Here is a 72089-nt window from a genome sequence, read left to right as displayed (position 1 = left end):
GCGGACTCCTGTACCAGTGCCTTAACCAGTGCCCACCTTGCACGGCACAAAAGTCTGTTGACCAAAGTGAGGCATTTAAAAAAGGATGTTTTGAGTCATCAGTCTTCTGACTGGTTTCATGCGACCCTGCGCCAACCTCTTCATCTTAAGGTTACCCTTGCAACCTATGGCCTCAATTACTTTCTGGATGTATACCAATCTCTTTCTTCCTCTACAACTTTTGCCCTCTAAAGCTCGCTCTAGCATTACAGAAATTATTTTCTGATGTCTTACCACATGTCCTACCATCCTCTCCCTTCTTCTTGTCAGTGTGTTTCTTCGCCCATTCTCCAGAGAACCTCCTCATTCGTTACCTTATCAGCCCACCTAGTTTTCTACATTCTTCTGTAGCAATGCATCTCAATGCTTCTATTCCATTCTGTTCCAGTTTTCTCACAGTGCATGGTTCATTACCATAAAATTCTGTGCTCCAAACATACATTCTCGGAAATTTCTTCTTCAAATTAAGGCCTATGTTTGATACCCGTAGACTTCTCTTGGCCAGGAATGCCCTTTTTGCCTGCTCTGGTTTGCTTTTTATGACCTCCTTGCTCCGTCCGTCATGGATTGTTTTATTGCCAAGGTAGCAGAATTCCTTAACTTCATTTACTTCGTGATCACCAATCCTGATGTTAAGTTTCTCACTGCTCTCATTTCTGCTACTTCTCATTATTTTCGTCTTCTTGTGATTTATCTTAATCCATATTCTGTACTCATTAGACTGTTCATTCCATTCAGCAGATCCTGTAATACTTCTTCATTTTCACTTGGGATAGCAATGTCATCAGCGAATCTCAAAACTGATATCCTTTCACCTTGAATTTTAATTCCACTCTTGAAACTTTCTTTTATTTCCGTCATTCCTTCTTCAATATACAGATTAGACAGAAAGGGCGAAAGACTACATCCCTGTCTTGTTCCCTTCATAATCCGAGCACTTCGTTCTTGGTCTTCCACTCTTACTGTTCACTCTTCGTTCTTGTATATTACCCTTCTTTTCCTATAGCATACCCCTATTTTCCTCAGAACTTCGAACATCTTCCACCGTTTCATACTTTCGAACGCTTCCTCCAGATCGACAAATCCTATGAATGTATCTCGATTTCTTTCTTTAGAATTGCTTCGATTATCAACCTCAACGTGAGATTTTCCTCCCTGGTGGATTTACCTTTCCTACAGCCAAACCGTCGTGATCTAACACATCCTCCATCTTCTTTTCGGTTTTTCTGTATATTATGCTTGTCAGAAGCTTGGATGCATGAGCTATTCAGCTGACTGTGCGTTAATTCTTGCACTTTTGTGTCGTCTCTTGTAGTCTTTGGAATTGTGTGAGTGATATTTTTCCATAAGTCCGATGGTACATCGCCAGTCTCGTACATTGTATACATCAACGTGTGCGGTAGTTTTGTTGCCACTTTCCCAAATGATTTTACAGGTCCTGCCGGAATGTTATCTGTCCATTCTCCGTTTCCTGTTCTGAAGTCTTTTTACGCTCTTTTAAATTCCGATTCTAATACTGCATCGGCTATCTCTTTTATATCGACTCCTGTTTCTTCTTCTAACGCGTCATTAGACAAGTCTTCCCCCTTAAAGAGGCCTTTAACGTACTCTTTTCACCTCTACGCTGTCTCCGATGCATTTGAAAGTGGAATTCCCATTGAACTCTTAATGTTAGCACTGTTACTTTTAATTTGACCGAAGGTTATTTTGAGTTTTCTATATAATGAACCAATCCTTCCAACAATCATTTCTTTTTCGATATCTTCACATTTTTTCATGCAGCCATTTCACCTTAGCATCCTTGCACCTCCTATGTATTTCATTATTACGTGACTTGTATTTCTGTATTCCTGAATTTTCCTCATCACTTTAGTCCTTCCTTCTTTCAGCTAGCAACCGATGTATTTCCTTTTTTACCCACGTTTCCTTCGCATTTACCTTCTTTGTATCTTTGTTTTTCGTTGCAACTTCTGTGACTGCCGTTTTTACAAATGCCCATTCCTGTTTAATTGAACTGCCTACTAAGGTATTCCTTATTGAACTATCTATAGCCTCAGAAATCTTTAAGGGTATCTCTTCATTTCTTAACACTTTCGTATCATTCTTCTTTGCGCACAGGTTCTTCCTGAGTAGTCTCATAAGCTTCACCCTACACTTTGTCACTACTAAATTGTGATGTGAGTCTATATATCTGCTCCTGGGCACGACTTACAATCGAGCATCTGATTTCGGGATCTCTGCAGTCCATGATATACACTCCTGGAAATGGAAAAAAGAACACATTGACACCGGTGTGTCAGACCCACCATACTTGCTCCGGACACTGCGAGAGGGCTGTACAAGCAATGATCACACGCACGGCACAGCGGACACACCAGGAACCGCGGTGTTGGCCGTCGAATGGCGCTAGCTGCGCAGCATTTGTGCACCGCCGCCGTCAGTGTCAGCCAGTTTGCCGTGGCATACGGAGCTCCATCGCAGTCTTTAACACTGGTAGCATGCCGCGACAGCGTGGACGTGAACCGTATGTGCAGTTGACGGACTTTGAGCGAGGGCGTATAGTGGGCATGCGGGAGGCCGGGTGGACGTACCGCCGAATTGCTCAACACGTGGGGCGTGAGGTCTCCACAGTACATCGATGTTGTCGCCAGTGGTCGGCGGAAGGTGCACGTGCCCGTCGACCTGGGACCGGACCGCAGCGACGCACGGATGCACGCCAAGACCGTAAGATCCTACGCAGTGCCGTAGGGGACCGCACCGCCACTTCCCAGCAAATTAGGGACACTGTTGCTCCTGGGGTATCGGCGAGGACCATTCGCAGCCGTCTCCATGAAGCTGGGCTACGGTCCCGCACACCGTTAGGCCGTCTTCCGCTCACGCCCCAACATCGTGCAGCCCGCCTCCAGTGGTGTCCGACAGGCGTGAATGGAGGGACGAATGGAGACGTGTCGTCTTCAGCGATGAGAGTCGCTTCTGCCTTGGTGCCAATGATGGTCGTATGCGTGTTTGGCGCCGTGCAGGTGAGCGCCACAATCAGGACTGCATACGACCGAGGCACACAGGGCCAACACCCGGCATCATGGTGTGGGGAGCGATCTCCTACACTGGCCATACACCACTGGTGATCGTCGAGGGGACACTGAATAGTGCACGGTACATCCAAACCATCATCGAACCCATCGTTCTAACATTCCTAGACCGGCAAGGGAACTTGCTGTTCCAACAGGACAATGCACGTCCGCATGTATCCCGTGCCACCCAACGTGCTCTAGAAAGTGTAAGTCAACTACCCTGGCCAGCAAGATCTCCGGATCTGTCCCCCATTGAGCATGTTTGGGACTGGATGAAGCGTCGTCTCACGCGGTCTGCACGTTCAGCACGAACGCTGGTCCAACTGAGGCGCCAGGTGGAAATGGCATGGCAAACCGTTCCACAGGACTACATCAAGCATCTCTACGATCGTCTCCATGGGAGAATAGCAGCCTGCATTGCTGCGAAAGGTGGATATACACTGTACTAGTGCCGACATTGTGCATGCTCTGTTGCCTGTGTCTGTGTGCCTGTGGTTCTGTCAGTGTGATCATGTGATGTATCTGACCCCAGGAGTGTGTCAATAAAGTTTCCCCTTCCTGGGACAATGAATTCACGGTGTTCTTATTTCAATTTCCAGGAGTGTAATTTAATTGAAATCTTCTCGTTTCTCTCAGCATTTTCCAAGTTTACCTATTCCTGCTGTGATTCTTGAACGGAATATTTGATGTTAGTAGCGGGAATTTATTGCAGAAGTCAATTACTTTTTCTCCTCTCTCATTCCTGCCACCAGCCCCATATTCTCTCGTACCCTTCCTCCTACTCCTTCCCCTAGAACTGCATTTCAGTTCCCCATGACTATTACATTTTCAAATCCATTTACGTACAGAATTACCCGTTCAGTATCCGCATATACTATCTCTGTCTCTTTTTAACGCTCGCGACGTACATGGTTGTTGGTGTTGGCTTGCTGGAGATTCTGATGAGAATAACCCTGTCACTGAACTATTCACCTATACTTACAAGATTGTCCAAACCCTGTCTCCTTTTTATTTGCTGTCCACATCGTTGCTTACCTTATGGACTTCTTTCTGTTATCATCTGTGGCAGTTGGTACTAGATACTAATCGTCGCTCTTCGTCTTTTCTGCTTGAATACTTCTGTGTGCAATACGCTGAACATATTGCTATTATACCTCACCTAAGACGCTTGAATACCCAGTCTACTACAGCTCTGACCAGCAATACGTATCAAAAATATTTACCTGTAGTGTAATTTTTACGACCCTGCGATGCAATATTCATATTATCTGTTGATCTCAAATCTTATCGATGTACATAATTTAAGATGTGATATTGCACTCTTGGGCCTCAACCACTGGAGGTATGCAGTCGATTATTACACAGTGGCTACCAACTAGTGAATAAGAAGAAGAAATGTAGTACAGATCCACAGAGTACACGCTATCTCTATAGTTTCCTCCAACGTTTCCTAAAGTGTAGGCACAGTACGATCTTTTGTCTCAGTGCGGATGGTCTGCTGGTGAGGAGTGGGAGTTCATAACTACCCCCACGTGCAGATTCCAAGCAAAGTACGCCCGTTATTTGCTTTTAAAACGACTGTTCTACTGACTGGCTGGCTGCTGACCTCCTTCGTGTGCTGCATATAATTTCTAAGCCCCGTCTTCAGTGGAGTTTTATTCACCGAGTTGTAAATAAGTAACGACTCTCGTACACTGCTGTATAATGAGTAGTCCGTTTACTCCACTCATTTGCCTGAAGTAGTAACCCCGCATGGCACACATATGGCGAGAAACGTTCGCTTCGGCAAAGGATGTCATTTGATGTTAAGTGTCCGGAACGCAATTAACTTACATACATGGTAGGAATGGGTTTCATAGTGGGCAAAACCGACGTATTGAAAAGGAAAGCAGGTAATATTTAACACTGAAGAGCGCCGGATGATTGGTAAACAGGATTCGATGAGATAACGAAAGCTGATATTATTATTTGTCTGTCAGTTAAGGAGAATTACGATAGAAAGGCCTACTGTAGCAGAATATACAGAAGAATGTCGTCGATCCTGAATTAGGTCTTAAGGGCGTTCGGAAAGTTGCTGTACAGTTACAGCCTCTCTTGGAAATGATGTCCACAGATTACTATACAAATCTTAATCCGCTTAATTTTAATGGAAAACACTTTCCGCAGATATGATTGTTATGTGGTTCTAACGTATGAAGTTATTTCATATTTTTGTCATATTGCGATACATTATAGTTTTGCTTCTCTCCAAAGAAAAAAGTGTGGTAGGGTATGGTACTGCGAGCGAGAGAGCCATAAAGGTTTTGAGATGACTTGTTCCTGAGAAAACTCTTCCAAAAGACGCATAGTGATGTTCACTGCGTGCGCAGAAACACCGTCTTCTTGAAACCATGTGTAGCTGATTTCGTCTTACTTTAGCTGGACCATGAAATCGTGGATTAATACACAGCAAAGTTCACTGTTCACGCTTTCTTTAAAGAACAACCCACACTCCAATTTTCTAATGAAGCAATGGCGTTTCAAGCCTAGCCTTTTACCATAATCGTGATTTGTGTGTTAATATGACAAGACAGAAACGGATTCTCTTTCATGACACGCGTTTTTCAATTTTCGCACTGCAATCACTTCATGCGGTAACAGTTTCAATGTTTGCCTAACCGCTTTATTTTGTCATCTTACGCGGTAATTTTGCTGGCTCTGCTGCGTAGAGTCAAAAATACTGTCCAACAACGTCCGTTAATTTAGTTTCGGTGATCTTCCAGTTCGTTTGCCACTTAACGCCTTGCTGTTTCTCGAAATTTCTCAGTAAGTCGACGAACTGCATTACGACGAGGTAGAGTTCCCTCCAATAATTTTTCAGCAAATGGCTCCTGCACTAAATCGGTGTATTTGTCTTGCTGGCAAACTTGTTCAACAAGAAAAATACGTTCCTCAGTTTGAAACACCAGTATTTCAAAGCAAAATGAATGTCTAAACACTACACATCATGTTCAGCGGCTTTCATCAGGTAATCAGTTAAATGTTACGCACAGTATAACAAATTAAAAAAACAGTCGCCTATCTATGAAAATGGAATTCTGTTAACCTGGGTTCTGCCAAGTTTGTTTCGAATTTCCAACGCAATCTACATCCGTAGTTCAAAGCATAGCGATTTTCCGAACGTACTGTATGTAATAGTATCACAGTGTCACTTCTAAATATTTGTCATTGATTCGATCACCAAATACAAGAAACCCACTGAAAACTTTGAGAAATGAAAGACTGTACAGCTTGCGATAGTGTATTATTTACCATTCTCCAACCTACGCAGTGCTCTTTCTAGAGCAAAAGATAAAATCACCGTTCACTAAGTACGTGCTATCATCTTAAGTGGGGTGTTAAGTCTCGTAACAATGTACTGCGGAGAGGATCTGCACAAAATAATTACCATTCACATTCGTTACAACGGAGCATACAAGCGCACAGAGATAGACGGTCGCCATTCTAACTCACTGGAGTAATATTTAGTCCTCACAGAACCTCTGTAAAGCATTCTAAACCCCTATGAGAGCTCAACAACAAAATGACGAATTCCGTCTCTCAGTCTCAACTATAATCGACTTAATGACGTCCTATTTTGTAATGCCGTCGTCATAGATGTGTACTGCATTTCCAAATGTAGAGTTTTACACATGTGGCATATTTAATAGCTTTCATAAGCAGAATACCATATATTTTGAGTTACGGGCAGAAAAGTCCATAGATAACTAGTTGTGCCTACCCTCTAATTCAGTGCTGATACAACGACATAAAAATTAATTTACTTCTTCAGTACAAAGTAAATGGATAACTTATTCATCACAAAACAAACGGATAACTTACACAGAAGGGACGTCACTTTGCTTCTTTTAATAACCATAAAATAGCCTACACTTATGTCTCAACAACTACTGAAGCTAGTGTGTTTAAGATGTTTCTTCGTTTTCTTCAGCAGCTGTGTGAATTTCTCTTGTACAACCTTCAGAACTGAAAGTGAACATCTCGAGTAGCTGAACTGCTCTAGAGAGGCACTCAACTACAAAGAACCTATTATGACCTTGAAATGAGAGGTACGTACATGTACAAGTTGAACCAAACTCCCACCAACATAATATCGCAGCTGTTTATGCCATTTTCTATTTTGGTATACGGAACCCGATGCATGCGGTGGTTCGTTATTACATTGCGTTTCATTTCACTTCTAATTCCCAGTTCTTTTTTTGTGTATATTACACTGAAAATATCTCCACAACTTAGTAAACATTGACGTTATGCACTGTGGGTCACATTTCGAATCAAACATTTTACGTTCTTTCACAGATTACGATATTCACAACAGTAATTTCCACTTAGCTTTTCACCTTCAAACTTGCATTCAATACTCTACGGTTCTGTCTCAGGTACTACGTTGAGATGGAAAAATTTATTTGATACCTCCTAATATCGTGTCGCACATCCTTGTCCGGCATAATGCAGCAGCTCGACGTGGTATGGAGTCAAAAAGTAGTTGCAAGTTCCCTGAAGAAATACTGGATCATGTTGCCTCTACAGTCTTCCATAATTATGGAAGCATCGCCGGTGCAGGATGTTGTGAACGAGCTGACCTCCTCATTAAATCCCATAAATGTCCGATGGGATTTACTCGCCCAATCTGAGTGGCAAGATCATTCGCTCAAATAGTCCATGATCCTCTTGATATCAGTCGCTAACAACTGAGGCCTTTCGCATGACTTCGTTGTTTGGGAACAGAGAGTCCATGAACGGCTGCAAATGGTCTCCAAGTGGACAAACATAATGACTTTCTACCAATGATCGGTTCATTTGGATCAGAGGACCCAGTACATTTCACGTAAACAGAGCCTAAAACATTATGAAGCCATTACCACCTTGCACAGTGTCGACAATTTGAGTCCATGGCTTGTGCGGTCTGCGCCACAATCAATCCTTACCATCAGCTCATACCACCTCAGTTAGGGACTCATCTGACCAGGCCATGGTTTTCCAGTCGTCTAGGGCCCAAACGATATGTTCATGAGCGTGGAAGTGACGCTGCGGGCGACGTTCATCGTACATACCACATCGATTTTGAGGTTATTGCACGCCGTGTTGGTTGCCTGTCAGACTCACAGTCTACTCAAATGCTTCTGCTTTCGGTCAATAACTGAAGGCCGTCGGCCACTGTGTTGTCCCTGATGAGAGCTGAAGCCTGAAATTTGATATTTTCGGCACACTATTGAAACTGTGGATCTCGGAATAATGAATTCCCTAACGATTTCCGAAGTGGAATGTCCAATGCTTCTAGCTCCAACTACCATTGCGAGTTCAGAGTCTGCGAATTCCCGTCGTGCCGCCATAACCACGTCGGAAAGCTTTCGCATGAATCACCTGAATACAAATGACAGCTCTGCCAATGCACTTCCTTTTCATACCTTGGGTACGCGATAGTTGAGTTGAAAGTGTGATTGATACGTACCTCCTATATGGATTTACAGAATGCTGTGGAAGAGAGCATCAGCGGCGCTATGCTGAGCTGTTCGCATAGCGACGGCAGTCGCGTCACACGGCTATTGTCCGAGGGTTGATGCGTTACACTGTGTACTGTGTTGTATGTTTTGGTGACAAGATATTGCGAGCAATTTCACTATTGAGAAGATATTTTCACAAAGACTGAGGTCACTCTGTATTCATTCGCACCTCACAAGATTATAATTAGGAAATGAAATCAGCACACTTATGCCTACTGATGCAGTACTGTCATAGAATTCAGAAAGAAACTTCCATCGTGTCAAGTCCCTACCGCACAGGATGTCCTCGGAGGAATGATCAGTATTCACGTAAATGAAAGGAACGCTCATTTGAAGCAAAAAACTACAGATGGGCGTATGCCCCATTCCGAATATTTTCCGAATCAGAATACGTTTAATGTACATAGTTTATCCAGTTATTGGCATTACACACAGCTGGTCTGAACCATACTTTACGAACAGAGTGCAGAAATGTCTCTGAATAACTGAATGATGAGAAGTTAGAACATTTTATTTACGGAAGAAATCACATAGGGAATCCGGCAGGGTTCAATTTTGGACACACAATTGTGGGTCCACCTATATGTCTATGACATAAAGACCCCCTGATCAAAGAAGCTGAAAGCAATGAGGTGGGTGGCACTATAAAATGCCAAAGAGGGAGGATGGGCAAGACACAAACGTGCGTGCAACTAGCGCTAAGACGTATGTACATTACATGTGTTCTTGCTCGGAAACCATTCGGAATGATTCGTAAGTCAACTTCTTTCTTGAAACGACCATTCCTGTCATAACCACAAAAATTAACCATTCTTCAGAACACTCTCGGAAACTAGGTTACAGGGACATAAAAAAATGTAATGCTAGTCTTTTAAAATCAATCCAAACACTGGACTAAGATAAATCAATGGAACTGCTTCTCTGGTGCAGTGCTCACCATACTATTGACGTATCACGGCAACACTAAACACCTGCCGGACGTAGAGTGTAAACTCTGCAGGTAAGTTTCTGATGACGATAGGGTGATGCGTCTCCAAGTTTTCGGGGCGCCCGTCCGGACGTGGGAATACCTAGACGGAGAGGGTCGTTTGGTTAGGGCCAGCGCACCTGTGTTTGCCGTGACCCACAACATCCCACGGCAGGTACTGTTAGGCGGCACCCAGCCAGCTGCCAAACCTCTGGCCGAGGAATGCGGAGCCAGCGAGAACAAACGACCTGTGATCCGTGTCACCGCAGGTGGCCGCCGGCTCTAGCCTACTCTGAAAGACGCACCACAGTCCGGCACGTGTTTAGTGTTGCCGTGATACGTCAATAGCATGGTGAGCACTGCACCAGAGAAGCAGTTCCATTGATTTATCTTAGTCCAGTGTTTGGATTGATATTAAAAGACTAGCATTACTTTTTTTTATGTCCCTGTAACCTAGTTTCCGAGAGTATTCTGACGAATGTGAAAAGAGGTACGATGACGCACAACAGAGCGTCAAAATTACACTTGAAGACAACAAAAACGACTAACTATGGAGAAATTATCAGAATGGGACGGAATTCAGTAGATGTGATGTACAGGTACAGACAAAAATTGGATGATATTTTCATGACAAAGAGCTTCACAAACTGAGCATATCAATAACGCATTGGCCCACCTCTGGACCTTACGTAAGCAAGTATTGGGCTGGGAATTCATTGAGAGACTTGCTGGATGTCCTCCTGAAGGATATCGTGCCAAATTGTGTCCAACTGGCCCGTTAGATCGTGAAAATCCCGAGTCCGTTGAAAGACCCTGCCCATAACGCTCAAAAACATTCTCTGAGGAGAGATCCGGTGACCTTACTGGCCAAGAGATGCTTTGACAAGCACGAAGACAAGCAGTAGAAAGTCTCTCGGTGTGCGGGCTGGCATCATCTTGCTGAAATATAAGCTCATAATGGCTTGCCATGAAGGGCAGCGAAACGAGGGGTAGAATATCGTCGACGTACCGCTGTGCTGTAAGGGTGCCGCAGATGATGATCAAACGGGTTATCTTATGAAAATAAATGTCACTCCTGAGCATTATTCCTGGCTGTCGGGCCATATGGCGAGCGACAGTCACGTTTGTAGCTCAAGGCTCTCCGGGGCCTCTCCAAACACTGCAGCCGGGTGGGGTTCGATTTTCTTCGTACTGTTGTCACATTCACACAGTATAGTCCACCTACCTCGATAGCCTTCTTGTCTGCTCGTTGTCCCTTCACTCTGTTGTATCTGGTACTGTTTAGGTGGTGCAAAGTATACCTACCAGATATAGGCCGCAAATTTCTAATTAAAATTCAGTTCACGAAAGTTCGTGATAAATATCGGGCGTTTGAGTGCTACCTTCTTGCAAAAAAGGTTTAAAATTCTAGTAACTATTTATTGCCACTAAGACTCGCGAAATGGCTATCAAGTACGTATTTACGCAGGCACTAATATTGTCTCTGCTAGATTAGTTATAACGAAGTGCAACACATAACCACACGAAAGCAGCCAGAATTTTGAAAGTTCGGCACAAATATTATTAACCATTTATCAGTCACTGACTCACAACTTTACACGAGTTAAACATTCGGTCGATACAGTGATCTTCCTTTACAGAAGTGCTCGACACTGTATTCTGTCACGAATGGCCGTGGGTTTTCTAAGCTCGACCAGAATATTTCACACGCCGTTTTCTTTCACACGGAAGCACATAAAATTATCCGTTCACTAAACTAATTCCCACTCAAATCGCTTTCTGTTGTTTGGAATGAAAATATTAACTAGAATTGTCTGAAATGTGGTAGGTGGGTATTGTAAGACAACTAGCTGAGGGAAGTTTTACATGCACTGACGTAAATAAAACAGTGCGAAACACAGTTTTTCTCCACATTCTGGGCTTTTGTATTTGCAACTTCCTATGTCTTTCTTTTTTCGAAAGGTTTAATTGAGAATGCTAGGGCATATCATAGCATTTTTTTTTAATTTAGAAATCACTAATTATATCAAAAATTGTGAAGAAGTTTGTTTGAAAAAGAAAAAAATAGTTGCTTCAGTATCTCGGTAGGTATAAGAAAAACGAATCTCTAGAGTGTAGTAAAATACGCGGCCATTCTATACACTGTCCGACAACGGCCTTGCTGCAGTGGTGATACCGGTCCCCGTCGGATTACCGAATTTAAGCGCTGTCTGGCTTTGCTAGCACTTGGATGGGTGACCGTCCGGATCTGCAGAGCGCTGTTGGCAAGCGGGGTGCACTCAGCCCTTGTGAGGCAAATTGAAGGCTACTTGACTGAGAAGTAGCGGTTCCGTTCAAAAAACTGACAATCACCGAGAGAGTGGTGTGACTCTGCACGCCGATCCATATGCACACTCAGTGAGCATATCTGCTGTCGATGACGCAGCGGTCGGTCGGTACTGTTGGGCGTTCCGAGGCCTGCTCAGACGTAGAGAGGGTTTTCTATGTACTGCCAAACAATAATTGTTCGGTAACTCGAACGGGTTGGGAAATTGGACGCATTTCCGCAAATTAACTATGCACAGTAAAGTAGATTTACCTCTGTACTTAGTAGAGCAATGTGAAGTGAATGGAAAAAGTTCATTTTGTGCGATAACGTAAGGTTTCTTTGATTTCTATGTACAGGTGAAGGGAAGAATGAATTTCCATGTCCATTTCACTGCTGCTATTAGTCTAATTTTATTTAATCCCCCTAAGGGAACGAATCATAGGTAGACTGAAAATATTTTTCTAGATATTTAAATATATTTGCGTCATTTCCCAAGTCAGTCATCCGAGTCTTTCCTGAAATAAATGAGCGCACTATCGGAAAATGATGTAACTCATTACTACTCTAGCAGTTTTCGAGCATAGATTATATCAGTGTCTTGGCCTTAGTGTTATTAGTTGCTGTACAATTCTTGAAGGTATTTGAAATCAGCCTTCTTGACTGCTGTAAAAATGTATAGCTTGTTTGCTTTACCGAATCTGTTTCGTTTATTGATTTAAAACGTTGTCATTGACTTGGAATGAAATCTATTTACAATTATGATTTGTTTTCTTGACGTAATAACATTTCGTTACGGAAAATGTAGAAGTGGGATCCTTACGTACAGCATTTTTTCCAGTTTCCGCTTATTTGGAGGTGTCGTAGGTTTCCTCATTTTCCACATTTCTGTATTTAGCACCGTTTCTGGCCTAATTTCGCGTTGAGTGGCACGAACTTACATTTCTGACATAAAATATTTTCTAGTATTTCACGAATATATATCGCTGTAGTCCAACGTGAAATTAGGCCAGAAACGATGCTAATCACAGGAAATAAATATATGTTCAACAGCAACATCCCTTTCAGTGCTCATCTCTTCCGTCTCCTACTTTCCCAGTCTGTCACTTTATGATGCATGTACGTCTTGTTTATTAACCTTGTATCTTTTCAGTTTATACCAACAGTTTTAAGATTGTTAGCAGCACATTCCAGCTGACTCTATCGACTGACTTCTCCGAGTCGATAAAACAAATATACACCTCCTAGGTCCTTTCTGTCATTATTTTACCAGTCATCGTAAGGCAGCCTAAGCAAACTCTTCTTCCTGACGAAACAGGTATGGTAAAACAATCACGTATGTTTCTGGTGTTGCTAAGTTGGATTTTAAATACGCTGGCCAACAAAAGACATGACGTGTTACTACCGACTAACAGAGTTCGATGGTACTTGGACTATACACGGATAAAACTTGACACTATACTACAGAAGGCAACTGAAAGAAATTCGAAATGAGACAGACATAAATGACAGTTTTATTCATAAACAACAATTACACTGAAATCCTGCGATTCTTGATGGTCCCCTAGTTCTTACAGGGTGACAGCAGTTATTGAACTATAAGAAAAAAAAAACGTAAATTAGTTACAAATTAGGCGTGCACACCCTTTAGTCAGCAAGTAAACATCACTTACACATATCTGGATTTAGATTATAACATGCACGATATGCCTGCCATCTTTGGCGATGATGTGTCGCAGACGAATATCGAAATTCTGCATGACCCGCTGAAGTTTCGGAACATCTATGCTGTCGATGACATCCTGAATGGCTGTTTTCAGCTCACCAATGGTTTTGTGATTATTTCTGTACACCTTGTCTTTAATATAGCCCCACAGAAAGGAGTTGTCTGAGTTCAGACCCGGAGAATACGATGACCAATCGAGGCCCATGCCAGTGGCCTCTGGGTATCCCATAGCCAGAATGTGGTCCCTAAAGTGCTGCTCCAGGGCATCCAACACTCTCCTGCATCGATGGGGTCGAGCTCCATCTTGCGTGAACTACATTTTGTCGAAACCAGGGTCACTCTGGATGCTTTTGTTGTGGTGGTCTTCAGTCCAGGACTGGTTTGATGCAGCTTTCCATGCAACTGTATCCTGTGCAAGCTTCTTCATCTCCCATTACGTAGTGTAACCTACATACTTCTGAATCTGCTTAGTGTATTCATCTCTTGGTCTCCCCATATGATTTTTACCCTCCAAGCTGCTCTCCAAGACTAAATTGGTGATCCCTTGATGCCTCAGAACGTGTCCTACCAACCGACCCCTTCTTCTAGTTAAGTTGTACCACAAGTTTCTCTTCTCCCCAATTTTATTCAATACCTTCTCATTAGATATGTGGTCTACCCATCACTCTGGATAATGGGGGTGAAAACATCATCTAAAACATTCACGTATCGTTCGGCAGTCACTGTGCCATCAAGGAATATCGCACCGACCACTCCGTGACTGGACATTGCACACCACACCCGTTGAGGGTGAAGAGACCTCTCGATCGTGAAATGCGGATTCTGAGCCCCCAAATGCGCCAGTTTTGCTTATTGACAAACCATCCAAATGAAAGTGGACTTCGTCGCTAAACCAAACCATACATTGCATACTAATTCACTTCATGTCCCGATGCAACTGCGCAGTTTGAACGCCCTAACGCAAACCGTTCAGAAGTTATGACAATTTTATTTCATGTCGTTCAATAATTGTCACCCTGTAATAAAGTATACGGTCACCTTGGACCACAATGCCTGCTCTAGAACGGGCTCCGATTCTGGACACACGGTTCGTAAGGAGTTGTTGTGATGGACATGCCATTCCTCCACCAGTGCGGTTGTAAACTGCTGGACCGTCGTTGCTCTACGTGAACGAGCTGTTCAACAAAGGCCAACGAGCGAAAACCAGTCGCTTCATTGGCCGAAATTTGCTTAGTGCCTACGGCCGGCAAACTGGAGCCACCGAAGTAGCTGGCCGAGTTGCGGTTCCGAGTGCGGCGGTTACATCAGATTGTTAGCGGTGAGTTGGTCTTGGATCTCCTCTGAAAGTGTAAACGCCGAGTCAGATTTTCGTTGGATCATTAGCGATTTGCAGTGTCTATTAAACGGGAGTGTATTTATTGTGTTTAAAAATATTTGAGTACCGAGTGGAATACAGCGACAACATTAAAGCTGGTAGAGTTGGATTGTACTAACTGCGACTGTAAAAGCAAATTGGGAAGATTAGCTGCTTGCAGGGAAATAAGTAAACTGTTAGAAAATAATGTCTACGATGCGAAACGGTAAATTGAATCTCTGTTGACATCGTTTTGCTGCAGGCACAATTATTCTAAAAGAAGTGACAGCGTTGGAAGCTTTAGAGTTTGCTGAATGCAATATCAGTGCTAAATCTGTAACTTTCATTGGCAAAAAATTCAGATTTAAGGTGATACATCAATTTTGTCTCGTTGCTTGCTTCTTTTTAAAAGAGACGTCTTCCAACAGAGTAGTTTCTTCTTCTTCTTTTCGTGATGGACAGATTCTTGTAGTAAAATAAATGCTGTACATACGACGACTGCTAAAACCTTCTTCCTCCCTCAGGTGAAACTGTAATTAAAACGCTACATTATAAAAAATAACGAATTGAGAAAAATCTCGACAAGTTATAACAGCGAACCGGTATACCACATCGCCGATACCGACGGCTTGGTGAGGGTGAGAGACCGAGCTCCAGTGCGTTGGCGACAACACTCGGCCCAGTGCATTAGGTACCGTTCGTTGGCCTTCTTTGGTCTAGTATTACAAGCCTTTTCGAACTCTGTGGCTGGATGGGAGTACGTTGCAGAACACGCACTTGGATTCGTGGTGGTCACACGCCCTATTATAGCCATGTCCAGGCGTTTGTAATGTCCAGAGGACCCTTATGAATTTATGTGTGTAATCATTGTCTTTGGTAGTGTCATTTCAAATTGTGCAAATGGCTCTGAGCACTATGGGACTTAAGGGGGGTAGGACGTCAAACGGACCGACGACAGGAGAAGCATCGCAGGAGATTCTAATTTCCAGTGTATATACCTTTACAAAAAAATCCATAAAACTTTGTCAGTATCACCAGGAAGGATTCAGGATTCACACCAATTGCAGTGGAAGTTCGAAAACATAACAAAATAATTTTTTTTTACGTGCGAAATTTCATAATTTTTTCACTTACTAATGGGTGCATTTGTTGCTATAGGTACACTTTTCTTCATAAGTTAGAGAGATTCTTCGATGAATTTTGCACAATATACACACCATACTGACAGGTGTATGAAACTCTAGAATTTACTTAATTTATGAAAAAACGAATGAACTGTTATATTTTAAACTTCATGTTTAGAAAAAACACTAATTTTATAGTCAATTACCTCAATTTTTACCATATTTTTTAATAGATTTGGATAATTCTAGAGGTTCATCCACCTTTAAGTATGGTTTGTATGCTGTGCAAAATTCATCGAAGAATCTCTGTTACTTATGAAGAAAAGTGTACCTATAGCAACAAATGCTGCCATTAGTAAGTAAAAAAAATGATGAAATTTCACACGTAAAAGAAATTACTTCGTTATGTTTTCGAACTTCCACTGCAATGAGTGTGAATTCTGAATCGTCCCTGGTCATGCTGACAAAGTTGTATAAATTTATTTGTAAAAGTATAGACAGTGGAAATTAAATGTCCTGTGGTGCCTCTCATGTTGCAAGTCGGCCCGTTTGACGTCCTACCCCCCTTAACATATGAGGTAATTAGTCCCCTAGAACTTAGAACTGCTTAAACCTAACTAACCTAAGGACGTCATACACATCCATGTCCGAGCCAGGATTCGAACCTGCGACCGTAGTGGTCGCGCGGTTCCAGACTGAAGCTCCTAGAACTGCTCGTCCACAGCGGCCGGCGTAGTGTCGTTTATGGAGGAATCTTACTATACGACACATCACGCGAAAGTAAGTTTTGTCCTTAAGCTTTGCACAGCAGTGGACGGTTAATAAAGACCTTGTAAGCAATCAGTGTGTTAGATGGATACCTTCCGTCTTCATATGAGGCTGTAAATTTGTCGTAGGAGTAATGTTTGACGCTCGAGTGATCTTGTGTACGTTCCGGTGGTCCGCTCCGAAGACAGCGTAACGTCGGCGAGTCATCCCCCGGGCGGACAAAGAAGAGAGGCCAGACGTCTGGTCCTCCCGGACCCGCCGGAAGAAAGTGGGCCCCGGCCCGTCCCGGCGCGGCCGCCGGCCGCGTGTCTGCGCTCGCCGCTCTGGGTCAAGGGCGGCCGGCGCGGCGTGCTGTGGTCGCCGCCGCGCTCTCCCCGCCGCGCCGCGCAGCCCGGCGGTCCAGGTAGCCGCCGCGGGAAAGTGAGACCGCACCGGCTGCCCTGCATGCCGCTTCCGCCGGGTCCCGCCACCCGGTACAGAGTGCCTTCTACCGGTGGCCACGACGGTGGTAACGGCACCGCAGCGTCACTTTTGTAACCGATCACGTACCCTCAGGCTCTACAACACGTGCAACTGTCAGTCAAATGAAAACGAAATAGAACACTAAGTAAACTGTTAACCATTTCAAAATTAGTATTAAGAACTGAGAAAGCATTTATCGCAGTGTGAGGCAAGACAGTCAATACCTTTATGGACCAGCTGTGTGGCTGGATTGAAGAGTTTTTAGCAAACAGAACAAAGCATGTTGTTGACAATGGAGAAGTAATCTCTGGCGTGCCACAGGGGAGTGTTATGGGGCCATTGCTTTTCACAATATATATAAATGACCTAGTAGATAGTGTCGGAAGTTCCATGCGGCTTTTCGCGGATGATGCTATAGTATACAGAGAAGTTGCAGCATTAGAAAATTGTAGCGAAATGCAGGAAGATCTGCAGCGGATAGGCACTTGGTGCAGGGAGTGGCAACTGACCCTTAACATAGACAAATGTAATGTATCGCGAATACATAGAAAGAAGGAGCCTTTATTGTATGATTATATGATAGCGGAACAAGCACTGGTAGCAGTTACTTCCGTAAAATATTTGGTGGTATGCATCCGGAGCGAAATAGAATGATCATATAAAATTAATTGTTGGTAAGGCGGGTGTCAGGTTGAGATTCAGTGGGAGAGTCCTTAGAAAATGTAATCCATCAACAAAGGAGGTGGCTTACAAAACACTCGTTCGACCTATACTTGAGTATTGCTCATCAGTGTGGCATCCGTACCAGGTCGGTTTGACAGAGGAGATAGAGAAGATCCAAAGAAGAGCGACCGAGCGAGGTGGCGCAGTGGCTAGCACACTGGACTCGCATTCGGGAGGACGACGGTTCAATCCCGCCTCCGGCCATCCTAATTTACGTTTTCCGTGATTTCTCTAAATCTCTCCAGGCAAATGCCGGGATGGTTCCTTTGAAAGGGCACGGCCGACTTCCTTCTCCATCCTTCCCGAGACCGATGACCTCGCTGTTTGATCTCTTCCCCCAGACAACCCTAAACCAACCCAACAAGAAGAGCGGCGCGTTTCGTCACAGGGTTATTTGGTAAGCGTGATAGCGTTACGGAGATGTTTAGCAAACTCAAGTGGCAGACTCTTCAAGAGAGGCCCTCTGCATCGAGGTGTAGCTTGCTGTCCAGGTTTCGAGAGGGTGCGTTTCTGGATGAAGTATCGAATATATTGCTTCCCCCTACTTATACCTCCCGAGGAGATCACGAATGTAGAATTAGAGAGATTCGAGCGCGCACGGAGGCTTTCCGGCAGTCGTTCTTCCCGCGAACCATACGCGAGTGGAATAGGAAAGGGAGGTAATGACAGTGGCACGTAAAGTGCCCTCCGCCAGACACCGTTTGGTGGCTTTCGGAGTATAAAGGTAGATGTAGATGTAGATGCAGACAATGTCTGTGTTTACCTGAAGAACCATGATTGTACCCAGGCGTGCACCTCTTCGTCTGAAGCAAATCGACGGCCAAGAATGTGTTTTACCATGGAAATCGCACTGGGAGAGACCGGAACATGTTGCCAAGGCCGCCCACATGTTGCCAAGTATGCATCGGCTGCGCTACAGAACTTTCGCTTCGAAGCCCTTACACATCATCCATATGGTGCCGACATCTCTCCATGCGATTTCTATGTTTTTGGACCTCTGAAAACAGACATTCGTGGCCGTCGATTTGCCTCTGACGAAGAGGTGCGCTCTCGGGTACCATCATCGTTCCGTAAGCAAACGCAAACATTTCTCCATAGAGGCACAGACCGTCTTGTCTCACAATGGGGTAAATGTTCTAACAGTTTTGGCGGTTACTTTTGAAATAGTGATCAGTTTATTTACTTTTTTCCGCAGTTGTCTCGTTTTCATTCGACTGACCCTTATACTAGGGCATACTGAAAAGTAATGCCTCCGAATGTTTAATGTGAAAACTCTTAAGACATTTTAAATACAACAAACGTTATTAACGTTCTTCATCTTAACGTTCTCTGCCGCTACAGAGCTCTGAATTGCAGCATGTGGCGTGGCGATGTGTAACGTAACTGCGTCGGTGTGTGAGAACAGAGTGCTGTAACCGAGTTTCAAATTCGAAGAGCTCGACCGTACACGGAGAACTCGCTCCTTCAGCATGACAATGCCAGACCACACACGAGCGCTGAGACGTGTGCAACAATCCGACGCCTTCGATTCACTGTCATCGATCATCCTCCACACAGTCAAAAAAATGCTTCAAATGGCTCTGATCACTATGGGACTGCTGAGGTCATCAGTCCCCTAGAACTTAGAACTACTTTAACCTAACTAACCTAAGGACATGCGCACATCCATGCCCGAGGCAGGATTCCAACCTGCGACCGTAGCGGTCGCGCGGTTCCAGACTATAGCGCCTAGAACCGCTCTCCACACGGACCCCACTTAGCCATCTGATTTTCATCTGTTTCCTAAAAATAAAGGACACCATCGAGGACTTTACATTGTTAGCAATGACGCGATTCAAACAGAGATGAGATTGTGGATCCTTCAGCAACAAGACTACTGTTGCGACTAGAGTGACCTAATGGCGTGGCAGTTATGGATAATGGAGTGAGACACGATTTTAGTTTATCCAAGATATTATGGCGAGTGAAATTGCATGGCATTGATGGCCGCGAAACACCACCTGGGAAAGTTTGCCCACCGAGCTGTTAGTATTCTCAGTTGACGCCGTTTTGGTAACTTAGGCGTCGATGGCGATGAAATGATGATGAGTGCAACACAACAACCAATCCCCGTGCAGAGAAAACCGCCGACCCGGCCGGGACTCGAATCCTCCGCTAAGGAGGACCAGGATGTTATCCACTCCATGTACTGAGCAAGCCGTGAAGGAGATCAACCAGAAATTTGGTAAGGAAATTAATGTTCGGGGGGAAGAAATAAAAACTCCGAGATTTGCTGATGGCATTGTAATTCTGCCAGTGACGGCAGAGTTCTAGTTAACAACGGTTAAACGGAATGGGTGGTGTCTTGGAAAGAGGTTACAAGATGCCCCTCAACGAAATTAGAACATGACGGAGGGAAGTAAGTTGGGAAGTGAGGCACTCAGAGCTGAAGAAGACCTCTGATATTTGGACGGAATCATAAATGACAACGGACTGACAGTCTGAAAAACAGTAATTTGTGATCGTTTAATACAAATTTAAGCGTTCTGAAAGGGGAGAGTAGGCTTAAATAGAAGTGAAACGTGTTAGATGAAGAGTAGGGTATAGGCTTTCACAGGAAGAAGGAAGAAGATTAGGAAAAAAATTTTGAAATTTGTGGTGGGGTCTTATGGGACCAAACCGCTGAGGTCATCGGTCCCTAAGCTTATGCACTACTTAATCTAACTTAAATAAATTACGTTAAGGACAACGCACACACACACACACACACACACACACACACACATACATGCCCGAGGGAGGACTCGAACCTCCGACGGGAGCAGCTGCGCTGACGGTGTCAAGGCGCCCCGTGCGATAATCCCCCGCGACCGAAGATTAGGGTTTAACGTCGCGACGACACTGAGATAATCAGACACGGAGCACAAGCTCAGAAGGATGGGGAAGTAAATCGGCCACGCTATTTAAAAGAAACCATCCCAGCATTTGCCTGGATCTATTTAGGGAAAAGACGGGCAACAAATGGTTAAAATGGCTGTAAGCACTATGTCACTTAACATCTGAGGTCATCATTCCCATAGACTTAGAACTACTTAAACCTAACTAACCTAAGTACTTCACACACATCCATGCAAGAGGCAGGATTAGAACCTGCAACCGTAGCAGCAGCGCGGTTCCGGACTGAAGCTCCTAGAACCGCTCGGTCACAGAGGCCGGCAGACGGGAAACCTAAGTATTATTTCTCAAGAAGAGGATACATGCTTTTGAAGTAGGGTGCTAACAGAACAACGCGGAAGACTAAATGAGTACATAGAAAATAACTAACGAATAGCTACTGAATCTATGGGGGGGGGGGGGGGGGGGCGGAGGCGGCAGTGGACTGTAAACATCGTACATAAACACCAAGGCATGACTACAATAAACAATTTCATGTGACGTAGATTGTAGTAGACAACCGGATGAGGCTTGCATAGAGAGCTGCATCAAAAGAGTGCTTGCACCAATGAATACAAATACAACAACATGTAGATTGATGATAATCATGTATATTAATGATACTTCCCGGCAGATTAAAACTATGTGCCGGACCGAGACTCGAACTCGGGAGTTTGAGTCTCGGTCCGGCACACAGTTTTAATCTGCCAGGAAGTTTCATATCAGCGCACACTCCGCTGCAGAGTGATAACTACATTCATGTACGTTAGTGATAAACACGAACTTACTAACGGGCAATGAATTAAGAAAAATCAGTACATGGTAATCAGTGACCTATTAACAGCTTAAGTCGGACGGCCATTGTAACAAAGAAGAATTACAGTTTAACATAGTTTAATATTCCATTAACGGAGAGCTTACTGTAACAGGAGCACAATGTCGTTGGTGGTAGTATCGCAAGGATATCGGATGTGATCTTAAATCATCCACTTTGACATTTGCATTAAGTGATATAACGGTAATCACAGAAGAACGACATATAATGGCTCGTCAGGAACGTGTACCGCCGTCCTACCAATGTGTATCACTACCTGTATCCGACAGATAAACCGAACACGATATCTGTGGTCCCTGAAGTTACGCAAATAAGAATGTCGTTTACAATTACCGTCATACCCAAAATATCAACTGTGTAGGCGCTGCCTGAGCAAAGCCGAAACTGACAATGATACCATTTTGCCGTACAGACAAATAATGTAGGTAATGAAAGAAATGTATGAAGTGGTCCACTCTTGTCTCCTACACACGTCATGTCAGTGTTTTTAAAAGTTCTCAATTATCATTTATTTTCCATGTCAAGCGTCACCGCACCAGTGTGTATATCTTGTGTAGTAGAGTGGTGAGTATATATAAGACGGTTAGCAGTTTCGTTTAACAATCAACGAAAACACTGAAAACTTTCAACGTGAATGCGAACGGAACAAATATCACTGCTAAAGTGCGTTGACGAGACAAATATAATTTAGTACAGGATTCGAGAAAAAAGTACAGAAAGATGAAAAGAAAGCTGTAAGAATGTTAAAAGGGGCAGTAGCGAATCTGTAAAAACTGTGATGGTTTATATGTGATACGTCACGACTGAGAAGGGATTCTGTAACCACTGGGGACAGTGCTACAAATTACACACTGCCACAGATCACCTGAAAGTCATAACACGACACTTACATGCCATTTAATACTCCTAAATCCAAGTGATGGTGGAAGTTTACCCGTTCCAAAGGCGGTTCGGAAATAAATGAACAATAACTGGTAACAGTAAAGCCGCGCGGAGTGGCGGCGCATTTTGAGGCGTCATGTCACGGACTGCGCGGCCCCTCCCGCCGGAGGTTCGAGTCCTCCCTCGGGCATGGGTGTGTGTGCTGTTCTTAGCATAGGTTCGTTTAAGTAGCGTGTAAGTCTAGGGACTGATGGCCTAAGCAATTTGGTCCCTTAGGAATTCACACACATTTGAACATTTTGGTAACAGTAAACTTGTGGTTTCATCCGATATCATCAACAGTCGCGGTAAAGCTTAACCCAAAATGTTCGCATTTAAAATTATTGCTGTCAATAAACAAACATCACAGCAAGTGTCCTTTGTAATATTTCCTTTACGTCAGTGTTATTCAAGCTGAATGTTTTGTCGGGAATTTTTTCGAACTACAATATTTAACAAAGCTAAATTGTGGCTCACACTATCTCAATAATGGATAAAACTTTTTATTGTGATCTCTAGATCGCTACAAGGTGTTTACACAGGGTATAGCGGGTATAAGTATAGATATTTTTGTGTGTGATACCGTACCATGTAAGCAATACAGTGTGCTGGTTGTTCTTCTATGCGTCTAACAGTTTTCCCGCAAATACGTCACTACCTGATGTTTCCTGCACGGTCGTAACTGCACCACCAAATGGACTACGCATCTCAGCACAGACTACCCATTTTGCGTCCACTGAACTGTTGCTAAGGCGAAAATAGGCGTTAATTGCTTTCCCTTGTCACATATACAGGGTGAGCTTTATTGAACTATATGAAATCAAATTGGCATAACTTCTGGACGGTTGCGTTAGGACTTCTAAACTGAACGGTTGGCCGCGGGATATGATGGGAGTTAGTATGCAGATTATTCGTCAATAAGCAAAATTGGCGCTGTTAGGGAGCTGAGAATCCGCATTTCGCGATCGAGAAGTCTCTTCACTCTCAAAGGGTGACTGTATGGTGTGCGATGTCCAGTCCGGAGTAATCGATGCGATGTTCGCTGATGGCACGGTGATTACCGAACGGTAAGAGAAGGTTTTGGAAGATGATTTTATCCCCATTATCCAAAGTGACACTGATATAGACAAGATGTGATTCATGCAAGACGGATCTCGATCGCGTCGAAGCAGGAGAATAATGTCCTGGAGAAGTACACTGGAAACCGCATTCTGGCTCTGGGGTACCCAGAGGCCACTGGCAAGAGCCATGCATGTGCTCAGATCCGGAGAATATGGCGGCCAATCGATTATGATGATTATTATGATAATAATCATCATCATAATCGATTGGCCGCCATATTCTCCGGATCTGAACACATGCAAGTCCTTTTTGAGGGACTACTTTAAAGAAAAAGGTGTACAGCAATAACTTCAAAATCGTTGCTGAGCTGAAAATAGCCATTCACGATAGCATCGATTTTCCGTCACTTCAGCGAGTCTTGCAGAATTTCGCAATTAGTTTGCGCCACATCATTGGCATTGTCGGCTAGCACATCAAACATCTCATAATCTAAGTCCGAATATGTGTAGTGACGTTTATACGTTGAATAAGGCGTGTGTACGTCGTAGTTTGTAACTCATTTAGGTTTTTTTTTCATATTGTTCAATATTTGCCACCCTATACTTGGAGGTACTTCCCAATCTTAAAACTTGTAATACCTAATTATCTGTGTACAAATGAAATAAATCCTGATGTAATGTTTTTCAGTACGCCGTCCTCAGTCACCAACACTAATATAAGTACTTGTTACATCACGTATAACGTGGCTTCAATCACAATTCTTAGTTATCTTCAAAATGGCTCTGAGCATTATGGGACTTAACACCTGAGAACATCAGTCCGTTCCAGACTGAAGCACCTAGAACCGCTCGGCCACGCCAGTCGGCTTAGTTATCTTCACGTCATACAGGCGTTACCGCAGTAATTTTTCTGTAAAGTAAATCACAACTTTCCACATTGAAATGTCCTGAAGATGCCGGCGAAATGCTTTTGAAACAGGGTACCATGTAAAAATAAAGTGTAGCGATCTATGCATTAAAACTGAAAAGTTTTATGGAACTTGAAAGTTTTATGGAACTGGAAGCTTGTGGCATCAGCAACAAGTAGACCAGTGAGAGAGAAACTGCAAAGAGCCAGCCACATGAGCCGACACAGGGAGACTTCGTCAGCTGAAGGTCCCGTGTGTGTGCGTGTCACTGGACAGCGGTGGTGGTGACGTGGTTGGGGGTGGGGCGGGGCGGGGGCGGTGGCCTCGTGAAAAGAAAAGAAAACCGGTCGCCGCGAAATTACGGGTCAAGCGCGAGAAAGCGGCGAAAGTCAGCCGCTGCAGTAACCGCGCCAGTGAAAACAAACGCCCCGCTCAAACATAACCAATGAAATAACTTTCCCCTAACGGAATCGTCATTACACTTACTGTCAGCGAAGGGGCGGCGTGTTATTTTTGAAATCATATCCTTAATGACAAGTTCTTCTTCTCATTTTTCTCGGCGCGATGTCAAGTGGTGTACAATGGCAGGAAAACATAATATAAGAGCAGCGTATTTCACACAAGAAATGATAGATTTAAAGATTAATCTATAGACTTTCACGTTATGATTTGTCACGGACGTGGCTCATGTTAATGTCCTTACAATTAATATTTATTTACACATTTATAGATTAGTTGTCAATTTAATCTATATATATATATACATAAAATGATTTCTAGGCTGCGGAAGTCAATGAACATAACAGTATAATGGTCATAAACGTTACAAATCAGTATAAAATAGCATTAGCAGCGTGTGTATTAAAGATGTATACATCTATCACGAGGAAGCTCCGCTACGAATTTCATCGCTAAAGCAGAAGCGGCCAGCCATTAATAAAAGTTCTTGAGGTTCCTCTTAAACTGTGCATTAGAATGGGGCGCCCTTTTATTTATTTGAAATGCATACGTTTTTCGAAACGCGTTGTTTCCAGTGTTCTTATTCCTGGGTGTTGATTGGAAGGAAGCGTGTGGTGTTGGAACAAGTCTACAAATATCACTTCGAATCATATATATATTGAGAGACAATATTTATGGAACAAATGTTTTCAACCTTCTTCAATTTCCACAAGTAATTCATGTTATAGGGGAGAATCTTGTACCTGGGAACACTTTTCAGACTTTCACGTCTAGTCAGCCCTGTAATACAAGGATAAAATGTTTTCTTACTCCATCTTCAATTGATAGCATTTAGTTCATGTGTGCTGTAGTCCTTATTTGAAACTACAAAAATCGTCCCAGAAAAGTACGAAAAAGTAAGAAAACTAAGGTGTTTTCAATTTTGAATAACTGTTAGTGTTAAAATGGTTATATACCTAAGAATGAATATTCTACAGCAATTTAAAAGTGTTGCACTCGAGAGATCCTCACTAGTACTTTGTTTAACAGTCTGTGTGTTACATTATTACTCTGATAAATACCAATAATCAGTTAGTGAAGTCGAATTAAAGACCTATTGTCAAACACCAGGTACTTATATTAAAAACATTTTGAATTAGAATCGACTGGAAACTAAGGCAAATTTTCATTTTAAAGACAGTGAAACTGTTAAGCCATCAAAGAAACTCAGTGCACACGCAAAACATCACGTATTCTATGGTAGAAGACATACAGTTTCAAGCTACAAGATGGTGCCCGAATTACGAAGTATGACTTCACACTACACAAGATTTGCAACTTGTTTTAAGAAGTACAGAATTTTATTCGCCATAAAAATCTGTAACTGAGGAATTAAGAATAACTTCCAAATCGCTTTAATGCGTATATTATGCAGCACTTAAACATGAGGAAGTATCAATGTTTATAACCTCATGTTGCATTACAACAAATACGATAGAAAAGGTGAGAAACTTCTTATGGCAGTGTCTAGTGAACATTCTTCGTATTATTCTAACTTGGGTCACTAGACTGAAACAGCGACCAGAGAATATCAAGAGCCGCTGCTGTCTCCAAGGTACATCACTCTCACCTAACTTTCGGTATTGGAAAACTTAACTTTAACTTGGGGGGTTACCCCAAAATTTGGCAGCATATAACGTAATGTAATGCAACCGAGAAAATTAGACGAAATTTTTTATTTCTAAGTCGTCTACGGCTGAAAACATTCACATTTCAGAAAACTGTTCGCTCATATCATCAGGAAATTAAAGCTTTCAGCTTCTTGTATCTTAAATCCTGATGTTTTATAAAAACGCTTTTTCAAGCTTTGATAACTAAATAAAAAACACATTTAATGCCAATGTAGATTTGATTAGCAGATTTGTATGAAAATGTATTCGAACTGCTATTTATTACAATATTTGTCTCATCTGCAAAACGACATCATCGTCTGTGAAAATAATCGACGAAAGAAACCGTATGTAATTATGTTCCAAATCGATAATCACAGAGAGCTTGATGGCTTTCTGAAGTTTAAGACATCTTCCAAGCAAACATTTCAATCTGCTATTTGGAAATGGTTACGACCAGTGCTGCAATGTGGAAACTGGAGAGATAGTGACTTTGTACTGCAGTATGTAAAGTTCTGGCAAACACTGCGAATCTAGGAAAGAATCATCAAACAAACGCATCGTGTCATCTATCGCTAAGAATTACATTTTTAGAAACTATGAGTATAATGTCTAAAGATGGAGACAAACATGCTGGTAACCTCATGACTATTCTGTGTGACCACTGTAAAAACTTGAATAGCATTGACAGCGATATCACTACGCTATTGACCCAGTATCTACATACTTCTCTTGAAGGAGTCTAATAACGAAGTAAGAAATGAGAATCCAAAGTGGAAGGTTGGAATGAACGACAGCGTGCAAACTCTCGTTGACAGATGTCGTTTTTCATGGAGCTACATACTTAGTTAACTAGTTAATTAATGTTCCATATATCATTTAAACGATTCTTATCTAATTTATGTGGAACGAGAAAGTTGAGAGGATATGTGTACATGATTAGATTTTCGGTAATTGTTTGTTAATATTAATGAACATATTATTTCTAGTCCTACCAATGCCACTACGCTCAAAAATAGTTAATAGTTTTTTACAAGCAAGTAATTTTTAAACAAAATTTCATCCATAGATTAGAAGGAGTTGTCCAGAAGAAATGATTTTAGATTAAATTTAAAATCAGATTTGCTACCTATCAGACATTTTATGTCACTGGGAATATGATCAAAAGGACTTGTTGTAGGTGTTGAGCCACTGACAGCTTTAATAATGGGTAATAAAGGCCATTTTTCTTCTAGTGTTGTTGAAATGGGCATCACTATTCCAGTCAAACTGCAGTTTATATGAGGAATTTCATTAGTGACGATATAACTGAGGGTTGTAACTTTAATAAATGCAACTATTATTTACAGCTCGTACAAAATAGATACGTGTTTGAAAGTTTTACTGACATTCAAAGAAGTGACCAGCACTGTGTATAACCTGTTGCCAGCGATGTGGAAGTCGTAGGATAATGTTAGCAGTGCCAGTTGTGTTGACAGTTCGAGCGGCGCGGTCTGTTATCCGACGAATTTGTAGCACTTGTGAAGCGAATGCCGTGAAGTGCTTCCTTCAGTTTAGAAATCCAGTTGAACTTACGAGGGCTTAAGTCAGGGGAGTGTAGTAGGTCGTATAGCACTTAGGAGCCCCATCAGTCAAACAAATAAGTAACAGCTTGCTCTGTACGTGCTTGAGCATTGTCCTCAAAATGATAATCAGGTCGTGCAGAAAGTGACATCACTTCTATCTCTAAGCTGGTCGTAAGTTGTGGTCCAAAAATGAACACATAGGGACAGAAGTGATGACACTTTCTGCAGGACCTGACCATCATTTTGCAAGAGAATGCTCAAGCACGTACAGTGCAAGCTGTTACTGATTTGTTTGACTGAAGAGGCTGCTACGAGCCATACGACCTACTGCATTCCCCTGACATAAGCCCTCGTAAGTTCGACTCGATTTGTAAACTGAAGGAAACACTTCACGGCATTCGCTTCACAACTGCTACAAATTCGTCGGGCAACAGACCGCGCCGCTCGAACTGTCAACACAACTTGCACTCCTAAGAGTATCCTACGACTTCCACATCGCTGGCAAAGGGTTATACACAATGCTAGTTTGAAGGTCAGTAAAACTATGAAACACGTATCTGTTTTTTACGAGCTGTAAATAAATAGTTGCCACTATTAAAGTTCCAATCCTCGTGTATTATTAAGATGCAGTTCAAACGCCTAACTACTAAGGAGAGGTTCGTACAAAGTTGGTGGTGAATACTACATATTATTCTTATTGCTCGGTTTTGTGGAACCAATAGTTTCTTTCTAAATGATGAGTTCCCCTAAAAAATTATTGTATTAGACATTATTCAACGAACGGATGCAAAATGATTTAGGAAAATGACTTGTTTGCTTCCAGGAGAAACTGTTGTACGAACAGGAAAAATAGCTGAACTTAATTGTCCGAGCTGCTCACTAATATGCCTCCTCACGTTTTCTCTAATTTGTACATCATAATTTCGAGAATTCTAATGTGTTTAATGCCTCCTGTTGACGTCCCACGTCAATTGTTGTACTAAATAAAATAGTGTGTTTTCTAATAAGGGAGAGTCCATTTTCAGAAGCTGACTTACTAATTCTTTGAAAGATATTATTAAAAATTTATTCTCTCCGATGAGATTCATTATGATACTAGTATGGTCTGCAAAAAGTACTAATTCTGCTCGATGAAAGTTAATAGAATGTCATTCACATGAACAACGAATAGTAGTGAGCCCAAAGATGAATTCTGTGTGAATCCCTTAGCTAAGGACGGAGAAGGAATTGGCCTTGTCCGTGTTGATAGATTCATCCCGTCGCTAATCGTCTAAAGAAATTAAAGCTTTCTTAAGACCTAGTTCTCTAACGCTATAGATACAGCAATAAGGAATAGCGCAGTAGGCTGTACAGTTGAAGAGGAATGGACATCTCTAAAAAGGGCCATCACAGAAGTTGGGAAGGAAAACATAGGTACAAAGAAGGTAGCTGCGAAGAAACCAAGGGTAACAGAAGAAACACTTCAGTTGATTGATGAAAGGAGGAAGTACAAACATGTTCCGGGAAAATCAGGAATACAGAAATACAAGTCGCTGAGGAATGAAATAAATAGGAAGTGCAGGGAAGCTAAGACTAAATGGCTGCAGGAAAAATGTGAAGACATCGAAAAAGTTATGATTGTCAGAAGAACAGACTCAGCATACAGGAAAGTCAAAACAACCTTTGGTGACATTAAAAGCAACGATGGTAACATTAAGAGTGCAACGGGAATTCCACTGTTAAATGCAGAGGAGAGAGCAGATAGGTGGAAAGAATACATTGATAGCCTCTATGAGGGTGAAGATTTGTCTGATGTGATAGAAGAAGAAACAGGGGTCGATTTAGAAGAGATAGGGGATACAGTATTAGAAACGGAATTTAAAAGAGCTTTGGAGGACTTACGGTCAAATAAGGCAGAAGGGATAGATAACATTCCATCAGAATTTCTAAAATCATCGGGGGAAGTGGCAACAAAACGACTATTCACGTTGGTGTGCAGAATATATGAGTCTGGCGACATACCATCTGACTTTCGGAAAAGCATCATCCACACAATTCCGAAGACGGCAAGAGCTGACAAGTGCGAGAATTATCGCACAATCAGCTTAACAGCTCATGCATCGAAGCTGCTTACAAGAATAATATACAGAAGAATGGAAAAGAAAATTGAGAATGCGCTAGTTGACGATCAGTTTGGCTTTAGGAAAAGTAAAGGGACGAGAGAGGCAGTTCTGACGTTACGGCTAATAATGGAAGCAACGCTAAAGAAAAATGAAAACACTTTCATATGATTTGTCGACCTGGAAAAAGCGTTCGACAATATAAAATGGTGCAAGCTGTTCGAGATTCTGAAAAAAGTAGGGGTAAGCTATAGGGAGAGACGGGTCATATACAATATGTACAACAACCAAGAGGGAATAATAAGAGTGGACGATCAAGAACGAAGTGCTAGTATTAAGAAGGGTGTAAGACAAGGCTGTAGCCTTTCGAAAATACAAGGTGAAAGGATATCAATGATACGATTCGCTGATGACATTGCTATCTTGAGTGAAAGTGAAGAAGAATTAAATGATCTGCTGAACGGAATGAACAGTCTAATGAGTACACAGTATGGTTTGAGAGTAAATCGGAGAAAGACGAAGGTAGTGAGAAGTAGTAGAAGTGAGAACAGCGAGAAACTTAACATCAGCATTGATGGTCACGAAGTCAATGAAGTTAAGGAATTCTGCTACCTAGGCAGTACAATAACCAATGACGGACGGAGCAAGGAGGACATCAAAAGCAGACTCGCTATGGCAAAAAAGGCATTTCTGGCCAAGAGAAGTCTACTAATATCAAATACCGGCCTTGATTTGAGGAAGAAATTTCTGAGGATATACGTCTGGAGTACAGCATTTTATGGTAGTGAAACATGGACAGTGGGAAAACCGGAACAGAAGAGAATCGAAGCACTTGAGATGTGGTGCTATAGACGAATGTTGAAAATTAGGTGGACTGATAAGGTAAGAAATGAGGAGGTTCTATGCAGAATCGGAGAGGAAAGGAATATGTGGAAAACACTGATAAGGAGAAGGGACAGGATGATAGGACATCTGCTGAGACATGAGGGAATGACTTCCATGGTACTAGAGGGAGCTGTACAGGGCAAAAACTGTAGAGGAAGACAGAGATTGGAATACGTCAAGCAAATAATTGAGGACGTCGGTTGCAAGTGCTACTCTGAGATGAAGAGGTTAGCACAGGAAAGGAATTCGTGGCGGGCCGCATCAAACCAGTCAGTAGACTGATGACCAAAAAAAAAAAAAAAAAAAGACCTAGGTTTGCCCCAGGCTTAACGTGAATTCGAGGCTTTTACCTGAGGGTGCTCTCCACTGGGTTTTTTCGTAATTTTTTTCTTGGCCTATAGAAGTATGATCGAAAATGTAACAGTTTTGAACGATGTTTTCTGATCGTTTCGAGGCACCACTTTATGCTGCTGTAGACAGCGGAACAGGTAACGAAACATGGCGGAGGCACTTGTGGTAAAAGCAGGTGGGTTTTGGTCGTGGCCGCCAGCCACGGCTGACCTTAAGAGTGAAAGAGCGGGACGGCAGTCCAGCGCGCAGAAAGCGACGTGAGACGCTCGGGCAGGGTGGGAGTGAGGAAGGGAGGGAGGGAGGCGTCGGCCTCGGGCACACATCCAGACCAGTTTGACCAACCCATATAGCAGACCGCGGCGTGGCCGCCTTCCCCTACCACGCTGGCTGGATCGTCCGTTTACTCACTCCTGTTTCCCTTCCACCTCGCGTCTGGAGTGAACTGCCGAACGAACGGAATGCCGAGTACCTCGCCGGCCCAGATGTTCCCCCTCCAAACCGAGGGCCCCCCCGCCAAACACACATTTCGCCCCGGCCCGCGGCACTTTTTCTTCTAGTAGACGACACGTATATACGTATATATATATATAACTTCTACTTTGCTGACACATTTTACGTTGTCTTTCACGTATCCGCGTTTCCTCCGCAGCCAAAGCTCTCGGCCAGCGCCGCGGTCCCGCTACAAATAAAAGAGGGAGACGCGCCTTCCTGGGAGGTCATTCACAGCCGAGCGGCCAGGGACGTCACTCAGCAGCAGCGGACGGGGCCCAGCGTCGAGCGAACAGAGCCGGTGACGGCCCGACGTGACACACACACGCCTTCCGCGCCCTCAATGCGAGCGATAGCCATGCTGGCCAGGTGGCTGCTGATCCTGCTGGCCGTGGCCGTCAGCCGCGCCTTCCCCGCAGCGGACGAGGAGCCCGCGTCCTACCCGGTCGGCCCCGGCGAAGCCGACACCGACGCCGACGCGTCCACCTCGGCGACGTCGCTGCTGGAGGAGGGAATCGAGGGCGCCTACCGCCTGGTCAAAGACTGCGGCGAGCGGCCGCTGACCGCCTGCCTCAAGATGCGCGCCCTCACGCTGATGGACCGCGCGCTCAGGCAGCCGGGCGACGTGCCGCTGGTGGAGGGCGTGGCGCTGGTGCGGACGACGCCCGCCTCCGGCGCTGCCACCGGCAGGGCTCTCACCCAGGAGGAGCTGGACGCGACGCTGCCGCGCGACGCTGACGAGAAGGACGCCCAGGTGGAGACGATGCTCGTCGACAGGGTGGCGCGTTTCCTGCAGAGCCACACGCTGCAGCTCAAGGTGCCCGACTCCGCCATCTCCGAAGTCCGCAGGACACTCGACGAAGGTACGACCAGGGGCACTCTTGTTCTCTGTTACTTATAAACCGCATGTGTTTCACTAGTGCCTTAACAAGCTGCATTTTGAACGTTCGTGACACGTTAAAACTGCGTTCCATCTCTCAATCTGTTCTGATGCTCTGAAAATATATTCTTACTACCTCTTCTCAATATCGAAGAAAATTTTCAAACTTCCACTAGTTTTGCACGTACCAGTTTCTACCACCTACTCGAGCGTGGGCTACAACGCAGTTTTAATCTGTCTTGAACGTTTGGTCCGACGAGCACACCAGTAGTGATTACTCCTCCTAACAGCTCAAAAAATAGAGTATTCAACTTTATTGACGATACAAAAGTGGAGAAGGGCAGCAGTCACTCGCTGAATCCGTAATTTATTGCAGATCAAGATTTCGTTTGTTTATGCTAGTGTCAACTGTCAGACGTTTAGCTCACACAGTCCGCAGCTCGGGTTCCCTGGTTCGATTCCCGACGGGGTCAGGGATTTTCTTTGCCTAATGATGACTGCGTGTTGTGTGCTGTCCTTAGGTTAGTTAGGTTTAAGTAGTTCTAAGTTCTAGGGGACTGATGACCGTAGATGTTAAGTCCCATAGTGCTCAGAGCAATTTGAACCATCTTTTAGCTCAGACATGGTTTTGCTATATGACTCTTCCGGTAACGGACAGATGATGTCTATGTTATAGTTGAAATCTAGAACTGCAATAAAACACGGATTCTGTGAATTACTACTGTTCCTCTTTATGTATGAATATTCGACGGTCGCACCACCGATATCCAGTAGATTCCTATCTAGTTTATAGACGATTTTGTCATTCACTGGTAATCATTAAATTCACATAGTCGATGTCTTATTGTATGTAGCTCATTGCACTGGTATCTAAAAAAACCTTCAAGTTGTTGGTTACTATCAATATTGTTCAGAACAATCTGATTATCACAGGCACAAAATGTAATGCGTCTTAAAGCTGAGTATCAAATCTGTTAAACAAATGACTGCTAGAGCTATCTCCACGAATGAAACTGTCAGATACTGCAATACTGTTTCTTTGTTTTAGGCACAGAATCGTAAACTCATATCTCTATGTAACGATCATTTGATTATATACTACAGGTTATGTATTACAGCTATAAGGGGCTGTCAAATGAGACCGAGACGGAAAAAGTAAGTAAACTGTTTATAGTTTCAAAAGTAATCCTATAAATTTTAATATATTTATGCCACTGTGCGACAAGACGATCAATGCCTTAATAGGAAAATCTTTGCGGATGCCTACGGAACAGTGATTGTACCCAGGCGGCTACCTCTGCGTCCGAAGTAATTCGGCGGCCACGAATGCCTTTCTTCATGGTTCCAGAACTATGAAAATCGCATGGAGTCAGATGGGGTCGGTATGGAGGATGTATAAGGGCTTCCCAGCAAAACGTGGACAGCGTAGTCGAAAACACGGTGGCACATGTCGGCGGACAGTATCATGCAACACAGTGATGCCGTCCGTCAACATTTTAGGGCGTTTGGACTTGATGGTGCTCTTCAGTTTCTGAAAAGTGTCCATAGTTATGGTGATTACTTTTGAATAACGAGCAATTTACTTACTGTTTCTTATCTGTCTTATTCTCATTTGACTACCGCTGATACGGTCCAACTCCCATTCTCTTATTCCAACCTCTTTATCACTACGTACGTGGAGTTTCATTGAGTTAGGGATTGCAATTTAATGGTGCTCTGTCTATGTAATTGACTCGACAATTTTTGTGGTCTTCTTACACTTAGTTTCACCCTGCTGGTGATACACTATTACATGGATCTAACTTGTACACCTTTTAACACCAACTATATATAATAACGTCTATGATACGCCCTTCACAATCCAGTTTCTTCCCCTGTCCTTCAAGCTTCACTTACTCTTCTGCAGGTAGTTATTTAGACGCCCCTTTCTTCTTCTACCTAAATTTCTTCGTAGTATCCGTTCTCCATATGCTCTTTTTTAAAATCTCCCTACTCCATACTGAAAATGATTCGCAGTTTCCTTACATCAGTCTATTTGAGTGATTCCTTCAAGAAGGTCATGTCTTTGTAAACTAAGAGAACAAAAGATATTCAGAATTTTTATTTATTTTTATATTGGAATGTAATAATGGTATTGTTCTTGTGGTCAATTTGATCGACGTGGTCAGTGGTACGTTCGCTGTTTAAATTCTCTCCATATTCTCATTATTAATCGGCGAGCATTACAGACGTATGTAATATCTCTCAGCTTCTTAGTAGTCTTGAACATATATATTCAGCGCAACAGCAGTAGAAATCTTACATCGAGATGACGTGAATACCTGTTTTGTAATTTTTTACACATATACGAGAAACACTTTCTCTCTCTCTTTCTCTCTCTCTCTCTCTCTCTCTCTATCCCACGCACACACACACACACACACACACACACACACACACACACACACACACACACACACAGACACACACACACCGGGCATTTCATCTGCGTTACAGGGAAGACTTTTATAAAAATTATACCACCTTACAGAAGCTCATTAATAAAGTTTGTATCATATGACGCTCACGATCGGTAAAGAAGACAATCGGCCGGTATTTTGATAGGTAATGGATATCTTTCTTCCACTGAATACTATATAAGACTTTCATTTAGGGAACAGCCATTTTAGAAACAGTTCCATATCATTTTCTTAGTGCCGTGTTGATCGGCTATCTGCACGAACACCCGTGCTGAGAATATAACTGATACCATTCGTTTGATTCAATAATCATTTACATCGGTTATCTTGCAAATTGTCTTCCATCAAAGCATGAAAATACTAAAGGAATTGCAAGTCGAATACTCAATTCTCAGGAGTATAAACTGCCACAGGAACGTCTGTGTGCAGCATCGTCAAAGAACAGTTAACTTTTTCTCCGCACTCATACGCGCAACCGATAACTGACAAACACAGTATTTGACAATCAGTTCAGATAATTACAGAATATTTAAGTGTCGGGGTCAGGGATTTTCTCTGCCTCGTGATGGCTGGGTGTTGTGTGCCGTCCTTAGGTTAGTTAGGTTTAAGTAGTTCTAAGTTCTAGGGGACTTATGACCACAGCAGTTGAGTCCCATAGTGCTCAGAGCCATTTGAACCATTTTCATACTGTGAAATAACATCCTTAATTTCAACAACCAATTTTTTTCAAATATTACAAAAATGGATGTGCTGTTCTCTCTTAGTAGATTATTTGTGAGTTAGTACGCATGTAAAGAGTAAATACTTCATTAGTTATCTTCTCGCGCGTATGGTAGAAAAATTCCAAGCAGAAATTCAAATTCTGAAACGGCATATTTTTGAAGTCCTCTTACTACTGAATCCAGAATAGGTACTGAACATTCAAATGACTTGTTCAGAGTTTTCGTTCTGCGATATTTGTAAGAGTAGGCTAGTGTCCTAGACCACAGTCTCCCTTCCGATTAGACCACTTCCAGATAGAAAATATGCGTCTCGTTCTTGCACGTATATTTGCAGAGTCATCTGTTTTGCGAAGTACGGTGCTGCTCGGCGTGACGAGCCGTGTATAAACATCGTGTCGAGAGGGATCAGTCGCCTTACGCAAGTCGATTAGCTGCACTTTCATCCAGCTAGCACTTGCACTCAGCCGGCACTGTTGAGCTTCTGACGTCGAAGCAGCCTCTGAAAAACAGAGGATGTTTCACTCCAGAGCCTTTGACTACTGCTGAATGGCGCTGGTGCCAAAGAAGCGCCGTGCTGCCTCTCTCCTGTTGAGTAACGGTCACGGCCCAGCCTCTGCTGTGTCATAAAGCCTGGCTCATACAACAGCAACGCAGTTTATTGAAAACAAACATTTTGCACGATTCAGTCTACATCGAAATTGGAACCAAAAAGAAACCAGTGGATGCAAGATAAGTACTAGTTATATGAGATATTTTGAATCTGTTTGTTTTTTTTTTTCATTCTGAAGACAGCTGTTGACAAAAACATACAAATTAGACGGCAGTCCAGTCCAGACTGTGTTAGAAAAAATTGAAATCCATATATACAGTTACGATCATGGACTGACTGCAAGCCATAGGTGCAAAATGTGGAGGAAAATTAGAAAAATTACCGACGTCGTCATAAATCTTGAATGTCATAACTCTGAAATGAGGCAAACCAAGAGATACAGGCTCCAACGTTAATAGTTCAGAGTAAAATAGCGTACGTGGTCGTCGAGGCAAAAGAATCACTTGGTTCAGAAAGGAAACAAGCTGACCTCAAGTTTCGAATAATGGCGTATTACGAATGGAAAGGGAAAGTGTTCTGTCGCCCACCAATATCAAATAACGGACGGGTAATATTTCAATATAAAGGATCTGGACTGCGACCATAACCAGCGCAACAGAGCCAGAACAGTAAGCTGCTGTTTCATGTGTGGTCAGAAATTAAGTTCTGTAATACTTAATAAACTCATCCGTCACGTGCGTTGCACTATTATGTTCAATAAAAATACCAACACGAACAGATGACGAGACTTTTCTACCATACAAAAAAACTACTCGCTTCAATCATTAATTTACTAATAAAAGAATACTGAAACAATAAGTATTAAAATCTATATTGGGTTAAGTTGTGAATACAGCAAAGAAAAAATTCGTAAGGTAAAACACAGTAAAAATAAATTATGTTGTTAAGGTAACTGACAGTTGGATTTACCCATAAAGAAGCAAATCAGCATTGCATAAAAGAAAACAAAGGCTTGAAATTTCATTAATGGAGAGGAAAGAGAGAAAGGAAATGAGAAAGACAAATAAAGTAAGTCAGCGAAATTGATGAACGACAGGGAATTGGAGCTTGTGGTAAATAACAAGGATAGTGATGTAGCGCCATAAATGATGGTAGTGTGGGATCAAAAAGCTAGAATAGCCTCCGACAGCAAATTTTTATTTCTGAAACTTTGGGCGCTTTTCATTGATTAGATTCACGATTAGTGAAAAATAGACATAGCAGAACACTTATAGTTAAGGAGATAACAATGTAGAGGACGTAGATCAAGTTAGTGATAAAATCTGATAGAAAGGAAAGTAATAGGGAAGAAAGGGCGAGATTATTGGCAGATGTACACAATCTGTGCGATAAAGACAAAGCGAGAAGTAAAAGGACTAGAAAATATATATTACGAATACGTTAGAGAAATTAACGACGTAAAAATCCGAAGATGTCAATAGTGTTCACATTCATGTCTGTATATACGGACAATGTGTATCCACTGTTAGCTTAGATTGCTAGAAATATGTCAAAAACAAGTATTTTCCAAATTATTATAACATAATATTTTCTTAGCAGCGAGAGGGAAACATCAACGAAGAAGCTGATTTGCTCTTAAGAAGATTGTGAACCACCTCAGTCGGAGAATTGCCAGTTATATGGCCTGTGATGCAAAAGAACAGGGTGGGAATTAAGATACTCCCCACATTGTGATACTTAAAACCGACATATCACGTGGGTACTACAATATAGTCGTCGCCATTATTCTGATGTCACAAGTTGACTATTCCACTTTGAAATAAAGTAAAAAATTCAGAAAGTTTTTTGCTCTCTTGGGCTACAAATTAAGGCTTAGTCTATGAACTGGAGGAAGACGGACTAGAATTAGCCCCTACCCAGTTCAAGGAATCCTTGAAATAAATCGATATAAGACATATGCGGAAGAACAACTAGAATTTAAAAGCTTTGGCTCTGAAAAAAGGACAGGATGTTATCACATTAATAATAAAATACAATGATAACCAAGAATTTTGTAATACGTGTTACGCTATTGCTATCAGTCTCACAGTTATGGCAACCAGTCATCGCCCTGTTTTGAATCTCCAACATCAGCCGTGTCTGCTCACTAAATTATATGAATTCGAGTCCACCTGTTATTTAATATCTAATCGTGTTTCGGGATCTTTGTGCAATCACTAGTGGCTATATTTATTGAATTCTTTTTCCACACAACATTAGGTTCCATATAATAATGCAAAGAAAGGCCTACAATATCTTTTGTTTAGAATGTTAGGTTCCATATAAAACGGTAAAAGGTCCTACACAATTCAGATTCTAGAAAGTAAGACTTGAATAAATATACTCGTTGATGAGGGCACAAATGTGCCTAAACTCGTTTGGATTTTAAAAAAGTATAGGTTTTTGTATAAATAGAGAACATGGTGTTCCATAAGGTAGTGATCAATTACGGGAAAGTTCACGAGGTTTCCGTCTGACCTGGAAACGTAGAGTATCATGTTCTGATGTGGGAGAACTGACGGCCTCGGATGGTTCAGCCTAGACGAAGCGGGGCTAAGACAGGTTTCCGAGAAGTCAGTGATCGGGACGGTGCTCCGGTTCAAGGGCAGCGGACTGACCCACTTGCGGCAGCGGCGGCTCTTCCGGAAGCGGAGACGTCCAGCCTGGAAACGTGATCTGGGCAGAGATGCCGCCTGACCGCTACGGCTACTGGTATGCGGGAGCCGCACCTCCACTGCCGCCAGCTCCGGATACGCTTACCGCCCTCACGTTGCAGGGCAGGTGCTGACGACTTTTATTGATGTTCGCTAGCCTGGACATGACGAAATCACAGCTCACTTTAGTGTGTAAAGATGGCTTCTAACTATGGACAAATGTTGTGATTGTTTCATTTCACACGATCCGCTCTGACGGAAAGCTTGACGCTGGCCTAGTTTCATTGACCTAGGTCCCTATAAACTTCCGGCAACAAACGTTACCTGTCATTTACAACGTAACGCACACACACACATTACAGTGGTCTTCAGTCCGAAGACTGGTTTGATGCACCTCTCCAAGATACTCTATCCCGTGTAAGCCACTTATCTGAGAATAACTACTGCAACCTACATCCTTCTGAATGTTACTGTATTCATCTCTTGAACTCTCAGCGATTTTACGATTTTACTCCCCGTTACACACACATACACTCACACACACACACACACACACACACACACACACACACACACACACACGCCTCCCTCCAATACTCAATCAGAGATCCGTCAGTGTTTCAATGTACCCTACCAACCGATCCCTTCTTTTAGTCAATTGTGCCACATTTGTTTTTATCTCCCCATTATCTCCTCATTAGTTATATGATCTACCCATCTACTCTTCAGCTTTTTTCTGTAGCACCACACTTCAAAAACTTCTCTTCTTGGCCCAACACAAATTCCTTGCCATTGCCAGTCCATACAGAGGCACCAATTGACAAAACCAGCATTGTTCGACTACCCATTTTACCACTTTTCTATTGGAAACTAAAACTTATCTGTAGTTCTTCAGTAGACACGGTGTGATATGATACGTGACAGTTCCTGTACGCTGGGAACAGCTTCGCATTTGTACAACGCTATTTTGTAAACGTATCTATGGTAAAGCGTCTTCATAGCTCCGTAATTGGTATTTGTTTTTGTCTACAGCCGTTTGCGCTTCGTAGTTGAAATCTGTCAGAACCACTGCCAGGTCTCAGGTATTTCCTTGCGTTGATTCGACTGTAATTATGTCTTTTGCAAAGAATGACCGTATTAAAGCTTCATTCATGATTCGTAATATTTTTTACGTATCTCGGTGTTTATGATGTCATATTTCTTGATTTTGGTGTTGTACAGACATATACATTTGTAGGTAAATCCAGCGGCATATGTGGATACTGTATGCGAAGTCTGTCGTGAACAGAGTTAATGGCAAAGGAATAACCAATTTAAACGTCATGCTTGATGCTCACGCATCTCAATGTTTATGACGTCGCATCTCCTGATCCAGCTGCGACGCAATGATACAATTCTGTAGGCACATACAGCGCTATACGTGGATACTGTCTCAAAATGTGTTGCGAATAGAGTTAGTAGAAATGAAGTAATAAATTTAAATGTCATGCACAATGCGGCAGCTTCCCACTATCTCATTGTTTATGACGCCATATCCCCTAAATTACTATTGGTAGATGGTTCTTACCCCAATAACGATTGTTGCCTGATGGTAAGGGTTGGAATCACTTCACTGGTTTAAGAGGAAATGTTGAACGTACGTACATTCACACATACGAGGGGCGTTCAATAAGTAATGATTCACTTTTTTTTCCAGAAAGCAAGTTATTTTCATTCAGTATCCAAATACAACACATTATTCTCAACTCTTTTGGCTAGAAAACGCTGTTTTTCAACATTATCTGTGTTCAATACGATGGCCTTACGCCACCTTACTGCGACCCGGCGCCTTGCTCCATCAATAACCTCCTAACCATCTACATACTGCTCCCCGTGGAGTGCACACTTCATTGGGCGAAACAGATGGAAGTCGAAAGGTGCGAGATCTGGGCTGAAGGATTGATGAGGAATAACAGTCCACTGAAGTTTTGCGAGCTTCTCTCTGTCTCGCAGATTTCTGTGAGGCCTTGTGTGGTCATGGAGAAGGAGGAATAGCAGAAGAAGAAGAAGGATCGCTTCGAATGAGAGTGTCCGCACGTTCTGTCATTGAAGGAATCGCAGCTGCGTGCGTGTGGCCGGTACATGGAAGATAGGACAGGTTTGCGGGACCTTATTGCGATCATGACAGAGTCACCCGACTACTCACAATCCTTTTGTTCACTTACGGGTCTCCGCAGAAATTCGGCAAGCACCTATGGATGTTTGCGATGCTCTGGTTTTCCGTCAAAATAAACTCAGTGATTGATTTCTGCTAGGGACGCACCTCCTTAACAGATGCCATTTTGACGACTATGTATAGCGGCGCCATCCACAATGTTTGACACAAAATTCCTAATTTTTTCAACTGAAATTGCCCAGGAAAAATCGTATTACATTACTTGTTGATCTCACCTTGTACATACATATGTACACTTTTATAATATGTGTCGATATATACGTTAATTAGGTGAGGCTCTCTGTTTTCTCAAATCCATGTGGAATGTTGATGTTTGGGTAAATGAGAACACAGTGTCATCACAGAAAATGGTAGACAAGAATCATTTCATATTCATACAGCACAATATGACCGAAGTAAGACTGGCCAGGAAAATGTGAATAAATCAGAGTGGAAAAATAGAGGACTGTTTGTGTTTTAAAGTCCGCTGGTTCGCAATAGGGAAACCACAGGCCAAATCTGATGAAGTTTTGCACAGATGTGTTAGACTGTGTCTGTTTATGCACGTCGATCACGTGACGTCGCCCTTTTCAGTTTTGAGAGCACAGTGAGCACGTAAACACGCCTAAAAATAGCGTCTCCCGCGAAGTATGAGTGACTGTTGAGAGACTTCGCCTGATTTCATGCAGCCCACATAACACAACTGTCACGATTTTTTTTTTTTTTTTTTTTTTTTTTTTGCATGAAAATTCTCTGCCGCATGCTGCAGGGGCAATGGAGACGCTCCTGTAGCGTTTTGGATGGGAGGCGTTTGATCATCCATAATATAGCCCGTAATGGGCTCCACGTGAGTTTCTTATCTGATCACATGAACTGCTGGGTATGGAGACAACATTTTAGCACAGACATCGAGCTGAAAGCCAGCGTAGAGAATTGTTGGAAAACAAAGAAGAGTGCCTTCTATGACGAGGGTACTGAAAAGTTTGTACATTGCTACGTCATATGTCTAAGTCGGAGCGGCGGCTATGTAGAGAAGCAGATGGAAGATGTAGCTAACTGTTACAAATATAACATTATTTATTCTAACTGTGGTTTTCATTTCGTGACAGATCGGACCTTAATTAACGAATAGTCCTCAGTACGTTAACTTACTTTACAAACAGGAGAATTCTTCTTTAGGGGTTTCATAACGAACTGCATGACTTCCGGTTTCTAATGATCTATGTGCTATCTGTGTTATGTTTCCACCAGCAACTATAAAAACTTCTGGGGCAAGTTTCAGATTGTTAACCACCTAAATGCTGCTTGTTGTTGTTGTGGTCTTCAGTCCGGAGAGTGGTTTGAAGCAACTCTCCATGATACTCTATTCAGCGCAAGCCTCTTCATCTCCGAGAAACCACTGCAACCGAATCTTTCTGGATCTGCTTAAGGTATTCATCGCTTGGTCTCCCTCTACGACTTTTTCCCCCACATAATTTCCTCCAGTACTAAACTGCTGATCCCCTGATGCCTTAGATTGTGTCCTACCAAACAATTCCTTCTTCTAGTCAGGTTGCACGAAATCACATCTATTCTATTCAGTAGCTACTCATTTACGTGGTCTACCCATCTAATCTTCAGCATTGTTCTGTAGCACCACATTTCGAAAGCTTCTATTCACTTCTTGTCTAAACTGTTTATCGTCCATGTTTCACTTCCATACAAGGCTACACTCAATCCAGATACTTTCAGAAAGGACGTCCTTGCGTCTATACTCGATGTTAACAAATTTCTATTCTTCAGAAACCATTTTCTTCCCGTTGTCAGTCTACATTTCATATCCTCCCTACTTCGACCATCATCAGTTATTTTGCTTCCCAAATAGCAGAACTGATTTACTACTTTATGTGTCTCATTTCCTAATGTAATTCCTCAGCATCACCGGATTTAGTTACACTACATTCCATTATCCTTGTTTTGCTTTTTTTGAAGTTCATCTCAGATCCTCCTTTCAAGACACTGTCTATTCCGTTCAACTGCTGTTCCGAGTCCTTTGCTGTCTCTGACAGCATTACAATGTCATCGGCAAACCTCATAGTTTTCATTTCTTCCCAATTCCTACTCCAAATTTGTCTTTTGTTTCCTTTACTGCTTGCTCAGTATACAGATTAAATAAAGTCTGGGATAGGCTACAACCCTGTCCCACTGCATTCACAGCCACTGCTTCCTTTTCGTGCCCCTCGATTCTTATTATTGCCTTCTCGTGTCTGTACAAATTTTAAATAGCCTTCGCTGCCTATATTTTGCTCTTCCCACGTTCACAATTTTAAACGAGTATTCCAGTCAACACCTTAAAAAGGTTTCTCTAAGACGACAAATGCTACAAACGTAGGTTTGTCTTTCCTTAACCCACCTTCTGTGAGAATTCGTAGCTTGAGTACCGCCTCGCGTGTTACTAAATTTCTTCGGAATCCAAGCTGACCTTCCCCGAGGTCGGCTTCTACCACTTTTTCCATTCTTCTATTGCAAGCAAGAGCTTTGATGTGAACGTATGACCCTCATAGTTCTTACTGGTCCTTTGGTAGGAATGGTAGTTTTCCATTTATTCCTCTAATGCATTAGTCTCCATGTACTTCTTACACACATGTAGTACCATTTGCTGTATATTAATCATTGCCCGCCGGCCGAAGTGGCCGTGCGGTTAAAGGCGCTGCAGTCTGGAACCGCAAGACCGCTACGGTCGCAGGTTCGAATCCTGCCTCGGGAATGGATGTTTGTGATGTCCTTAGGTTAGTTAGGTTTAACTAGTTCTAAGTTCTAGGGGACTAATGACCTCAGCAGTTGAGTCCCATAGTGCTCAGAGCCATTTGAACCATTTTTAATCATTGCCCTCTGACGCTCACTCCATCTTCGGATGGGGTGATGGCTGAGCTGAGTTATATTAACTGCATTACTCCTATGTAAATCGAAAGATGGTTAAACAGACTTATTTGAAAGGCAATACTGAATATTGCGTCCTTAGTGACATAAAAGACCTAATCAAAATCAACGAAGCAGTGTCATATTCACCATTGTCATACGAGGGAAAGAATCGTGAAAGCTTTCGGGTTTGAACATTTTTGCTTACTCTTTTGGTTACTATCCCATTTTGGTTACCATCCCATGACTGTGAGTGAACCAGCATGCAGCAACAATACATGGACTAGGAGATAGATGTTTCAGTAATGCCTTGTAAATTAGAACTGCCAAATAAAAATTACAGATAAAATTCTGGATTAAGGTCCAGAGTGAGAAGCTATCAACAATAAGATTCGATGATGACATTACTATCCTCCGTGCAAGTGAGGGAGAGTTAAGGGACCTATATATACAGGGAACAGTCTAATGAGAACAGAGTAGGGTTTGAGAGTAAACTAAAGTAAGACGAAAGTGCTGAAGAGTAGCAGAAATGACATTAGCTCATTAACTTAGTTTCTGAATTTGGGCATTGAAGTAAACGAACTAAAGGAATTAAAATACCTTGGTAGTAAAATTACGCATGACGGACAAAGCAAGGAAAAATATAAGTAGCAGACTAGAAGGAGCCAAGAGGGCATTCCCCGATAACAGACGTCTCCTAGCATCGAAGTAAGTCTTAATTTGGGGAAGAATTTGCTGAGAATGTTCGTTTGGAACACAGCATTATGTGGAACTAAATTATAGGTTATGTTAAATCCGGTAATAAGAGACTCAGGTGGTTTGAGATGTGTTGTTACACAAAGACTTGGAAAATTAGGTGGACATAAAAGAAGAAGTGAGAGGAGATTCTCCCTGGAATAAGCGGGATAAGGAATATGTTAAAAACAAATGTACGAAGAACGGACAGGATGGTAAAACATATGTTAAGGCATCAGAGATAACTTCCATGGTACTAAAGGCCGATCTACAGTGTAAAAACTGTAGAGAAAAATAGAGGCTGGAGTAAGTGCAACAAATAATTGACAAAAATATCAGGAGTGAATCTTATCATTAATACCCGTTCGTTCAGAGTTTTAATCCAACTACTAGACATTTGTTTACTAGCTCGTGTGTAGCAAGATATGAGCAGTAACGAATGTGGGGTCGTAGAAGTGCTTTTGATTGATGATATCAGCAGCGAGTCCATGCTTTGATCCCTATCTCTGGCGGTATGACTTACCCATAAACGACATGGAAGCAGCTAACCCGGCAGTCCTCGTTTATTGTGACTTGAAAGTGGCAGTGACATTGCCACAAATTTCATATTACATGACAAAAGTCTGCATTTCTATTTTCCCCACGTGCATACGTTTGTGAGTCCATGTGGCTAGTTTTTCGTTCTTTGAGTATATTTGATGTTGCGCGGGTACCTGCGTGGTGCAGTCCTTTTGTATTCGACGCTACGTAGATGATAGAGTATCCACCTCGCGCCTTATTTTTGAAGCGGCTTCTCATTTGGCAACACGAGGCTGTGGATTCCGACCAACACCTTTTCATGACTGCAAAATCTGAAATGGGACGAGGGAGAAGAGCTAGGGACTTCCGGGTTAGTATCCGGCGACGCTAACGACCATATCGCGATGATGGCAAAGCTGATGAACACGTCTTTAAATCATGGGTGTTATGTCATTAGCGTAATAACTACATCTGTATCTATACTACCAAAGTTCTTGGAGCACTGTTTTCTTTCTGCTTGCCCTCATCGATTCACGATGGTTCTTGTGAAGAATTATTGTTGGTAATCTCAAATTTCTGTGGTTGTCTCATCGTGGTCATTTCGTAAGACATTTTTGGAAATTATAATTTCCCGACTGTTCTTGGGTTGCACGCTCTCGAAACTTCATCAGTAAACCTCTCTGCGAGGTATGTTTCGCTTGGAACAAATGCTGCTGGAGTTTGTTGATTATTAATCTCTATATCGCACTTGTCACCTTTCCTTGCTTCTTCTGCATCCTCTGTACTAATCTTATGTGATAAGGACCCCATACTGATGGGCACTACGCAGGAATTCCTCGACCAAATTCTCTGTAGGCCACTTCCTTCGTGGACGCGTTGCATCTCCTTGAGATCCTTGCGGTAAATTTGAGTTTGGCATCTGGTTTTCCTACTACTGATTTTGTGTAATGAACCCACTATATGTCGCTCCGGACAATTACTCTTAGGTATTTTGCGGTAGTTTAGCGTCTCCAGTGGTTTGTCGCCAATAGTCTAATCGCACAGTAATGGTTGTCTTCTTATATTTACGGGCTATACATTACATTGTATTTACGTTCAGTGTCAACTGTCAATCCCTGTACCCTTCTTCGATCCCCTGTATGTTTTCCTGTATTTTGTGGTAGTATTGTGGCGTTGAAACATTTCAACGTCAGAGAATAATGGTTCAAATGGCTCTGAGCACTATGCGATGGACGACGAGATCTCACCGAACTAACAGAATCCGATAGCGGTTTTTAACAAGAAAAACCATTACAATATTTTATTCAGCAGATCAGGAGCTTTAATTGGCGCGGCCTACTGCTTCTCATGCGAGCAGATAACTGCATAATCCCCAACACCCATTGCATGCGAACACCGCAAAGTGCCTTCGTTCTGCCGTTTCTCAGGGGCATAGCCAATCTTAAATGACCCCCAACGTCACCAGAAAGTGTCAGCGGACATTTATTATGTAACAAAAGTTGTTCCCCATGAGGTGATCTACCACCCCTAGATATTCGTCGCAAAGACTTTCAGGAAGCCTTTAAGCAGAGGTGATAAAAGCCATGAGATGCATCTTAATATCGTATCGGACCTCCTTTTGCCCGGCGTGGTGAAGCAACACGAGGTGGCATGTTCTCAACAAGTCGTTGGAAATCCCCTGCAGAAATACTGAGCCACTCGCCTCTACGGCTGTCCGTAATAGTGGATGTGCTACCGGTGACGGATTTTGTGCACGAACTGGTGTCTCGATTAATGTCCCACAATCGTTCGTTGGAATTCATGTTGGGCGATCTGGGTGGCCAAATCATTCGCTCGAATTGTCCAGAAAATTTTCCAAACCAGTCGCGAACAACAGTGGACTGGAGAGTATTGCCTGTCCAACATCATACCGACACATTTAAGGCCGGCATAGTTTAAACCGTAACTAACGTTAAACAACGCAACTACTGCCTCGTGTGGCTGATTCACCTGACCTGCTATGCTCCACGACATCTTTATCCTTGTTCTCACGACTAGTGACATGACATCTTTGTTTGGGAAAAAAATGACTCTGAGCACTATGGGACTTAACATCTGTGGTCATCAGTCCCCTAGAACTTAGAACTACTTAAACCTAACTAACCTAAGGACATCACACACATCCATGCCCGAGGCAGGATTCGAACCTGCGACCGTAGCAGTCGCGCGGTTCCGGACTGAGCGCCTAGAACCGCGAGACCACCGCGGCCGGCTTTGTTTGGGAACATGAATCCCATGAATGACTGAAAATTGTCTCCAGGTAGGTTAACCTAACAATTTCCAATCAATGATCGGTTCAGTTGATCCAGAGGACCCAGTCAATTCCATGCAAACATAGCCCACACCATTATGGAGCCAGCAATAGCTTGCACAATGGTCCATGGGACCATGGCTTCGTGGCATCTACCCGCCACTCGAACCCTACCATCAGTTCTTACCAAGTGCAATTGAGGCTCATATGAACAAGCCACCGTTCCCCAGCCATCTATGGGGCCAGCCGAAGTGGTCATGAGCCCAGCAGTGGCGCTGCAGGCGATGTCGTTCTGTTAGCAAAGGTGGACTGCTGCCATAGCCCATTAACGCCAAATTTCGCCGTACTATCCTAATGGATACTTTCCCCGAATGGCACACTGTTTTCTGCGGTAATTTCACGCGGTTTTAGTGCCTGTTAGCACTCAAAACTGCGCAAACACCGCTGCTCTCAGTTGCGTAGGCCGTCGGGCACTGCGTTGTCCGAGCTGAGACGTATTGCCTGAAATTTGATATTTCGGCACAATCTTCATACTGTGGATGTCGAAATATTTAATTCGGTAGCGATCTTCGAAATGGAATGTCCAGTGCGTCAAGCTCCAACCAGCATTTCGCGTTAGGAGTCTGTTAATTCCCGTCTTGCGGTCGTAATCACGTCGGAGACCTTTTCAAAAGAATCGGACTGTTCCGCGAATGCACTTCCCTTTGGTAACCCTTGTACGCGGTACTACCAGCATCTGATTATGTGCATATCATTAACCCATTACTTGTAATCTTATTGTGTATTAAAGAGTATTTATTTTAGAGTCAGGTGATAAAATGGGAGTAATGTTACGAAAATGACTGGAGTCTTTGGAAGTTGATGATGATGTTTGGTTTGTGGGGCGCTCAACTGCGTGGTTATCAACATCCGTATAAAGTCCCAATTTTTACACAGTCCATTTTTTTCACAATCCAATCTACACTACTTGCCATTAAAATTGCTACACCACGGAGATGACGTGCTATAGACGCGAAATGTAACAGACAGGAAGAAAATGCTGTGAAATGCAAATGCTTAGCTTTTCAGAGCATTCACAAAAGGTTGGTGCCGGTGGCGACAACTACAACGTGCTGTTATGAGGAAAGTTTCAAACCGATTTCTCATACACAAACAGCAGTTGACCGGCGTTGCCCGGTGAAACGTTGTTGTGATGCCTCGTGTAAGGAGGAGAAATGCCTACCATCACGTTTCCGACTTTGATAAAGGTCGGATTGTAGCCTATCGCGATTGCGGATTGTCGTATAGGGACATTGCTGCTCGCGTTGGTCGAGATCCAATGACTGTTAGTAGAATATGGAACCTGTGGGTTCAGGAGGCTAATACGGAACGCGGTGCTGGATCCCAACGGCCTCGTATCACTAGCAGTCGAGATGACAGGCATCTTATCGGCATGGCTGTAACGGATCGTGCAGCCACGTCTCGATCCCTGAGTCGACAGATGGGGACGTTTGCAAGACAACAACCATCAGCACGAACAGTTCGACGATTTTTGCAGCAGCATGGACTATCAGCTCGGAGACCATGGCTGCGGGTACCCTTGACGCTGCATCAGAGACAGGAGCCCCTGCGATGGTGTACTCAACGATTTCAGATGAATCCAGGTTCTGTTTACAGAATCATGATGGTCGCATCCGTGTTTGGTGACATCGCGGTGAATGCAAATTGGAAGAGTGTATTCGTCATCGCCATACTGGCGTATCACCCTGCGTGATGGTATGGCGTGCCATTGATTACACGTCTCGGTCAGCTCTTGTTCGCATTGACGGCACTTTGAACAGTGGACGTTACATTTCAGATGTGTTACGACCCGTGGCTCTACCCTTCATTCTACGGCTGCGAAACCCTACATTTCAGCAGGATAATGCACGACCGCATGTTGCATGTCTTGTACGGGCCTTTCTGGATACAGAAACGTTCGACTGCGGCCCTGGCCAGCACATTCTCCAGGTCTCTTACCAATTGGAAATGTCTGGTCAATGGTGGCCGAGCAACTGGCTAGTCACAATACGCCAGTCACTACTTTTAATGAACTGTGGTATCATGCTGAAGCTGCATGGACAACTGTACCTGTACGCGCCATCCAACCTCTGTTTGACTCAATGCCTAGGCGTATCAAGGCCGTTATTACGGCCAGAGGTGTTTGTTCTGGGTACTGATTTCTCAGGATCTATGCATCCAAATTGCGTGAAAATGTTATCACATGTCAGTTCTAGTATAATATATTTGTCCAATGAATACCCGTTTATCATCTGCATTTCTTCTTGGTGTAGCAATTTTTGTTGTGGCGTAACAAGACAGCCACGCCACTCGGAAGTAGCCGAAAGGCACGCGTTATCTCACGCAGGCTAGTAGATAGGTCTGAAACAGGATACGTAATGAATGCTATAAAGAAAAGTACGTAGCTCCTGGAATACTTAACTTTAATCCATCCTTGTGGTACATCGCTCTTGACGATACAAGTGAGACTCTTTAGATACAAGCTATGTAATGCTAATGGCGCCTTGCTAGGTCGTAGCCATTGACTTAGCTGAAGGCTATTCTAACTATCGGCTCTGCAAATGAGCGAGGCTTCGTCAGTGTGCATCGCTAGCTACGTCGTCCGTACAACTGGGGCGAGTGCTAGTCCGTCTCTCGAGACCTGCCGTGTGGTGGCGCTCGGTCTGCGATCACTGACAGTGGCGACACGCGGGTCCGACATGTACTAATGGACCGTGGCCGATTTAAAGCTACCACTTAGCAAGTGTGGTGTCTGGCGGTGACACCACAATTTTAATGGCCAGTAGTGTAGTCAGTCTCACAAATGATGATGGAGCCTTGGAAGTGAGAGGAAAATGGTCGCGTATGCCAACGCAGTATAGGAATTACAATATCGTTCCTGCACATTGTACCGGCTGGGTAAGCGAGACTGATATTCGCCTCGGCTGTTGCAGCTCGCGGTAAGAAGAAGAAGCTGAAGATGCTGCTGCCGCTGCTGCTGCTGATGAAGCTGAAGGCGGCGGCCATCATCCCGTTGGCCCTGGGCGCGCTGGCGCTGCTCGCGCTCAAGGCGCTGATCGTGGGCAAGCTGGCGCTCGTGCTGGCCGGCCTGATCGCGCTGCAGAAGCTGCTCGCCTCGCGCCAGGGCACGCAGACCTACGAGGTGGTGGCGCACCCCCACTACTCGCACTCACACGTCTCCTCCTACGGCGACGAGCACGGGCACTACGGCCGGTCGCTGCCCGACGACGGCGCAGCCGCCGCCGACGCCCACCAGATGGCGTACAGCGCCTACGCCAAGGCGGAGTAGGCCGCTCCTACACCCGCGGCCTCCAAAGCTTCACCTGACCAGCGGTGGCCGTTAGACGTGTACGTCAGACTCCACTCACTATCCGTAGGCGAACTCATCAGATGCCTGCCTACATCCCCTACATCGCCCGTGTCCCTTTAGAGAGAAAGCAATTCATTTGTATCACCCACTTTCCTTCCATCGAGCTCCACTCTGCGACATACAGACTGCCCTCGTCATAGGTGACCTCTGACAAGGACAGTACCTCCTTGCCTGGACGTGTACAAGTGACAGTCAGAACCTGCGTACGTACCCTAAATATCGTGAATTAATGTTGACATCAAATTTCCTACCACACATTCCTCACCGTCATCCTCACTCTCCCTGCTTAACGCCCACACCGCACTCTCTCTTGAAGACAGGAAGAAAAAATTAATCTTTTCGACATTAGTACGAAATTTTGACAAGAGACAACTTCGTAGAACATCAGCCCTCCCTTGTTTACTTCGTAAAGTAAGAAAATATGAAAAAAACTAAATGACTTGACAACAATATATTTCGAAAATACTCGACTTTTAGTCACATCCAGGACCTTTAAACAAATGTAATGACGCAAAAAGCTGCCCACAAAAGTAACTTTCACAGCAGTTAAAAAAATATCTCGAAAAGACGAAGACTTGTGGGCATCCAATAGACACATGGACAGATTCTCTGTACGAAGGATGACGAACTGACCAAACAGAAAGACGCTGAACACGATGCGGTACGACTGACAGACTACGTGACATGGCAAGGAGGTGCTCCTCTCCAAACCCACGTTCATAATCGTCACTGTTCTACAGTGGAGACGGCATGGTGGTTACGGGTGAAGCGACTGCAGAGGCGGTCGGCAGAAGCGGTGGGTCAACCGCGGTGGCAAAACAGAACAGTACAAAGTGAGACAGGCCAGCGCCACGAAGGGGGACCCGTGTGGTCTCTCCTGAGAATCAACAGTCTGCGCATTTATTTATCTATTAATGTATAGTGTGTATTGAAACATAATTGTTCGAGTAATCTTAACTTATTTATATTGTTAAACAATAAAAGAAATGAACACTTATGAAGTCTTTTCTTTTCTCGTCAAAACTTTAATATCACTTATCTGCGGAATAATTATTATTATTTAATTATAACACTTCGTCGAGTCGTTAAAATAACGCTGTTGTTCTGTTCTTTAAACAAATCTTCACAATTACGAAAGGTTGTGACCTATGCGCCGAGAAGACATACTTTAGTAGTCTTTGTCGGTATTTTATTAAGTTTACAACAAACACAATTTATGACATACCTAGAAATACATGTTGAAAGGGAATGAAGCATAGCAACAAAGCAATCAACAATAATTGACTTTTACCCAGTAAACCATATATATCACAATATTAATATAGATCATTTGGATGACCGGTCACAAATCACTTGGTGGTAATCTAAAATAGTGATTCAATTAGATAGTAGATACAAGGTTATCTGTCAGTACATCCCTGGTTTGACTGACGACTGCATGAAAATACAAGATATACAGAAAATAGACACGTAACAAGATTTTTACTCACATTTTTTTGAGACATCAGCCTTCTGAATGATTTCATGAGACCCGCCACCATTTTCTATACTGAGCCAACCTCTTCATCTTAGAGCAGCACTTGAACCAAATGTTCTCAGTTATTTATTAACTGTATTCCAATATATGGCTTCTTCTACTTCGTTTTACCATCCGCAGCTCCCTCTAGTACCATGGAAGTTATTCCTGATGTCTCATCCTAGCCCTTCTTGCCGGCCGCAGTGGCCGAGTGGTTCTAGGCGCTACAGTCTGGAAGAACGCGACCGTAGTCCTAAGTACTAGGGGACTGATGACCTCAGCTGTTAAGTCCCATACTGCTCAGAGCCATTTGAACCATTTTTGTCGGATGAAACAAGAACTGCAAAGGCGGCCATAAAAAAAGTGCTCGAATTTTGTGACACCATACGCAATAGCCAAAGCCTCTTTCTCAATTTGTGAATAATTTCACTGAGCCTTAGACAAAACTTTTGATACGAAAGCAATAGATCCGTCTTTAGCACCAATCCTGTGCGAAAGCACTGCTACGATTCCGTAAGAGGAAGCGTCAACTTGCAATACAACTGGTTTGCCCGGATCAGAGTGAACTAAGCGTCGATCACTCAGCAATGCATCTTTAAGTTTTTTAAAAGCTACTTCGCACTCACTGTCCAAACAAATGGGAAATAGAATGACATTTTCACCCTGCAGCGGAGTGTGCGCTGATATGGAACTTTCTGGCAGATTAAAACTGTGTGCCGGACCGAGACTCGAACTCGGGACAAGTTTGGAAAGTAGGAGACGAGGTACTGGCGGAAGTAATGCTGTGAGGACGGGGCGTGAGTCGTGCTTGGGTAGCCCAGATGGGCAGTCGGCTTTCAGCCGTGTTACCGTGCGGACGGACTCGGCGCGCCGGGCAGCGCTCCGCAGGTGGTGGTGTTTACCCGCTAGCGCGCGGTTGCGTCGTTGTATTGCCGTATAGTACCGGTACCGACCCGCCATGGCGTTCTCATATCGACAAGCTACAATTAAACTAACGTTCAACGTATCGTACATGAGACCGAAGGCCCATAAAATTGAACGGTTTCTTCGAGACATCATGCACATAGAACTGCAAGAACTGATAGGCATTCATTTGTCTATTGTATACAGCACAGTGTATCTCAAACTGATTGACGAAGCGGCCTGCGACAGACTACTCCAACGATCTGCAACCGGCTTTCGCTTCTGTGACGCAGACGGTAATGTGAGCGTGGTAGGAGTTGACCATGTTGGTCTGGGGGTGCGCAACGCGCGCATCTTCGAACTACCGTTCGAAGTTCCTGACAAACTTGTCAATGATGCGCTGCGGCCATACGGCACTGTTCTGAGCCACACAGAGGAGAAATTGAACACATTGGAAACGTATCCTGTCCTTAACGGAGTACGACAAGTGCGCATACAACGTAAGAAGCACTTTCCATCATATGTTTTCGTTGGTGGCTGCCGCGCAATTGTTATATATGATGGCCAACCGAAGACCTGCTCATGCTGCGGCCAGGAGGGCCATGTTAGATCTGAGTGTCTGCAGTGACGCCTCGTATAGGTGCCCCGCAATGAACTTTCCCAGCGATCCACGATGATCTCTCTCCCGCTAACGTATGTTGAGTCAGCGTGAAATTATGTGATGGATGATCATAACCTGCTACCTCCTCAAACCGCTGTGAGCTCCGTTGGAGAGTCAGCGCTGTCGTCGACGCCGCAGCCAAACGGTGCAGAGGTTCTTACAGCCTCTGTCCACCGCAGCGTCGTGGGCACCCATCCGCCATCACTGTCGGGATCGGACACAGGCATTCCTGGAGACCTAGACCGTGTCGAGCCCCGCCCTCCAGTGGATGTCGAATCTTGGGCCCGCAAGCAAAAATCATCCAAGCCACACAAGAAGAGGCGATTGCCAGTTGAAGAACGGGACAAGGATGTGAAGTCGGCAGAAGACATCGACTTCGTTGACTCTTCCACAGTTGCAACGGACTCCAGTGGCATCATTCACCAGAAGGCGCCTGAAGACAAGGAACACTCTCCTACATCTGGTGGCCCAGAAAACGAGGCGCATTGCGTCGACTTCCAAAATGTGGGCTCCTGTGAAGGCGACCAGCCACCGCTGGCATCACAATCCTCTCTTGTTGATTGGGCAGACGATATGGAGGCCGATGATGCACAGCAAACATCGATATCGCCACCAGAGCCCATGGCTGACATTGAGCCCGGAGGGCTCTGCTAGTCAGGAGATCATATGGCACAGTAATGCACAGCATGCGGCTGGATGGTTGTGTGGTGTACGAGATCACTGTGGGCTTGCACCAGCACACTGCCTCCGCCACTTGATATGTCCCAGGCATACCGTGTGGGAACAGTCAGTGGCAATGGTGTCCACTCCACTGTCAAGACCCGCATGTTACACGACATAATCAGAGCGGCAGACTTGGACATTGCCCTTCTCCAGCAGGTCCGTCCCGAGCTACGTTTAGACCTTTATGGCTACACCACCTACAGCCTACTCTCAGGTGATGGCGCAGGAGGAACGGCCATCCTTCTCCGAGATGGCATAGACGCGACGGACGTGATGTACTTGCCGAACGGGCGAGGCATCGCTCTCACACTTGTCGCAGTTCGCCTCATTAACGTCTACGCTCCTTCCGGTAATTCGCACCGTGGTGACAGGCATGTCTTCTATTCGGAGGAGGTAGCCCCATTTGCTAGGAAATATGGGCCATTACATAGTGGGCGGCGATTTTAACAGTGGTCTGCGGCCTGAGGACCAGATACCGCATTACATCGCATGTCCGGCTCTACGAGCATTGATACGTGGCCTCGCGCTGCACGACACGTGGCTCTTACATCATGGGAATCAGTGTGGATGTATGCACTTCACCAGCCACACTGCCAGTCGTCTGGACCGGATATACGTCTCGCATGCCCTCCGCACAGCAACCCGTTATGCAGAACTCTGGCCGACAGCCTTCACGGATCATCTCGCCTATATCTGCACTATCACCTTACCCTGACAACTTGCAAGACGCAGCAGAGGCCCGTGGACGCTGAACGTCTCCCTCCTTCGCGAGGAAGCGTGTCGGCGAGCAGTTACTAACACGTGGCGTCGACGTATTAGGCGCCTGCCCATGTATGTTTCCACCTTGCTGTGGTGGCTGGGATGCATCAGACCTGCACTCCGAAAGACCCTGATGGCCTACGGGCGTGACAGATCGAACTGGCAAAGGACAACATCGGAATTTTACTATACAGCGTTACGTGGGCTGGCGACGCAACCGCCGTCTCCCGAACGTCAGATAACCGTACAACGCATCAAAGCTCGTCTACTTCGCATCAGAGTAGAACAGCTAGAAGGTGTCCGCATCCGTGGGTGAGTGAAAGACTGTATCCCCAACGAAACGGGATCAGTCTATGGTTCAAATGGCTCTAAGCACTATGGGATTTAACATCTGAGGTCATCAATCCCCTAGACTTGGAACTACTTAAATCTAACTAACCTAAGGACATCACACACATCCATGCCCTAGGCAGGATTCGAACCTGCGACCGTAGCAGCAGCGCGGTTCCGGACTGAAGCTCCTAGAACCGCTCGGCCACCGTGGCCGGCGCATCAGTCTATCATAATGTGCGTGAGAGGCGCCACCGCAAACGTCAGCTTATAACGGCGGTAAACACGGAAGAGGGCGGCTGCGCAGTGACGCAAACGGATAGTGTCGGAAGTTCCATGCGGCTTTTCGCGGATGATGCTGTAGTATACAGAGAAGTTGCAGCATTAGAAAATTGTAGCGAAATGCAGGAAGATCTGCAGCGGATAGGCACTTGGTGCAGGGAGTGGCAACTGTCCCTTAACATAGACAAATGTAATGTATTGCGAATACGAGGAAAGAAGGATCCTTTATTGTATGATTATATGATAGCGGAACAAACACTGGTAGCAGTTACTTCTGTAAAATATCTGGGAGTATGCGTGCGGAACGATTTGAAGTGGAATGATCATATAAAATTAATTGTTGGTAAGGCGGGTACCAGGTTGAGATTCATTGGGAGAGTGCTTAGAAAATGTAGTCCAGCAACAAAGGAGGTGGCTTACAAAACACTAGTTCGACCTATACTTGAGTATTGCTCATCAGTGTGGGATCCGTACCAGATCGGGTTGACGGAGGAGATAGAGAAGATCCAAAGAAGAGCGGCGCGTTTCGTCACAGGGTTATTTGGTAACCGTGATAGCGTTACGGAGATGTTTAATAAACTGAAGTGGCAGACTCTGCAAGAGAGGCGCTCTGCATCGCGGTGTAGCTTGCTCGCCAGGTTTCGAGAGGGTGCGTTTCTGGATGAGGTATCGAGTATATTGCTTCCCCCTACTTATACCTCCCGAGGAGATCACGAATGTAAAATTAGAGAGATTAGAGCGCGCACGGAGGCTTTCAGACAGTCGTTCTTCCCGCGAACCATACGCGACTGGAACAGGAAAGGGAGGTAATGACAGTGGCACTTAAAGTGCCCTCCGCCACACACCGTTGGGTGGCTTGCGGAGTATGAATGTAGATGTAGATGTAGATGTAGATATAGCGCACACGTTCGCCCGACACTATGGGACCTTGTACGTGGAAGATCCGCGAAACGTACGTGATTATGACGAGCTGCTGCACGATTTTCCCGCCCCTAGGGACATAGCACCCGTTGATAGTCTGCTGTTGCCCATTACATCCGACGAGCTGACATCGGTCTTGGCACGTGGAGCACCGAACAAGTCGCCCGGACCGGACGGTTTACCCCTTTAATTCTACCGCACTTTTTACTACCTTATGGGCGACAAGTGGATCCAAAGGTTTCAAGACCTGATCCACCCTGATTTCACTGTCCACACAGAATTCACAGACGGCATCTTGATCCCAGTACCGAAGCCGAATGGTGGTTGTACGTGGCAGGCCTTTCGCCCACTCACACTCCTCGACAACGACTACTAGGTTTTCGCCCGCATCATCCGCGCGCGTCTCCACACCGGTATCGGGAAAGCCATCCACACCGATCAGACATGTTTAGGTGGTGTCAACAACATTCATTCGGCGTTAGGAGCATACCGCGACGTAATTGTTTGATGGCGGCCTGCAAAATACGAGGCGCCCTTGTCGCCGTAGATTTTGACGACGCATTCGACTGCGTCGACCACGGCTAGTTACGCGCAGTTTTGCAACACATGGGCCGCTCTGCAGAATCTGCACAGGTAGTCCCGCATGATGGTCAACGGTTATCAGTCTGGTCACATTGTTGTTGGACGGTCAGTGCGACAAGGCTGCCCCCTGTCGGGTATATTATTTGCGGCAGCGCTTGAACCAGCATTATATGGTCTACGGCAGCGATTAACAGGAATTTCCATGCGGGACGTGACCTTTCGTTCTTGGTACATTAGTCGATGACGTGGTGTTCCTGGCCAGATCAGAGGATGAAATTCATATGGCGCTACAGTGGCTACGCCAGTACGGGGCGGTCGCTGGGAGCGTCATCAACGTGAAGAAGACAAAATACATGGATGTCGGAGGGGGCTTTCCCACGCAATGGTGGTGCCCTTTGACAAGGTGCCCGTACTTAAGTGTTTAGGTGTGCAATTCTGTAGCAATGTTCGCCGCACGGCGGCGGCAACGTACCGCCGGCTCCTACACCAGACACGTGCTCTGCTGCAGGATAAAAAATTGCGTCGCTTGGATATGCTCCCCAGAACACGTTATGTCGACATCTATCTTGTCTCCAAACTGAACTATTTTCCGCATGTCCTTCCCTTGACGGCTACGATGGCCATCAGATTTAAATCAGGATATGGACATTTCGTAAGCACTGGCCTTGTTTTTAAAGTCCGATACGCCACCCTGACACTGCCGTAGCGGGTGGGCTGTATCGGTTTAATTCATGTATCTAACCGTGCGCGATCGCTTTATCTGAACACTATGCGTCGCACGTGGACCTCTGCCCACGCCACTTTGACGGGCACCCTGATAGCAGAAGTGGCACCACACTCTTTGCATCCCCCGGTTTCTGTAGGACACATTTCACCAGCACTCGCCCACATCAGAGAGTTCCTGACTGAATTCAGCTACATACGGTCAGAATGTCCGACGACACGGATGCCCAGTACGAAAGACTATTATTGCCTCTATCAACAACAGCAACCTATAAATAAGGTCGCCGACAGACATACTGAAGTTGCCTGGAACACGGTGTGGCGAGCGGTACACACGACTTTTCCACCTACCACGGCGCGTTCATTATGGTACGTGGTTGTGAATGGGAAGTTCGCTACTCGTCAGAGGCTACATTCCATACATCTGACGGACGACCCCTTGCGTCCGACATGCTCAGTCGTTGACTCGGATGCACACCGTCTGACTTGTGCCGCGAGCAGCGAGTGCTGGCTACTGACGCAGCGCATGCTGGCGTTACTCTTGCGGCGATTGCCGGAGTCTGTCTCCCCTGATGATATATTGCGCCCCTACGGCGTATACTTTCCATCAACCAGGACGAACGCCGTTAACTGGCTAAAAGGCATGGCTCTTTACTACATATTTTGCGATGCTCCCAAAAGCACACACGACTTTTGGTCCCTATTGATGACGACACATGCAGCTTTCAGCCGCCACCTGAAGTACAGAAACCGTTTCGCAAATTATTTAGGTTCATTATTTGCGGATCCTCCTGTTCACTGGGGCGTTCCGGGTATGAGACGCTGAAAATGTAGAAGAATCCTCGAGCATATTGATCCTCAAAAAAAAAAAAAAAAAAAAAAAGTGTGTGAAATCTTAGGGGACTTAACTGCTAAGGTTATCAGTCTCTAAGCTTACACACTACCTAATCTAAATTATCCTAAGGACAAACACACACTCCCATGCCCGAGGGAGGACCTCCGCCGGGACCAGCCGCACAGTCCATGCATGTAGCGCCTAAGACCGTTCGGCTAATCCCGCGCGGCTATTGATCCTCTAAGGACGGAATAGGGGGAACCCCTCCCAACAGACGAGAAGACGACTCGAACGCTCGACTACGGCAGTTATAGGATCTTTTTGTAATGAAACAAAAATAAATCCATAAACACAAACAAAATTAAAAACTTTATAAAAATTTAAAGAAACAAGAAAACAAAAAAAAAGATGGTAGAGCTCTTTCCCGCGAAAGAAAAGGTTTTGAGTTCGAGTCTCGGTCCGGCACACAGTTTTAATCTGCCATGAAGTTTCAAATGGGACATTCCCAATCGATGGAATGGAGCTGCGATTTGTGCATCATTCAGTATGAACCGAATATAATAGTTCATATTCCCTAAAATTGGGTGCAGTTCTGTGATATGGCGAGGAACTGGCAAATCGCTGATGGCTAACAAATGCGACTGCAGAGGATGTACACCTTGACTGTTTAAGACATCAAAGACATCACCAAGATAGCCGGCCGGAGTGGCCGAGCGGTTCTAGGAGCTACAGTCTGGAACGCGCGACCGCTACGGTCGCAGGTTCGAATCCTGCCTCGGGCATGGATGTGTGTGACGTTCTTAGGTTAGTCAGGTTTAAGTAGTTCTAAGTTCTAAGGGACTGATGACCTCAGAATTTAAGTCACATAGTGCTCAGAGCCATTTGAACCATCACCAAGATACTGCAACTCAGGTTTTAAAAAATCACACTTGTCCATTAGACACTTTAGTCCTGTCTCAGATAATCTTCAAGTGTACGACTTGCTACGGCAATATCGTCCAAATAGTTTGAACTGTTTGACACTTGTCCAGTCAGCTGTTCCAAATAACGTTGGAAAATGGCAGGTGCGGAAGCACTGCCAAAAGGCAAAGGCAAATATTTAAACAAGCCCAAATGAATATTTACTACTCACACTTTTCGAGATTCTTCATCCAGAGGTATTTCAAGATACACGTCGCGCAAATCAATGTTTGATAAGTAGCACCCAGTGCCTAGTTTGTTCATGAGGTCTTCTGGACGAGGCAGTGGATAAGTATCAACGACAGTTTGTGGGTTGACTATAGACTTAACGTCAACACAGAGACAAATGCGAACTGAAGGTTTGGGGAGAAAAATCAGTGGACTTGTCCATTGACTAGCTGTCGTGGGCGCAATAACTCCGATATCTTGCAATTTTTTAAGATCAGTAGTGATTTGGTCCCGTAATGCAATGGGGACAGTTCTGGCTAGGCAAAATTTCTGCTGAGCGTTGTCTTTCAGGGTAATATGTGCAGCAAAAGATTTAATGTTGTGTCTAGACCATACAGCCTAGACACAATGCTGTAGCCGATAGGGCACGCAATGCTAACGCAGACGGGCGTGAAGTCTGGAACATGAGACTTATAAATGAATAAGAAGAAAAGTACGTAGATGCTTGTTACTTAACTTTTAATTAGTCCTTGGAATACATCTCTCTTGAATATTAGTAAGCTATAGGCACTGATACAAATGGCGCCTTGCTAGGTGGTCGCCAGTTAACTTAGCAGAGGGCTATTCTACTGTCTATCTCTCGGCAAATGAGAGCAAGGCTTAGCACGTCCAATCGCTAGCTATGTTGTCCGTACAACTGGGGCTGAGGTCTCCTCAGTCTCTCGAGACCTGCCTTGTGGTGGCGCTAGGTTTGCGATCCCACAGTGGCGACACGCGGGTCCGACATGTACTACAGGACCGCGGCCGATTTAAGTTACCACCTAGCAAGTGTGGTGTCTAGCGGTGACACCACATTTAGCTTTCCCTAAACCTTCAGAAAAGAGTTCCGAGAAATCAAATCTGTCTTAAGCATCGAAGGCAGACACGGACAACACATTGTCCTGAATGTTAAAACCAAACAAATCAAAAGAATCAAGACCAAATGTGTTCCTACACTCGCGTGATTGTAGCACTGTAAAAGTCACTGTTCGCGTATGCGAGCAATACATGTTGGACGTTGCGTGCTAGTCTTAGACAAGCGTGGGGTGCCTAACAGTTGATATGAGCGACGATTTAGCAATGTGACAGACGCACCCGTTTCCTACTGAAATTTCCCACGTTTCCCACAAAGAAGTAAATGAACAAAATGTTTGTTTGACTGGCATGTCACAGTAGAAACTGCACGCTTGTCAGTTTTGCTAATGCTCGTTGCAGATTTTGAATATACTGCATTAATGACATGGGCCTTGTGACTAGATTTTTATGAGTTGAGAGAATTCTTATGTTTGTTCCATTGCAAAGATATAGATTGTACATGTCCTTTCCTACCACAAGCGGAACTCTGAGTTTGTCGGGAGGGGCAGTCTTGGCGTTTGTGTTGTGAATAACACCGAGGGCAAGACTTAATTCTGTTCGCCTGTGTAGCCGCCTGTGTAGCGAAATGCTTATGTGGCGTGTAGCATTGTTTACTCGGCGAGAGTAGCGCATGCCGCTGGTGCCGAATGGGGCGATTGCCAGCGAGGGACTCGACCTGACAAACAGCTGGCTGCTATATTTATGAGCCGACAAGGCACTGGAATCGTACTGATTAAGTACTTGCACTACCTGCTGAAATGATGGATCGGACTGTTTCAAAATCTGTTCTCTGAGTTTAACATCAGGCACATTGTACACTATCGCATCACGCAACATAATATCTATATATAAAGCACCGCAAGCACACTTGAATTTGCATTTCCTTGTAATACCCTGCAAATCTATCACCCACTCGCGTTAAGTTTGTTCTGACCATATTACGCAATTGAAGAATTGATACCTAGCTGCTACCACATTCACTAGTTGGTCATAACAGTTAGTGACGCTACCACGTCGTCGCAAGCAAATGCACTCGGAGATGCATTAGGGAACAGCTTTGGAGGAGCATAAACACTGCACTTCCCACTATTGATAGTAGAGAGGAAAGTTTCGCAGTACCTGGTTCACCGTGGGCGATGAAATGGGCTTCAAATTGTGACAACCACTAGGGCCATTCCTCTTCTTGGTCACTCAACCGTCGAAAAAGTGGTATAGCAGCTGTATTAGGCGATACTTGGTCCATTGTGCGTGCAGCATTGGCCAGTAGCTGCTGCACCATGTTGAGTAATATAGGAATCTGCTGCATCTGGAACTGAAACCTCTGCATCAGCTATGTGGCATCTAATGCATGCAGCTTTGGCGCCTGAGCAGGAGGCGGCACAGGTGGGTGAGCATGTTGTAACACGTAAATGTAACAAACAGACAAAAAAAAGCGAAGAAAATATCGCAGCACCCACCTGAAAACAATTATTAGCAAAAACGACAAAAAACTGTTACAGCAAAGAAAAGCCCCGGAAAAGTAAAGACAAGAGAGAATTAAGGCCCCAGCAAAAAATTACGTGGCTGTCTGGCACTGGATTGAGCGGATACTCGGGGTCTTGCCCACTCGCTATAGGGCGCCTAAAGGATGCTGCGTTCTCGGAATTCTATACAACAATTCAGGCAAAATCACATTAATAGTTTTTAGTACAAATAACAAGTATGTCAATACTTAACTTGTATTTACAAAAAGTGTCACAAGTGATGGGTGACATTCAAACTCTAATGTTCTTCGCTACAGACAATGTTCAAACAACCAATGGATGTTGTTGTTGTGGCCTTCAGTCCTGAGACTGGTTTGATGCAGCTATCCATGCTACCCTATCTTGTGCAACCTTCTTCATCTCCCAGTACTTACTGCAACCTAAATCCTTCTGAATCTGCTTAGTGCATTCATCTCTTGGTCTCCCTCTACGACTTTTACCCTCCACGCTGCCCTCCAATGCTAAATTGGTGATCCCTTAATGCCTCAGAACATGTCCTACTAACCGGTCTCTTCTTTTTGTCAAGTTGTGCCACAAACTCCTCTTCTCCCCAATTCTATTCATTACTTCATCATTAGTTATGTGATCTACACATCTAATCTTCAGCATTCTTCTGTAGCGCCACATTTCGAAAGCTTCTATTCTCTTCTTGTCCAAACTATTTATCGTCCATGTTTTACTTCCATACATGGCTACACTACATACAAATACTTTCAGAAACGACGTCCTGACACTTAAATGTATACTCGATGTTAACAAATTCCTCTTCTTCAGAAACGCTTTCCTTGCTATTGCCAGTCTACATTTTATATCTTCTCTACTTCGACCATCATCAGTTACTTTTGGCCGGCCGCGGTGGTCTAGCGGTTCTAGGCGCTCAGACCGGAGCCGCGCGACTGCTACGGTCGCAGGTTCGAATCCTGCCTCGGGCATGGATGTGTGTGATGTCCTTAGGTTAGTAAGGTTTAAGTAGTTCTAAGTTATAGGGGACTGATGACCATAGATGTTAAGTCCCATAGTGCTCAGAGCCATTTGAACCATTTTTTTTCAGTTATTTTGCTCCCCAAATAGCAAAACTCCTTTACTACTTTAAGTGTCTCATTTCCTAATCTAATTCCCTCAGCATCACGTGACTTAATTCGATTGCATTCCATTATCCTCGTTTTGCTTTTGTTGATGTTCATCTTATATCCTCCTTTCAAGACACTGTCCATTCCGTTCAACTGCTCTTCCAAGTCCTTTGCTGTCTCTGATAGAATTGCAATGTAATCGGCGAACCTCAAAGTTTTTATTCCTTCTCCATGGATTTTAATACCTACACCGAATTTTTCTTTTGTTTCCTTTACTGCTTGCTCAATATACAGATTGAATAACATCGGGGAGTGGCTACAACCCTGTCTCATTCCCTTCCCAACCACTGCTTCCCTTTCATGCCACTGGACTCTTATAACTGCCATCTGGTTTCTGTACAAATTGTAAATAGCCTTTCGCTCCCTGTATTTTACCCCTGCCACCTTTAGTATTCCAGTCAACATTGTCAAAAGCTTTCTCTAAGTCTACAAGTACTACAAACGTAGGTTTGCCTTTCCTTAATCTTTCTTCTAAGGTAAGTCGTAAGGTCAGTATTGCCTCACGTGGTCCAATATTTCTACGGAATCCAAACTGATCTTCCCCGAGGTCGGCTTCTACCAGTTTTTCCATTCGTCTGTAAAGAATTCGTGTTAGTATTTTGCAGCTGTGACTTATTAAACTGATAGTTCGGTAATTTTCACATCTATCAACACCTGCTTTCTTTGGAATTGGAATGGATATGGATCACTAATAACTGTTCTGCGAGAGCCGGTCTACGACTGTCTGTATACTGAGCCGATCGAGGCTGGCAGGAGTGGCGCTTATATTCTCCTCTTGTAGAGGCCGCTCCTGTCGTGGTAAGGTCCTAATCAGCGCACCGTTGGCCGACGTCGTTTCACCGCCATCCCTTCTCTTGCGTTCTTCGTTCCAGCGCTTCTGGTTACTCCGGAAGGAGAATCACCTGTAATACTAGAGAGCATATCATTTGTATAAGTAAGGAACAGGAGTGGCCCCAGCACAGATCCCCGAGGCAGCCCCGATTTGACTGTGCCCCATTTGACCCCACATCATATCCATTCTCAGTCCTGTGGAGAACGACCTTTTTCTGTCTGTTATTAAGTAAGAGGTGAATCACTTGTATCTACTCCCATATTCCATAATGGTCCAACATGTGGAGCAATATTTTGTGATCAGCACAATCAAACTTCTTAGTTACATGAAAAAAGTTGCCTAGCGTTCGAAACCTTTTGTTTAATCCATCCAGTACCTTACAGAGAAAAGTGAATATAGTATCATCAGTTGTTACTGCTTCTAAGACCAAGCTGTACATTTGACAGCAAATTATGTGAAATAAAATGATCAATCATCCTTACATACACAGCCTTTTCAATAACTTTAACCGAGCGAGGTGGCGCAGTGGTTAGCACGCTGGACTCGCATTCGAGAGGACGACGGTTCAAACCCCCGTCCGGCCAACCTGATTTAGATTTTCCGTGATTTTCCTAAATCACTCCAGGAAAATGCTGGGATGGTTCCTTTGAAAGGGCACGGCCGACATCCTAGTCCTTCCCTGATCCGATGAGACCGATGACCTTGCTGTTTGGTCTGTTCCTCCAAACAACTCAAGCCAATAACTTTAGCAGACACTGATGGTACAGAAATAGGTCTAAAACTGTCTAAATTATCCCTTTTCGCTTTTTATAAAGCGGTTTTACTGCTGAGTTGTTTCGTCGATCAGAAAACTGATCATTCCTAAGGAAAAAATTACAAATATGGCTCAGCACAGGGCTAATAGGTACATATCTGTGTGTCATTAGTCTTCAGTAATTTAACTATTGACTCAATTTCCCCCATCGAAGTATCACAGAAGTGTATTTCACATTTCAGTCTCAGAAAAGCGTTTCATAGAAAAGTTACATGATTCCTTGTAGAAACTAAGTTTTTATTTAATTCACCAGTAATGTTTAGAAAGTGGTTGTTAAATATTGTACTTATATGTGACTTATCAACGACAGAAATGTTTTTACTATGTACTGTCTTTATATCACTGACCTTCTGCTGCTGACCAGACACTTCCTTCACGTATAACCATATGCATCTATTTGAGTACCACATACTCTTTGCCTTCACAACAACATTTTTGTTCGCCTTGGATTACTGTTTGTAACGGTCTGCTCTAGCTCGGTTGAGACTAATTTTATAATGTTGATACAATTACAACTTTATGCTACATGATATCCTTATCCCACTAATCAGCCACGAAAGCCCCCTTTTACTGTTAGAACCCCGTTTAGAATGTTCTAATGGAAAGAAACTTACAAAGAGCATGAGAAATGTGTTAAGGAAAGCATTATATTTGTCATCTGTGTTGTCGGCACTATAAACATCCTGCCACCCTTGTTCCTTAACGAGGTTTAAAAACTCTCTACAACCGCTTTGTTAGCTATTGCACGTAGTTTGCAATTATATATAACATATGTTTGAATGGAATAACCTTTTAGTCTTGTAATTTGTGAATCATGATCTGAAAGGCCATGCACCCTTTTACTAACAAAATGCCTATCCAGTATAGTAGAATGAATAAAAATATCATCTTTGGTTGTGCTACTCTTCCCCTGCATCCTGACTGGAAAAAATAGTCTGATTTAACTCATATGAATTTAGGAGATCTTCCAACATTGTTTTCCTTGCTCAATCACATACAAAATTAATGTTGAAGTCAGCACACACAAGTAATTTTTGGTACTTCTTATAAAATGAACCAAGAACCGTCACTAGGTTGAGCAGAAATGCTCTAAAGTCAGAGTTACGAGACCTATAAGTGACAACAGTTAGAAGTTTAGTTTCACTCAATTCAACTGCCCTGATCAACATTTAAATACCTGGGCAGATCTCTGATACGTCTACAGACTCAAATGGAATACTGTTCTTTACGTACAAAGCCACTCCCCCACTCCGCTAAGAACTCCTTAAAAAACAGCCAGCTAATCTGTATCCTGCGTTCTTAAGCATGCCTGTGGCAGTCTGGAAGCGAATTTGAAAACGTTCGGTAACGAGAGCGCCACAGCACCCACCTAATTTGAAGCGTTTCTCCCATTTGTAAATCATGCTTCCGAGGGAAGCACGGTATCGGTACGAGAAGCATTTGGCTAGAAATTGTAAAGTAGGTTGTGTGCAACTTGTACACTGAAGAAACAGTCAAGGAAGTGGAACTATATTCGGAAGTTCAAGTGGAACAGATACAATTACTAGGATTCGCAGATAACTCAGTTCTTCTTGGCGAATGTAACGAAGACTTATAAAACCTGTTGAAAGAAATGGACCATATACTTAGCAAAGTACAAGGCTGACGGAAATATAGAGCGAAGGTAAGGCTGACGGAGAAATAGAGAGAAGAAAAAAGTGATTAAGAATATTGTAAACTAGGACAACTTTGCCTAGCAGGACAACTTTGCCACTTTTTGAATAAGATTATATTTTGCGCCTTACCAACTTCTCCAATCATTCAATAGAAGTGCCAATGCTTTCACTGGAAAGGGAAAATGAAATGAAAGACGAATCTGGAGAGCATTTTAGGTTCGTTCATTGTTTCCTGGTATTTTTTAGTGTCTTTTTCTTTCGGTTTGTGGAAGATGCTTTTTTCTGGTTGTCTACAAAAGAGACTCTCACTGCCCCCTAATCCTTAAGGAGAACTATTTCTTTTGTCAAATTTAGTACATAATTACGTTTTAGAATCACTTTTAGAAATAAAAAGAAGGGGTGTTGTATAAAAATGTAAGTTGCATCAGGAAGCTATGTAAAAATGGGACAACTTTGCTAATTTATAATTTTGCCTTTTCCTTGCCTCTTTCAATCTTTTAATCGAGCGTTTTTTGTGCCTCTGTACAGTTAAAGTGCTAAGGCTTATGCCAATGCTCATTAGAACTAAACTGGAAGCACACTGTTCCTGTGAAGTGGGCCATAATTCAGCCTTTCGTGAACATATGAAATGAATGCAAGAATGGCCCGTGGTCTTACACAACTAAAGCTTGAAATGCTTCTTTTGGTAAAATTCTTGACAAAAAAGTTCTATGGAGACGGAAAGCTCGACGTGTCATACCTTCGTTCACCAGACAGGGTGGTGGGGTGGGGGGGGGGTGGGGGGGGGGGAAGCTTTTACTTCCCGGACGTGCCAGATGAAGTCTCACTGAATGTAAAAGACAGGACATTGTGCACATAATTTATCCATCTTACAATAAAAAAGCAGCTTATTTTTGTTTTCTGATAAAAATATCAAACTTCTCTTTTAACTTTTAACTGTGAAGATTTGAATTTTTATGTGTACCCATCTAGATAACTTCCTTTGTAGCTAGCTTTGCGTTAAATAGTTTAATACTAATGTGTAAATTATTTTAAATGCTTTAAATATCTTGACCTATATTTTTCAGGTATTTTCCACAGATTTTGAAACAGTTGGCAAAGTTTTACGGTTTTCCACGTAACTTTGAGGACGATCGTTTTCAGTTTTTTATATGTAAATACGTAACTGAGTTGTTATGTATCCACGTTCTATTATACCAGAGATCAAAACTCATGTTTTAGAATGGTTTCGGAAACTTTTTTTATCATTAGGTAACAAAACCGGAAAAAGGAGAAGCATGTGGCAAAGATGTCCCAGTTTACGGTAGCAGAATGCATATTAACGTCCCCTTTAACTTCAAAACTGGGACTGACACAGCAGTGAAAGAAGCGATAGAGTTCTCTTATCTAGGATAAAGAGGACACAGAATGGGCAACACCTACGCCAATAGCACACCATACGGCGCCGAATGCAGTAGGCGTGGTTCACGAGGAGCGGCATCATAATCTCCAGCGAAAGCCATTATGAACATGAACCGCGCCATCAACCAAGCGGGGCAGCAGACAATAGCGTTGCACTTGTTCTCCTTCGACATGAAAGCCTCTACATTGGAAATTTCGGTCTGCCTATTCATTCTACTTCAAATTGCATCGTCTTTTTTTTTTTTTACTTAATTCCTTTTATCTCTGTTTGACGATCTATCTGTGTCCGTCTTTGTAAGGTGCTGTGTCAATAAAAGTAGTTGATACTACACTGGCGACGAGGCTTCTGTTTTGTATTCATGCCTGTTATGGAAATGATGGGCTCGGCATTATCACAAGTGACGAAACATCACCGACGGACGTTTGAACAGCAGCATGAGTAGATTGCACAGCGGCAAAAACAGAGTAAGCAGCAAGAAGAGACGCACCTGTAGTAACTGGACTTCCTTCGTCAGCTCGTAACGAAGCAGGATATGTGCGACCGTCGTTTCCGGCATTCAAGTTTAGTTACTTAAACTGTCAACACTTCTACCCAATGTCACAGGCCGCTAATGAAGTCTGAGGCAACAGCAAAATTATCAGCAACGTGTTTGAAAGCTGTACATTTAACGGTATTACTCCTGTGGCCTTGGGGTAGCGTGGTCGGCTAGCAATCAAAACGTTCTTCGGCCCGGGTTCGAAACTCCCCTCCATTTAATTTTTGATTAATAACCAGCATTGGCCCCCTAAGACTTCTGGCATAAGAAGTCCCCTTATTCTGCCAAAGGCAGGTGGAAGGCACTCACTTGCCCTTACGGCGACTAAAGACTACGGGCGGTAGAATTAACATTGACGAGTGCCATGAGTATGCAGAAGGCAGTGGAAACCACTGCATTAAAGACACATAATGTGTATACACAAGACATGTGGCCTGTAATTGAGAGAGTATCATGAACTCTCCATTGACAAAAGATTTCGGAATAGTCCCCCATACGGATGTCCGGGAGGGGACTGCCATTGGGGAGGTGACCATGAGAAAAAGATTGAATAATCAATGAAAGGATAACGTTTTACGTGTCGGGCCATGGAATATCAAAGTTTGAACATCTTAGGAAAGCTTGAAAAACTGGAAAGGGAATTGCAAGGCTCAATCTAGATATAGTGGGCGTAGGCGAAGTAAATTGCAAATAAGGCAGGGCTTTTTGGTCAGATGAGTATAGGGTAATAGCAACGACAGCAGAAAATTGTATAACATGAGTAGGATTCGTGATGAATAGGAAGGTAGGGCGGAGAATGCGTTATCGTGAACAGTTCAGTGATAGGGTTATTCTTATCAGAATAGACAGTAAACCAGACCGATAACGGCAGTTCAGGAACAGATGCCAACGTTACAAGCTGAAGATGACGAGACAGAGAAAGTATATGTGGGTATTGAAAGGATAATACAGTATGTAAAGGGAGATGAGGATCTAATACTCATGAGGACTGGAATGCAGTTGTAAGGGAGGAGAAGAAGAAAAAAATACAGGAGAATATGGGCTTCGGACAAGGAAAAATATCATCCACACAATTCCAAAGACTCCAAGAGATGATTAGAGCGAGAATTATCACACGATCAGCTCAATAGCACATGCATCTAAGTTGCTGACAAGAATAACATACAGAAGAATGGAAAAGAAAGTTGAGGATGTGCTAGATGACGATCAGTTTAGCCTTAGAAAAGGTAAAGGCACGAAAGAGGCAAAAAGTGGTTCAAATCGCTCTTGTACATATTGCAGCCTGCCCGAGGCAGTATTAGAACCTGCCACCGTAGCGGTCTCGCGGTTCCAGACTGAAGCGCCTAGAACCGCTCGGGTACTCTGGCCGGCTGAAAGAGACAATTCTGACGTGGCAGTTGATAATGGAAACAAAACTAAACAGAAATGAAGACACGTTCATAGGATTTATCAACCTGCAAAAGGCATTTGACAATGTGAAATGGTGCTAGATGTTCGAAATTCTGAGGAAAATAGGGGTAAACTTTAGGGGTAATATACAATATGTTCAAGAGCCAAGAGGGAATAATAAGAGTGGACACACAAGAACGAAGTGCTAGGATTAAAAAGGGTGTAAAACAGGGATGTAGTCTTTCGCCCCTACTGTTCAATCTGTACATCGAAGAAGCAATGACGGAAATAAAAGAGAGGTTCAGAAATGGAATAAAAATTCAAGGTGAAATTACGTCAACGATACGATTCGCTGATGACATTGCTACCAGGAGTGAAAGTGAAGAAGAATTACATGATCTGCTGAATGGGATGAACTATCTAATGAGTATAGAATATGGATTGTCAGCAAATCGAAGAAGACGGAAGTAATGAGAAGTTGCAGAAATGAGAACAGCGAGAAACTTAACATCAGATGGTCTCGAAGTAGGTAAAGTTAAGGAATTCTGCTCCCTGAGCAGTTAAATAACCAATGACGGACGGATTAAGAAGGACATCAAAAGCAGACTAGCAATGGCAAAAGGGGCATTTCTGGCCAAGAGATGTCTCATAGTGTCAAACATAGGTCTTACTTTGAGGAAGAAATTTCTGAGAATGTACATTTGGAGTACAGCATGTAACACCATAGCTCTACTGATTTATGTTTGCCTTTTGTTTTATTTAGTGTTATATCGTTGAGTTTCTGTAAATATTGTTGAATTGAATCGACACCATTAGGGTGTTTATTCTTTTCTGTTAAAAACTTTGATGTCTTTTAGAGTATAGGAAGTGTTCTCTGTAATATGCACAATATGAGCAAATGATATGTTTTGTCTTTCTCACATAATCTCTTTGGTTATCTTTGAGACTGAATAACTTTGTTTAAATAATTTTTTGTTGAGATGTCA

The 72089-nt window shown here is 43.7% G+C and overlaps 1 protein-coding gene across 1 annotated transcript; it reads left to right on the top strand.

Annotated features, from left to right (window-relative positions):
- Nucleotides 1-32575: 32575 nt before the first annotated feature.
- LOC126252632 (uncharacterized) lies at nt 32576-52505 on the top strand. The gene is made up of 2 exons (XM_049953533.1): nt 32576-33080; nt 51130-52505. The coding sequence occupies exons 1-2, from the start codon at nt 32576-32578 to the stop codon at nt 51483-51485; spliced, it is 861 nt and encodes a 286-aa protein (XP_049809490.1). The 3' UTR covers nt 51486-52505.
- The last annotated feature ends 19584 nt before the right edge of the window (nt 52506-72089 follow it).

This window comes from Schistocerca nitens, chromosome 4, assembly GCF_023898315.1.
Source record: "Schistocerca nitens isolate TAMUIC-IGC-003100 chromosome 4, iqSchNite1.1, whole genome shotgun sequence".
Lineage (NCBI taxonomy): Eukaryota > Metazoa > Arthropoda > Insecta > Orthoptera > Acrididae > Schistocerca > Schistocerca nitens.
Note: the sequence above shows the minus strand (reverse complement) of the source record. Positions and strands in the feature narration are given on the sequence as shown.

Coding starts and splice junctions, on each gene's coding strand:
- LOC126252632 (XM_049953533.1), top strand. CDS start 32,576: ATGCTGGCCAGGTGGCTGCTGATCCTGCTGGCCGTGGCCGTCAGCCGC. Junction 33,081..51,129: donor CCGCAGGACACTCGACGAAG/GTACGACCAGGG, acceptor CGGCTGTTGCAG/CTCGCGGTAAGAAGAAGAAG.